Source organism: Nannobrachium achirus (assembly GCF_963921795.1).
Source record: "Nannobrachium achirus genome assembly, chromosome: 2".
In the NCBI taxonomy this organism is placed as follows: Eukaryota; Metazoa; Chordata; class Actinopteri; order Myctophiformes; family Myctophidae; genus Nannobrachium; species Nannobrachium achirus.
In genome coordinates this window covers 55,254,978-55,327,066 of record NC_137811.1, presented here as the reverse complement: position 1 = coordinate 55,327,066, position 72,089 = coordinate 55,254,978, and the positions used below count along the sequence as shown (strand labels likewise).

At 42.3% G+C, this 72,089-nt stretch overlaps 1 protein-coding gene across 2 annotated transcripts; it reads right to left on the bottom strand.

Moving 5' to 3' along the window:
* Positions 1–11,570: 11,570 nt before the first annotated feature.
* ibtk (inhibitor of Bruton agammaglobulinemia tyrosine kinase) lies at positions 11,571–70,818 on the bottom strand. 2 transcript variants are annotated; one of them, XM_080754141.1, is made up of 29 exons: positions 70,689–70,818; positions 68,054–68,947; positions 67,589–67,685; positions 54,576–54,700; positions 46,140–46,250; positions 45,166–45,336; positions 40,180–40,297; positions 39,308–39,488; positions 37,736–37,859; positions 37,450–37,627; positions 37,120–37,279; positions 35,146–35,524; positions 32,059–32,324; positions 31,457–31,543; positions 31,070–31,152; positions 30,383–30,420; positions 29,492–29,588; positions 29,259–29,360; positions 28,987–29,104; positions 28,172–28,232; positions 23,668–23,795; positions 22,418–22,530; positions 22,033–22,178; positions 21,663–21,784; positions 21,207–21,305; positions 20,112–20,234; positions 19,514–19,711; positions 15,164–15,296; positions 11,571–13,509 (listed from the first exon to the last, which is right to left on the bottom strand). In XM_080754141.1, the coding sequence occupies exons 2-29, from the start codon at positions 68,375–68,377 to the stop codon at positions 13,384–13,386; spliced, it is 4,008 nt and encodes a 1,335-aa protein (XP_080610267.1). In that variant the 5' UTR covers positions 68,378–68,947; positions 70,689–70,818; the 3' UTR covers positions 11,571–13,383. The 2 variants fall into 2 exon arrangements, with proteins under 2 accessions (XP_080610267.1, XP_080610268.1); XM_080754142.1 differs by having other exon boundaries at positions 37,120–37,273.
* Positions 70,819–72,089: the final 1,271 nt, after the last annotated feature.

The following is a 72,089-nucleotide window of genomic DNA, read 5'->3' as shown; positions in this document are numbered from 1 at the left end:
TATACTATAAAACGCTTAATTTAAGTTTTCAATTTTGCATGTAATTGCCCCATATGACAACGGAGTTAGATGCAAAATGTATTAAAACCTATCCTTCCCAAATTAAAACATTCCAAAAGCAAATGATTTATTTACTTTAGAATTCAATTTAATTGTCTGTCAACCCAACAGCAACTGATATATCAAATGATGCCGGCCAAAACTACATTAGATGACGTTACCGTGTCGCCCCCTGTGGGATGGCTGGAAAGAGTGTGGATTCTGTATTATGTTGCACTATTGTTATAAGGACCAGAAGATTCTAGCAGATGTTACACTGATGCTTCAAATCTGTAAGCAGTTTTGTCATATCACCTAAGGATTTGGGCAGGAATATTTAGTGTTGTAAACACAGAGAACCATATTCCCTGTAATCTCGACATAAATTTGTTACCCCCAGACCCAGCTAGTCCCAGAGCCCATAACCTTTAAAGGGCAGGGCTTCTAACTCCAGTCCTCACCCAGCCTATACATTCAGCGACCAGTAGGGCTGTCACAATTATTACATAATCGTCTAATCGTGATTATTTGACATTATCACAATTATTTTGTCATAATCGTCATAATCGTGAATGTTGAAAAATGTCAGAAATAGTGGAAATAGCAGATCTACAAGCTCACAACGCGACGCGTTGTGAGCATGTAGATCGGCTATTTCCACCATCAAAGTTATTTTTTAAGTAGTAAGTTGTCAAATAGACTATGTCAGTAATTTCTTTGTATATTTAGGTTATGTGTCACATCTACCATGTGCCACTTCAAAGCCTAAAAGCCAAACAGAAATGTAATTATCAACAACAAAAACACAATTAAATTGTTAATCGCCAATTATTTGAGTGACAATTAATCGTCATGTAAAATGTCATATCGTGACAGCCCTAGCGACCAGACCACTTAACCACATCAACCTTAGAGTATTCTGGGACTGGGAATTACATAATAGGCGACATAGCAGATCTAAGAAGCCTCACTTTAGTGAGCTTGTAGATTGGCTATTTTATTTCTGTATTGTGACCCTGGTCACCTTAAAGGTGTAGTCCTAGTTCACCCCAAAAAAATACGTATTTTCTATTTCGACTTAATGGAGACTACCGAAGACTCCGCCAGTTGGATTAGGAATGTGACAAAAATTCAATGAATGCAAGGCTTCATGGTGGGTGAACTACTCATTTAAGTGTACATATAGGGTTTATTTACTTAATTGTCTCAACAAATACTATGAATTCAGGCTGTCCACCCTCTCTCTCTCTCTCTCTCTGTGCGTGTGTGTGTGTGTGTGTGTGTGTGTGTGTGTGTGTGTGTGTGTGTGTGTGTGTGTGTGTGTGTGTGAGATTTAGAACTCCCCCAGCTCCCTGTGGGAGTGTGCTACCAGCTGAGTGTGAGAAAGCAGACACAAATGCACGTCGTCAGCCTGTGATGTGATGACAGCGGTGCAGAGGCAGGGTAATGGATGGGTAAACTGTAATGCCTTTCATTCAGGATCTCAGACAGAGAACCGATGCTCAGACATTTATCTCATTCCTTGCAGCACACTGTAAAATCAAGTGTACAAATAGGACCAAATGGACCCGGGTCTATTTGGTTCCTTTTTAACACTCAAGAGTTACATTAACTCTCGGGATTTTACTGTGCAGTAAAGGGACAGTAACACCTCCAGGTAGAGAAACCATCTTTACATTTAACACCTTCATTTACACCAACGTGATCTTTATCCCAGGCCGCCATCAATTATGTAGGAGTGGGGGGGATTGTATTCGATAAATGAAGAGGGGCAATGAATGTGTCAATGTCAGAAAGATAGCACAATCATGCTACACCCGTCTGTAGTGCCGTCAAATATTTGCCAATTCTCTAGAATAGATCAATGCAAGACTAGAACTGTTTCTTGAGCTTAATTTGTGCTGAATAATCTGATTAAATGAATTGGGAATTCTGAAATAATCTTACATTAGCATTCATAGCCTATACTTCCAACAGCTTGATCAGCACCAAAGATCAGAGGCTAAAGGGTGACAGAGGCTAAAGGGTGATGTGAAAAGCCAGGGGTCACTTGGAAGCGGAAACTATGGGGTGGAGGGTCAGAAAGGCCATGTCAGGTTGGGGCAGCTGTCATGGAGGATCCATCAAGCAATGTAAAGCCCTGCGTCACTACTGCTGCCCCAGCTCTGTAAACCCAGATTATCCCATTTGGTCTGTGGCACAGTCTTTAGCTCTGAGAGCCTGTGGGAGCTCTCTGCCTGCACTGTGCACTCCCTCTACAGGAGAGCCTATAGTAGCATATTCTTTACCTGTTATTTCAATATGGGCAAATCAAATCAAATCAACCTTTATTTATAGCACATTTACAACAGCAGAGCTGACCAAAGTGCTGCACATGGTAAAATCAATAATACAGAAACAACAATACTTAAAATGCAATGACACAAAACCAAATATGCAGAAATTAAGACAGAACAGAAAGAAAGAACTATATACAACTAAAGGCAATGGAGGTGAGTTTTTAGCAAAGATTTAAAAGCACCAATTGACTGGGCGGATATAATGGGGAAGGGCAACATATTCCAGAGCTTTGGGCCCGCAGCGGCAAAAGCGCGGTCACCTCTACTCTTATTAGTTGTAAGGGTGTCCTCCAGCAGCATCTTGTCCGCGGACCTCAAGGCTCTGGTGGGGACATAGGGTTTGATTAAATCAGATAGATAAGAGGGTGACAGGCCATGAAGGGATTTAAAAACAAATAAAAGAACCTTAAAATCTATTCTAAATTTAACAGGGAGCCAGTGAAGGGTGGCCAGGACTGGGGTAGGAAACATGCATCTCCGTATTATTGCGTTGTGATATGACATGTTGTGAGCTTTGTAGAGCTGCTATTTTTGAACATTTCTGCCTAGTGCCTATAATGATATGCCCAGGGACACCACGTTCAAAGTGGTTAAGTCTGTCAGTGGGTTTTTTTTAACAAAAGAAAAGTGTTCATTCAATGTAGTGTGTTAATGATACAATATGATTCAAGATAAATTCAAAGCAGTCGCTAAGGCCCATTGGCACCAGGTACAATATTAAAGGAGAAAACCACCCATTTTCAACATTGAACTGTCATTAATATACCTTAGTGGAAATAAGAAAAAAGTCCCTTCTGTGTTGCCTAGAACTGGAGGATTTGTGGGGTTTGGCTTGCAAAGTACACTTTGATGATGTAATCATTTCATATGAAAAACAATACAACAGCAGCATGAACAAGGGGTTCTCTTATTTGTTGGTAAAGACCCTCTAAATTGATATCAGTGTTTTTACAGAAGATACATTTGATATCATTTCATACAAATTTGTTGTTGGCTGCTTCTCGCTCAAAGTTTGCTTTTGATCGGTGCTGGTGGATATCAGAGTGATCGGACACATCTCTGAAACAGAACCCTGCACATCTGGAAATCTATGTGGAACTATTAGTTAGCCTAAATGGACCTGGAGCAGCTTTGTCAATGTGTTTCCCAGGTGCAGAGCTACGGTAGCTCTGAACGATGGCCGGTTCCACAGCAGTTCACTGACTGTGCACTAGCCCTCTCCAGCGCTAAATCAAAGTGGTCGTCATAGAGACAGCCAGTATATATCATTCATTCACTGAACAGATATTTTATTCCTGAGTTGTTGTGGGAACTATCTACACACAGCTCATTAATCTTCATCATCACCCATCATAATCGAACACTTTAATTGATTCGTGGCTATCGAGAGTCATGTATGATATCAGTTTTGTCTCCTGTGTATGGTTTACTCTCTTATCAGATGCTATATTCAATTATGTCTATCACGTTTGAAAACAATTAGTATTTTGCTGCCTTTCCAAAAGCTTTAGCTGCATTTCCTTGTTCAGAAGGTTGGAGAGCTCAGCTGCATGGGGAAAAGGACTCTTGCCATCACCTACTCATAAACTCATCTTTTACAATCATGCAGTTTGCTTCTGAGGTTACTGAACGCTCTTCTGGACAGTTCAGCCCAATAAATTGAAACAAGAGACCTGTGGGACCTATTATTTTCAGTGCCAGTCAACTAACAGCATGAGATGGATTTATCTGCCATGAAGCGCAACCCCCCCCCCCCCCAGCAGAGAGTCTCTGTCTAGTTTGCACAGGTAAGACAATCAAACCTGGGGATGCCCCGGAGGATCAGCGAGCAAGAAAGCAAACCACATGAATAAGTACCTTTTGCAGCTGACCTAGGTTTGAATCCGACCGAAGCCTAAGTTTCCCCTTCTCTCTCCCACCTGTCTGTCTATCTTTCCCGTCATTCATGATTTAGGACAGTAAATCCTGAATCATTTACTTGTCTGAACATGCATTGACCAGTAACAACAATAAAGCTGATGTTTAATGCTCAACATTACAGCCAATTTCTCCCATGGCAATGACACATTTTATGCGGTCCAGCTAATGATGTAACGGAGACAAGAATCTGAAAACATCTTCCTCTCTGCTTTCTAATTACAACTGTGTTAATGTCCGGGATGAGATGCATGGGCTTTCGTCTCTCTCTCCTTGCCCCGAATGGCATTACCCACGGGAGATGTCGGGGTCTAGGGGGCTCCAGTGCCATGATTAGAATTTCTATTTCATTAGGAGCAATCAAGCAAGCCTGACCTTTCTCTGGTGACCTCACTTAAACAGGAGAGTATGGAGTCATTCAGTCCTTGTTATGCTCCAAAATAAGAGGGTGAGTTATCGTCATGAGCTGGGTAGAGCATGTGTAAAGCAGAGCAAGTTGGGGGGAAAAAACAACAACAACAACATACTACTATTTACTTTTTTAATAATACCTCTGTTAATAAATATAATGCAGGCAAAACCGTCTAATTGTGATTGGAGAAGACTTCAAGGCAGTAGCAATGACAAACAACTGACAATCCCCAGTTTGTTAGTGGGGAGCAACACTGAATCAGTCGAGCAGAAGTGATAGTCAAACTCCTAAGCTCATCCTTTTCTTTTGGCTGAGTGATCTCAAGAAGTAAATAAGATGAACTATCTAGACGACACATTGAGTGCTGGGCTGGGACACTAAAATGTGGGCTGAAACAATAATGGGGCCTGTATTCAAACAGCCCCAAAGATCCATCATTGGATGCCCTAGTAACGACCTTGAGTGTACTATTTTAATGGGTTAAATAACGTTGGCTCTCAAGGTGATATTGCTCCTGAAACTTTGAATGATGACAAAATTGGAATATAAAGAACATATCACCCCTCCATTCCTCTGCTTCACTGTCCAACTCTTCCATTGGACTTTTTCTCCCCACCCCCTCATCCTCTCTTCACTGAGATAACTGGATTTCCAGGTGGGTTGGATTAGTTTGTCCTGTCGGAGCGATATTCCCAGTGCTGACGGCATAGTTAGTTTTGGTGGTGGATCAGAAGCTCCAGGAAAAGAATGGGCTTTCCAGTCATTTTCAGTCAATTGGTTCTGACCCCCAGTCACAAAAATATGGGGAATCGCTCTAGCATGAAGGAAATGTAAAGTGGGGCTATATAGGGTCACTGCTGGAGAGGAAAGAAGAAGGAGAAGCGACTTGAAAGTGAACAGTTGTTTTCCCAATTTATATTACAATGACTCTGTGTAGTTGTGTGCTTGCATGTTTGAGGTGACTTGCTCCAAGCCGTTGTTGCTGGTTAATGCTCAGGGCTACAGTGGGGGTCATGTTTCACTGGGAGATAGAGAAGCCCATCTCATGCCCATTGTAATCCCTCATCTTCCTTTATTATGGGGTGTTTGTGATCTGCCTGACAGCCCGTGGGCCAAGTGACACCAAAGAAGGAAAGTGCTGCTGAAACACTTTGGGGAGTAATAGGTGCAGCAGACCCTCACAGCAGCACTGTATGTGCTGTTCCTGAGATAATTGCCACACCCTGAATCCAACGTAATAGAATCATAGTCTCTCATCCACATGGACCTCTGCCCTATTAAGGTCACTCTGGCAAACATCCATAGGTGTGGCTTTCAAACAGCTTCATCCCCCAGTGGCTCCAAGTTACTGTAAGCTCCTAAGTAATTCCATTCAGAGACGTATGGCGTTCAAAGGATGAGTGGAGTCATGGGAAAATTAGAGATGTGTTGTATCTTATCTTAACTGGCTTGAAGGAGGTTCCTTAATCAAAGATCAAATTGCCCAGGCCCAACAAATATGACATTTAAATATATACAAAAATATGAAATGAAATTGTGTGTTGTGAACCTGTGTACTTGCAGTCCACTGATTGCCTTCGTGAAAATGAATATTACAGATAAGCGGAATGTTGGAGTCATGGTCTCGCGTTATAAAGTATTGAAAGAATACTTTCTTTCAGAAATGCAAATCACACCCCGCACAAATGTCCAAAGTTGTCATCACACCCCTGTGTTTGGCACCTGCTCAGAAACAGAGACACAAAGCTCTATTCTCATTTCTCAATAATATAGTTCCTTGCCAAGAGCCCCAAAGGCCAGATCCTCGCAGAGAAACACATGGCCCCTTAGCCTGTCAGACCAACAGCACATCACAGAGAAGAAGTCAGACTCAGCAGACATCCACAAAGACAGCAGGCAGGCACGTTCTGAGCACGCTCCTAGAGTAAAGCTTTTTCTTGTGGACCTAATTGTCGTTGTACAGTAGCCAACTGAGTGACAGTTGTGGAGCAGTCAGGTAATCTGTGGCTAACTGGCTCCATGTCCACTAAATGGGATTGAGAGGGCTAGTCTGCACTCTACACCTCTCTGACTATGGCTATGAAGAGAAACTAAGCTGCCGGAAGGGGCTTTGAGCCACAGGAGAGCGTTCAGGGCTGAGAAGTGTATGAATAACTCTTAAGTATGGACTTATGAGAACTGCTCTTTGGGTCAATCTGTGATGCTCTCTATTGAGTAAAAGTGAGGGGTTCGTCAAACAGTGAAATGTACATTTTTTTGCCTCAGGAAATATTCAAACTCAAATGTGGCAAATGTTTCTTTGTTAATAAGGAACCAAATTGTTTCCATCTAAAATAAATTACAGTAATTCTGTGTATGTACGAACACCACTCTGCATGCATTTTGATGTGTAATGTATTGCCATTGGTAAAACATGACATATTCATCATCATTATGGCTTGTGTTCCACTATCATTGACTTCTTCTAATTTGCAACTTAAATTGGATAACAAATTAGAATGACTAAGAATTTAATTAAATGAAGATTGTGCTAAGGACACAACAGACACATACAGTAGATGTTAATTACTGGTCAAGCTGCAAAGCGTGGCATTTTCATGTACAATATTAATAACAATCCTAAGACTTAAGCGGTGTTGCCTGTCCTTCTCCCTCTCTCTGTCCTCAGTTTCCCATCTCTCTACTCGGAGGGAAAATAAAACTAAGACTTAATGTTGGCTAGATATTGTGTAATCTAATTAAAAAGTCCCCCATTTTAGCTTTTACACAAAAGAGCATCACATTTCCATTCTGAATGAGGTTGTCCCTGGTAAGCATGCCTGCTCTGACCTCAGCCAGAATATTTATGACAGAAGGATTACTGATTTAAAATACATTTATTTATTCAATGACAGTGAATGATATTGTCAAGCAAACCTGCTGAGTGAGTGAACAACTAAGCCTGTCTTCTGCTTTGAAAGGCTGCACAAGTGCTGATTTGGACTGGCATGTCCTGGTTTTGCCTGGCAAGGCTGCTTCCAGTCAAAGCAGGTTGGGAATTTAAGAGGTATTCCATAGAGTGCCTAACGTGTCCCTTTTTCTCCATAAACAAATTAATCCTGAGGTATCTTCACTGTCTGGACAACGGCCCTATGACTTTCCCATCTGCCTGGCAGTGAGGCAGGGGGCCAGGCATCCATCTTCCACTCTCTCCACAGGAAGAGCGTACCTTCCTTAAATGTGCCTCTGCTCCATCATGTCCATTACTGGCTATCGTGAGCCTCAGTGAATGCACACTGCAGCCAATCAAAATGGCCATTGTTCCTCCTTATGCAGCAAGTATCCAAAAACAATTTGCCTACAGTGTGCTGTATAATACTCAAAAGTAGCATCGAATAACATTAAAGTGCAACCTTTTGTTTGCCCCTTTATGTTGATTGACCGATTGAATACTTCATTAAAAATTCGGAAACAGTGCAGCAAGATGGCATTAAACTACTGTACCTTTACACAAAATTGTGAAGTTACATTTAGAGATCTTGTTTCTCATTTTGTATCATGTGAATTGTTGAATCTGTCTATTTATTGTTTGCATATTAAGTGTTGTGAGTTGTGTCTCCTAATGGCTGCTTGCCTTTCCGAATTTCCACAAGGACAAAATAAAGCATTTACAGTATCATATATCTAGATGCAGGAGAATAGAGCTCCTGTTGTAGTTTTCCGCTATTGTTTTTTGTCTATGTGCTTCATTACCATTAGATGTAAAGCAGCAAACGTGTGGTAACTCTCCTCACTGGCTAATGGAGCCTAATCGCCTACTAATATTTCCCCATGGGCTGCCTCTCTCTGACTCTTGATGTGATGCTCTACCTGTAATTACAGCTAATAAAAATCCTAAATCATTACGCTCTTTCTTCAGAGCACGGTCAATGAAGACAATCAGAGGTTAAGACTCAATAATGGCTGCCCGCTTATGCAGGGCAGATGAAGTAAGAAGGGGAGATGAAAGTTATGTTAAGAAGATGCAACGAGAATCTAATTTTCTCAAGTGACACAAAGTAAGAGACACTGAGATGTTAGTACAATAACTAAAAATTAAATAAACTAAATTTGCCATTCCTTCTTTCTCCTAATTCCATCCATTGTTGTAATCTAGAACAGACTAATAAAATAGAAATGAGACAGGTTCATTGCACAGGTCAGTTCTTTTTATTGCATGCCATTCTGTCTTTGCTTCCCAAAGTGTAACACATTCAACACAGCAAAAACAGAATTTAATGGACTGTGTAAAAAGTGATCCATAAGGATCAATTTTTACACTCTTGACTTAAGCCAAGACTTGCTGTGTGCATTAAGGGCACTGGAGAGAGAAAATATGGTCCAGCACTGAGGTACCTAAATAATACATCTGCTAGAATAAAGAGAACAGTAAAATAATGAAAATGTGATAAGAGCTCATATGTACCAACATGATGTATAGCATTTCTAGATAGTTTCTCGTTGGATAAAAAGCACATATAGCCTAGTAGTGGGAAATAAGGGTTGAAACGTTACATGTTGGATACAAGCACCAAATTTGGTACAGATGTCCCTTGGGTCATCGTAAAACATCCTAGAAGGGGTGCCCAAAGAAATCTTAAACCGGAAGTGAGTTATGGACAAAATTCAAAATGGTCGCCTAAACTGTTGACTCAAAAGACACCAAAAGAATCTCCAAAAAGCATAACATTTGGCACACATGTCCCTTGGGTCATCCTACGACATACTAGAAGCGGTGCCCGAAGAAATCTTAAACAGGAAGTGAATTACTGACAATATTGAAAATGGCAACCTACAATGTTGGCTATTGACTAAAAAATAGAATAGAATCTCATAGAGGCATACACTTTGGCACACAAATGTCCCTCCTTGGTCATCCTAAAACATCCTAGAAGGGTTTTCCAAAATAACCTGAAACAGGAAGTGAGTAAATTTAAAATGGTCGCTTACAGTGTTGACAGATGATGCAAAGACACCTTAAAATGAAATGTGGTACAAATGTCCCTTGGGTGATCCGCATTCTACAAGGGGTGCCCAAATACGTTTTTAACAAGAAGTGAGTTTTTGTCTCATTTCAAAATGACCAACTAAAGCAGTTGACACAAAAGAAAACATAAAGGGTAATTATTTGGCATGTACTGTACATTAAGTGTCCTTGTTATATCCTAGAAGGGGTTATTTATTTGTTTGGGAAGGGACCATATTGAAGTAATTTGGCTATTTAAACAGTTGACAACTGAACAGTCTGCATAAACCTGGTGTATTTTTCAGTCTCCTTCTCCGCTGGCTCCATTTTGCTGTCCGCACAGAGTAAACACTGATGCTGGCCTTCAAAGCAACCAAAAGTATGGCACCTCCAATCCTCCATACCTTCAAAACATGATTAGCATCTGCTAAATGCCTAAATTTGTAAACTGTATTTACATTACTCTTTGAATCTTCTTTATTTATCTAACCCTCTGCACATTCTATTGTATTTTACTCTGCATCTTATCTTCTCCATGTTTTTTTTCTGCTTATTTATTTGCACTACTCTTTGCACTCTATCGTTTCTTCTAGATCATTACTGTTTTTTTGTGATTAGTGTTTATACCCATTTGCTGCTCATGAAAGGGTTAAATGTCCAGCGTGCCAGCCGCCTGCTCCGTCCGCGGCCAGTCTCTTATTTTGAAGGCCGGAAGTAGATCGAGCTCACAATTCCTACTTGATGATCTTTACGATTCACCCGGAAGTAGTTCTGGTCCAGATGTAAACAGGAGTGGAAGATGGATCCCTTTATACTTTCGCTATTTTAGCGAGAATCCAATGCCATCCTTGGCATCAAAAGTGTTTTTTGGAGAAAATGGACGATAAAGATGAGAAAGACCGTTGGCTTCCATGTTATGGGCTCACTATTGTGTGCACGTGGATGTGCGATGATGATGAATCGGCAAGTCCACCCGTGCCAGCACTTTTCAACGGACGGTATGTAGCCATTGCCAGCGTTTCTGTATATACAGTAAATAGCCCGCGTATACGCGGGATCGGCACTCTAGATACCTTTTAATATTTCACGAGTATTCGCGGGATCGGCTACAAATGAGTTAACTATTCATATGTGCCATTTCATGATTACCAGCACATTGGCATAGCATCCTACACTTTCTCGAACAGAGGGGCTACGCTTTGCAGCCAGACTGGAGTTAGTGGAGGAATGGTTTCCATTTAGAGACAATTTTGAGAAAACAGGTCCTTCCTTATCATTGACATTTTCTTTTTTTCTGGCTTAACGCCAGAAATCAAACAGTTTTACAGTTCTTGAAATATACACATATGTTCTGTATGACAAGACAACTGACATTGAAAATGTCAATGATAAGGAAGGACCTGTTTGCTCAAAATTGTCTCTAAATGGAAACCATTCCTCCCATACAGGCTGAAAAATATGGATGAGTTGCTGATTCATGGACACCTTTATGGACACTCTTGCTAGAGGCTGCCAAAGATGGTGGAGGCAAGAGTGTCCATAAAGGTGTCCATGAATCAGCAACTCATCCATATTTTTCAGGAGATGGTAGAGATTGCAAAGCTTTCAGGTTTCTGGACCAAATGCCAGATTGTTAAACTGCTCGATTTGAATGTTGTAGCAGTGCAGCCTGTATGGGAGGAATGGTTTCCATTTAGAGACAATTGTGAGGTCCTTCCTTATCATTAACAGAGAAGGAAGTCCGCACACTGTTTACAAGCTCCAGCGACAACTTTATTTTAATGGAACAACGTTTCAACCCTAGTGGGTCTTCTTCAGGTTTAAACCTGAAGAAGACCCACTAGGGTTGAAACGTTGTTCCATTAAAATAAAGTTGTCGCTGGAGCTTGTAAACAGTGTGCGGACTTCCTTCTCTGTTCATGGTGCGTATTTTTGGTCCAGCACCTGTAAATACTTTTTGGAGATGTGCGTGCTTCCTCCTCTGCTCCCCTTCCTTATCATTGACATTTTCAATGTCAGCTGTCTTGTCATACAGAACACAGGTGTATATTTTAAGAACTGCAAAACTGTTTGATTTCTGGCTGAACGCTTCAAAGGGATTAACCATACAAATAACCCCTTCTAGGATAATAAGCAGTACTCAATATGTACCAACTTATATAGGCTTTTATGAAGTCCCTTTTTGAGCACCCCTGGTAGGATGCATCAAGATCACCCAAGGGACATTTGTACCACATTTCATGCTTTTATGAGATTGTTAGGTGTCTTTTGCTTCATATGTCAACACTGTATGTGGCCATTTTTAATTGTGTCAATAACTCACTTCCTGTTTCAGATTATTTTGGGCACCCCTTATAGGATGTCTTAGGATGACCAAGGGACATATGTGCCAAAGTGTATGCCTCTATGAGATTCTATAGGTTTTTGAGGCAATAGCCAACACTGTAGGCAGCCATTTTCAATAGTCATTAATTCACTTCCTGTTTAAGATTTATTTGGTCACCCCTTCTAGGATATCTTAGGATGACCCACGGGACATGTGTGCCGAAGTTCATGCTTTTTGGAGATTATTTTGGTGTCTTTTGAGTCAACGGTCAACAGTTTAGGCGGGCGGCCATTTTGAATTTTGTCCATAATTCACTTCCTGATTAAGATTTTTTGGGGCACCCCTTCTAGGATGTTTTAGGATGACCCAAGGGACATCTGTACCAAATTTGGTGCTTGTATCCAACACGTAACGTTTTGGCCATTTTTTGCCCTTATTTCTCCCTACTATGGTAATAACCTTTTCAATCGCTTGCAACATTTTGACAACAGATAGAAAACCAATTGCACACCATCAATCACTGGGTATTGGATTGCGCTACTGTTACTACAGCTTGTGTCAAATAATAATAAAAAAAAAAAAGTTTAAATTTCATAGAAAGATTTGTGAAGTCTCTGGCTTTCTTCCTGAAATACTGTCCCCAGACTCCCCATACAAATGAGCTTAAGTGAAGAGATCAGTCAAAAAATAATTCAGCCAATTGGTTATTTATCAAGTGCAGATGGACATATTTATCACGCAGCAGAAGTACTGTAATACTCAGTTAACGGTTTGAAAATTGGCACAAATCTTACCTCAAGAGCTTACAATCCTGCACACGACTCAACTGCTCTCTAGATGTGGAAGTTTGGACCCAATGCATAGGTTGGACCTCTTCCTCTTTGGCAACTTGATATCACTAAACTCACTAAACTTGGGTCACAGAGTTTATATAATTTTTGGGGAGAATGTTTTCTTTTCGTGTCATTCTTGTTTCCAAAGCAGACATGAAAAGAAAAGAAAAGAAAAGAAAAGAAAATCATCCATCACACACACATAAATCCATTTCCCAAACATTGAAGGTTGAGTCAATAGCTTTCCACCAATACCAGTAAATCATTCATTTGATGGACACAATAAAGAAAATAAACAAACATCACTCATTACAATATGATGAAGCAGCGACAAAGTCAAAATCTAACTTTACACTGGGGCAGGATAAGCATCAGACCTGCATCAGACTGGGCCAAGTCTGAGGTGCACCTTAACACTCGCTGAAGTAACGTGATAACGATGACGGCGATTCAGTTGCAGTGGGGATACTGCAGGTATGGAGTTGCGTAGTACCCCGACAGCATGCGGCGCGGCGGTGTGTTGATGAATTGTGTTAGTGTTTGTTCCAGGTGGGCGTGGCGATGGGGCCCTGCGAAGACCTCTCCACCACAATGAGCTCTTCAGGGTTGTTGCACGCATTATAGTGGAGCAAAAGGTCCTGTATAGCCCTCTCCTCGATCTAGAAAGACAAAGAAGCAAAGAAAGAGTGAGAGAAGACAGAACGGGAAGAGAAGACAGAGGGTTAAGGAAAGGTCAGTCAGCCGGGAACCCTGGCAGAATTATAATCGATTAAAATACCATAATTCACTGGTTGGCTAAATAAAATGCTGACATTGAAGGCATAAGGATAATCAGAGCCCTTATTTTATATAATGGTAACCAGAAACCCACAGTAAATCGCAGCTGAGTGTTTTATGAGGGCTCTGACAGTGGCCTGGCATAAGCTGGAATAGGGCTGACTTTTCAAAGCAAACTGACAGCTGTAAAACGACAAATATGGAGGCAAATCATTTATAGCTGTCATAATATATTATGTGATATGCTACACAAAGAAAAGAGAATGTAGACACTGCAAACAACGCTCAACTTTCCAGAAGAGTACATCATACCCAGGGTCATGGCAGGGGCATCCAAGTGCGCTAGTTCACACACGCGCCAACACTCATCTCTCGCGCGCGCGCGCACACACACACACACACACACACACACACACACACACACACACACACACACACACACACACACACACACACACACACACACACACACACACACACACACACACACACACACACACACACACACACACACACACACACACACACACACACACACACACACACACACACACACACACACACACCCTAAGACCTAAAAAATACCTAAAAAAGTCGGTTTTCTGAAAAACCTATGTTTCTATATCAGTGGTTCTCAAACATTTTAATGTCAAGGACCCCTAGAATGACATGTATTTGACAGCAGACCCCCATCTCAAAATATTTTTTTCCAGGGACCCAGAGAAAGAAAGATTTGATTTACAAATTTTTGCTTTAAAAATATATTCAAAGATTTGCAAAATATTTCAATTTTTTTCTAAAATAGTAGATTTACAAGCTCGCAGCGCGGTGCCACGCTGTGAGCTTGTATCTGCTATATATATTTTTTATAATGGTTAACTCTTTTACAGCTTCGGACGTTCCCGTTCGCCCCAATTTTGATGGCGGCGCGTTGCCAATACGAACGCTCGTTCTTTTACCTTGTCTGATGACTGTAAGCTGATGAGAGGTCGAGCGGGTGTGTACAGTAAAAAAACATCTCCCATAATGCTGCTTTCAAATCTCCACCACACGTAAACATCAATGATGTCCAATTCACTTCCTGGCTGTTCTCTGTGGACCTGATCTAGATTATACATTTCTATGCTCTGAATGACGGAAAGAGGGGAGGGCCATTTCACATCCATTCTTTGCATAAGGCTGCCCTCTTTAGCCAGCTTGGCTAAAGTACACATGTAGTAGGTCCAATGAAAAATAAATCATTTGGAAATAATCAATAGATCTTTTTCTATAACATCGCAAAGGTAAGCTGCTTTTTGCTGGCACCAGCCCCAATAAATAAATAATAAAACTGGTTAGAATCTAGAGTGACACGGATGGGTTCCAGGTCTCTCTCTCACACACACACACACACACACACACACACACACACACACACACACACACACACACACACACACACACACACACACACACACACACACACACACACACACACACACACACACACACACACACACACACACACACACACACACACACACACACACACGTTACCTGGATGAGTGCCAGTGGTTTGTCTCGGCTGCGGATCAACGCGGCCTCTTGCTGTTTTTCTTCCTCCACTATGGATGCAAAGGGTACCATGGAGACGTTAGGGGGGCTGCCCACAGCTCCCAGCACCCAGGGCCTGGGGGGAGAGAGGAGGAGGTGAGTGGTTGCTAGGGTAGGGATCCTTTAGGATTTCAACGATATCCAGGTTTCCACAACGATTCTCTCTTATTAGGCCTAGAATTATTGAATGCTTTAGCTATTGAAAAATAGCAGATATACAAGCTCACAGCGCGGCACCGAGTGCCGCGCTGTGAGCTTGTAGATCTGCTATTTTTGAAAAAGTCGTGAAAATGTGTCTTTGAATATATGTTATGTATTTTTAAAGCGAACATTTGTAACTCAAATTTTGCCTCTGGGTGGTCCCTGGAACTAAATATTTTGAGATGCGGGTCCGTGGCCAAATACATATCATTTTGGGGGTCCTTCACATGAAAAGGTTTGAGAACCACTGACACAGTAGTCTCTCAAGAACAGACTAACTGAGCTCCAGTTAAGTGAAAAGGACCTTTTCTTTGACTATGGCTGGCCAGATTGCTGACATAGAAACATAGGTTTTTCAAAAAGCCTTAGAAGGATTCAAAAGACACTTATAGAATCGGGTCAAAATTTTAATTTTCACGTTTTTTTCAAAAATAGCAGATCTACAAGCTTGCAGCGCGGCACTCGGTGCCGCGCTGTGAGCTTGTATATCTGCTATTTTTCAATAGTTAAAGCATAAAATAATGATACACAATAATGTGTACCCGTTCTAAATGGGTTAACGGTCAGATTCCTTAACGGTTCCCTTTAACGATTCTTACATTTTAATATTTCATTCAAAATGTTGATAAACACAAATTCAATCACACGTACAGTAGTGCATACATTATTGCAGTGGTTCTCGAAGTGAGGCCCAGGGACCCTCTGGGTTACTTGAGGGGGTTCCAAAAGGACCCGTACAGGTCTTTAACTGTTCCATTTGTACACTCTCAGAGATATGGTGGTCCTTGAAATTAAAACGTTTTGAGAACCACTGGTATTATAATTGTAAAACAGACGTGAAGTCCACATACTGTACCATACTATAGTATACAGTTTGATAAACTGGTTCCGGAAAGATTCCAAAATGTGATGGAACGATTCCAGTTCCTGCGCTTCCGGATCACAACCCTAGTGGTTGCACGTGCAGTCATGCACAGTGATAACCAGGGTTCATAAGAGTCAGAATAGGTGGAGGTACTAATGTGTTTCTGTCCACCGGTTATGTGCCTGCATGAGACAAACACAAGTAGACCTGGAAATCTGTATATAACTAACAATACATATTTTCAATGCGTCCCTATTAATTAAGCTGCTGCTGTGCATAAAAATATCAAACATCAGGTAAACCCGAGCTCTATTTAAAATACACGATCTACAAGCTCCCAACACGCGTTAAGGATGACACAGGGGTCTTCAACAGCGGGTCCGGGACCTCAGATTTCTACAGGGGGGCTGCCAAGTGTTTGGGTTATACAGGAACCTTTTCTTTTCTTTATCCAACTATCTTGGCCTAAATGTCTGAAAATCTCCAACATAGCCTATCATTGGCTTTGCCTTATATTAATTCAATTTGTACACTTTTTGAATTTATACAACACAGATGATCTGAACGAATCTAGACATCAAAGCTGCAGCATCACTTGCAGGCAACCCAGTCACTTGTGGACTTGTGGAATATTTCTCTCAACGGTCAACAGACTTATTTTATTTAATGTGACAATCCACTAAACGTTGGAAGACCCCTGACGTAAGCATTAGCATGTGGGCTACTTAAGTCGTTGGCTGACTGTGCTCCCTGGCTCGGCCTGGTGGGGTTAACAACAGTAAAAGTAAAGTCAAATTTGCTCCCTGTTCGTCTGTCAATATTGTTAGCGTTACTTATTCAGACAATTTATATAGCCTGAGTTACATTTTAATTCAAAGATTCACAGTTGAGTGGTTGCTGATTAATTTTTGAACTTACTATATAAATTCTTTTGACCAATTTGTACTGTCTGCCAGTGAGAAGTCCCTATCTGATCCATCTCGGCTCTGCATTTGGTTCCACTTTTTGTTCCAGATCCTTATCACCGTGTTGCAATTGCTATTTTTGAAAAATGACGAAATCTTTATGTGCATTTATAAACATTATAGGTGGAAAACCTTCGCATATAATGAAATGCTTAAAAAGGGCATGACAGGTTGAAAGTGTTTAAAGATTGGGACACATTGGCTGCATATTTGCTGATACAGATGTCGTCAAAAAAGTAAAATAATGGCCAATATATCAGCATGGCTCTACTTTCTAAGCCTTGACTTCTTTCTCCGCAAGGAGAGGATTCTGGAACCGTCTCTGTCCTGAATGATCCCTTTTGACGTGAGGGTCTGCCTTTATAAACTCTGATTAACATCACAAGCTTCGACTTCTAATCAATTCACACAGCTGGCTGATATTCGGCAGTCTGTTCTAAAGAACGTAGCACACAGTACGGGCATGTCCAGCAGATGGATAATGGAAGAAGTGCACCATTTCAAATCAGATAAAGGTTCTGCGCTGACAAGAGCCCAGAAACACTGAAGGCTCAATACCTCAAATGCCCCTGAAGGAGGAAGCAGATGCAAACTTCTGCAAAATTGTAAGATGACCCAGCAACATTTGAAATCCTCTAGCGCACGCACGCACACACACACACACACACACACACACACACACACACACACACACACACACACACACACACACACACACACACACACACACACACACACACACACACACACACACACACACACACACACACACACACACACACACACACACACACACACACACACACACACACACACACACACACACACACACACAGAGAAGGAGATCAAGCATCACTTCCAACAACATAGCCTCACACCGCACTTCTTATTATTCCATTACATTATGCATGGCCTTGATCCTGTTGTTCTGTTGGTTAGACATGTTATTAACACTTTAGAGTTAATCAAACAAATTGATTTAATCGATTACAAGAAATAATTGATACAATCTAGCAGATCTATTTTCACAATTTTTGCATGACACCTTTGAGCGTCAAAGTATAACATACTGCCTATTCTATAAAAAAGTAATCGATAGCATAATAGCTAGGAAAATAATTGATAGTTACAGCCATACATCACTTTTAAGTCCTGCAATCAAATCAAAATAAGCTTCTATGCAATAAGCCAAAGGGTATGTGAGATTAGAGGAAAGAGGAAAAATAAAATAGCTGTGTTTTTGTCCCATCACGCGGACAACTGTCATTTCCAGTTCAACAGAGGAATAACCATTCCGGGACTTGCGCTCAATCTCAGTTGTATGTGCCTGCACACTGTTAGTCAAGCTGACTGGTAAAGGTCAGGGTGACTGGGAGCTTCAGTGCTGCGGGTCATTTACCCTGCTGAAGAGCACACACTTAACTTTAGCCTCCGTCTAACCAGATACCAGAACACTGAAAAGCCTCGATGCACCTGTCTTGGTCCTGTGACCCTTTGTATGATGGAGGGGGGGGGGGGCTTAAAGGAGTAGTTCACCCCCAAAATGACTTTTTTTTCCTATTGATTACTCACCCCATGGAGACTTGAGTTCAATAATATTTTTAGTTTTTTGTCTCATTCCTTAGGCAATAATTTGATTACAATAAACTTGCCCCCATTGATTCCGGACGGGGACCCGAATGCATTTGCGTCCCCATCCGGAATCAATGGGGATACATTTACTAAAATCTATATGTGATAGATATGTGACAAATGCAAAAAAAAATATCACTGAACTCAAGTCTCCATGGCATGAGTAATCAATAGAAAAAAAGTCATTTTTGGGTGAACTACTCCTTTAAGACACTATTGGGTTTCTACCCAGTTGGATCATTGTGAGATGGATCGAACTCCTTTTTAATATTTCTATTATTATTTCTTATTATTAATATTTTTTTCTCTACGCTGAAGCATTCTTTCAAAAAAAACACCAACAGTGCTGGGGACCATCTCAATATTTCACAAGATTGAGCTTGTATTTAGTATTAATTAAGGGTTACAATTGTGGCATGGTTATGAGTTAACATTATGTATAAGTGTGTGCAAAACTGTGCATACATAGTCCTGAGTCCTGATGGTCCATGAGCAGTGACCTGACACTTCAACAGCACCATCAAGTGGAGACAGGTTGAACTGAACTGAACATAACAACAGCAGGTTTATGTGTGCCCATAAACATGTCTGGGTGTGTGTACAAATGCAAGTTTGGATGTGTACACTTACCCGGCTTGTCTCTCTGGCTCTCTGGGTTCAGCACTCTTAAAGGAGACCCTCCTAGGAGCAGCCACAGGGACTGGGGAGCTGTGAGTAGCCGGGCTAAATGGAGCTCCCGTCAGCCCTGCTTTAACCATCCGACTCTCCTCCTCGGCCAGCAGTTCCCGAAATGATACAGAGGAGGGCGGTGACTGCACCGCTGTGGCCCTGGACGAAGAGGGCGAAGAATGGAAGAGAGTGATGACTTAAAAGTGGATTTTGATAAACTATATGGTAATATCACATTTGATTATGTCCATATCGCCCAGCCCTGGCTTTCAGTTATAACTGCCTAACATACTTTTAAACTGGAAAAGGCAACTGCACTGATAAACATTGAATGAAAAAGAAAAAAAAGAAAAAAAAGGGAAATGAACAATTCTGCTGCAACTGCAGTAGTAGTTGCTTAACCACTTACTGTATGTAGTACTTTATTGTAAATTATATAAAAAAAATATCCAATTTGTAAGCTCACAATCTGCTATTTTCTGCTAAATGTTTGCCTATTATGACATACCAAGAATAGGGATGCTAGAGTTCATGTAGTTGATGGCTAAGGCCCACTCACCAGGCCCTTCCACTGCTTTTGGGTGGAGTGATAATTGGAGTGGATTTGGACATGGGGGATTCCACGCTGGCCATCACCTTCCTCTGCTTCTGGGCCGTCCTGCTGGGGAAGGCTGAGTGCTTGCTACCAAGATGACAGAGAAGAGAGGGAGTGACATGTTTTGAATACATTTAGAATAAGTGAGCGACTGTAAAGAGTTATGTCATAACAAAACAGACCATGCAGTACTCCTTCATAGGAGCGTGGTTCTCAAACCTTTGTTTCATGCCAAGAACACCTAAATTGATATGCATTTAGCTGTGGACTCCCATCTGAAAAGAGTTTGTACCGCCGGGACCCCTATGACGGTAGATTTGTCAAGATGTTCAGAAAATAGCTGATCTACATCTCACAAGGTATTGCGTCGCGAGGCGTTGTCAGCTTGTAGATCAGCTATTTTCTAATCGCCACGAAAAAAGGTTAAACTCTTTTTTATAATGTTCCTCATTTTGATAGGAACCCCTTGCAGCCTCCCAAAGACGCTCGGGGTCCCCAGCCCACAGACCCCACTTTGAGAATGAGTGCAATAGCGCTTTAAATTAAATGATTTGTAAAAGGATCACATTATAAAAGTCATAAATCATTAATGCAGCTCAACTCATTAATGCAGTTTTCCTGCACTCCACAACGCTGTGAACTAGAACTCTTGACATGTCAGAAGGGGCCAGAAAATTTGGTGAAAGTTTGGTGGCTGCCTAGCTATTTTCCCTGGTCGAGAGTTAGGGAGACGGAAGTGCCTCTTTCTGTAAAAGGGGAAGCCAAAGTGTAGCAACACTATTTTGATGTTTGTTTCTGAAAACATTTAATGTGGGCCTAGTGTATTATTTTATGTTTATGGATCATCATACTAGTCTGTAATCAAATCCTTAATGTCTCTGTTCTCTTAATTTATAAATATGATATTTATGCACAGGCTATAAATAAAAAGTGGCATAATAAGAAAATATAAAGTTTTGGTATTAGTAATGTATTGTGCATTCATGTTTCAGTCTACCAAACAAGAAGAATAGAGAGTTGACCAGCCCAGTTAAAGAGAAAATGAAAGTGTTCTCCCACCTGCCAGGGCTTTTAGAAATGGCTCCACGGCTCTGAAGGGAGTTGGCTTCCATGTCCATGATGGCCCTCAGGTCCAGGACAGGGGGCAGTGCAGCAGGACTAAAACACAATGGCACAAAAATCACACAAACTGCAAAGGCAATACAGCTCAACTTTGACCTGCGACATAGTTGGCCAAATCAAGTTGGGCTCCCATCGACTTTCTATACAGGAGGAAAATACCCAGAAAAAAATTTGCTTTAAGTAGGCGCTCGGGCGCCCTAGCTAAATCATTAGAGCAAGCCCTGGGCTACATCTGTGCAAACTTTGACGCTTTTAAACTGATTTCTACGAAATTAACATTGTCTCCCCATAAGGCCCCACACTAATTGTCAAGGGCACTGGCAGGAGGATGTACCTAAAATGCATTTCTTAGTGTGGGAGGAAACCGGAGTACCCGGAGGGTATTTACCATACCTGCCTGGGACTTTGGGGATGGGCTGTGGAGCAGAGCTCCATGGAGGGGTGGGGAGGCCGTTCCTCTGAGAGGTTGGGGTGCTGGGGGGTGTCTTAAGCTTCTGGCTCACATACTTCTCATCCTACAGAGGATCAACATAATTTTGTGAGAAAACCTCAAAAAACTGTTCTATGCAAATACAGCTTAGGTTTCAAATGTCTAATGCAACCGCAGGTCAAGACCTAAATCATACACTAAATATTCAAGAATCGACATCTAATATTTGTTATTTGCAATGATGTGTTGCTCTAGAGATGTCCAGTGTCCAGCACCAGCACAATATAATAATAGTGTAATGTAGTGTGAGTGCCTGCTGGGGATACTCCTTACCTCAGCCTTGTCATGGCAGACAGGTGACTGCAGATCTCTGGGGCTGCCCGCGCCCACGTGGCTGCCCTCCGAATCTGATGTCATCAGCTCCTGCAGGGACTCAAAGGAGTTGTTCTTCCCCGACTTCACCAGTGATGGAGAAACCACTGAGAGATAAAGAGGGACATTTGAAGAAAACCTTCACAAAATGTATATACATAGTTTTTGGTTGTATATTATCAGTATTATTATTACTACTGCTACATTGTCTGAAGAACCAAAACAAAATAAATACTCTTATGTACTGTACACAAGAGGAGACAAAGAAACCTTGAAGCTTGAGTTGTAATGATCATAGTTAGAAAAGGTACACTGTCATTAGATTAGCGTATGTGTGCGTGTGTACCTGCAGGAGGGGGGCTCTGAATGATCTCAGACAGGATGTATCCTCCTGAACTGTCGGAGCGCCGCCGTGGTTTCTTTTTAGCTTTAATCTTAGCCTTCTTCCACAGAGTTTCTCTGGATCCACAAAATCAATATGAAGAAGATACATACTTATTAATCAGGAGTTATGTGTATGAATGTCCATTTGCAGATTCAATTAACAGCCAGGACTATGCAATATTAAGGTCACTTCCATTGCAGGTTAAGACACTGTTGTGGATATGGAGTAGGTCTTGACTTGACAGCAGCAGTATATAGTTTTAATCAGCCCAAGTCTCAGTTTGAAGGACTAAATGTCTCTGTGCCTGCAGCCAAAAACAATTAGTTCATTCATCGCTATATCACAAGTATATGAAAAAAGTTAGGATTGCATTTCACATAAAAGCTCAGACTTTTGTTGTTGTTGTAATTAACAGTAGAGGGTAGCATGGGTCTTCCAGGACCCGATTACCTGAGACCCGAACCGAGCCGGTTTGGGTCTAAAATATTGACTTGTCCCTCGGGGCAGGGTAGCGTAGGGCCTAATTGCCTCGGGTCCGTTGGGGGCATTCCGAAATGCATTTACCTGCAAGAATCCGAGAGGACCCGAGGTTTAAAAAATATGTGTATTTACCCTTCAACTTTAAAATATGCATTGTTTTTAATGAGATATGCACTGCAATTACCCTCCCAAATCCATATTATCGAGTCTTGTCTCAGTCTGTGATTACTCTGGTGGGGCAGGGGTGCAGCCGAGCAGGAGGAGGAACGTTTTGTGATGCGACCTGTGGAGACGACACTGGACACTGACTGGACAGTGATACTGGACTGTCACTGGACAGGTTTGTGTTTGTTGTGAATGTCACAATTATTGTTGAGCTGGGGACTGAGCTGATAATGTAACTGTCCTGCATGACGCACGCACGCAACCCTCCACTATGGCTCTCGTCTCTCGGAGAGGCGGGCGAGGTGTACTCTGTCTACGACCAGTCTCAAAGTAATGGTGAAAAATAAGCATAATATAGCATCAGACACAGTTCGGGCCAAAGACCCGGCCAGATCGGGTCAATTTTCCCTGGCTGGGATTCAATTCAATTCGGCTCAGTTTCGGACCGGATCCAATCACTCTCAGTGCCATTTCGGGTCGGCTCCAAACATCCTCGGTTCTGTTTCGGCTCAGCTCCCTTTTTTTGGACCCGTGCTACCCTCTAATTGTAAATGTCCTTGGTGTACCTGGCAGAGTATTCCAATTCTGTTTCAGTTTTAGGGCTGAAGACTGAGTCCAAATCCTCCTCCTTGTAGATGCTAAGGTCTGGGGCACCAGGATACGGGGTAATCATTCTCTTCTGCATGGCTGGGATCTGAAAAACAGAACAACAAACAGCATTCATATGCATTCCTTTAAGCCTGAATTATATGGAGCCAATGTGTATGTTTAACATAAATATTTATTCTGCATTCAAGTGCATACACTATCTTTATTTTTTTTGTTAAAATAAGTGTTAAATAGCTCTATATTCCCATAGTAATCAAGATTCTTTGAAGCTTTCAATTGTGTAAATCTTGAAAGTGGTGATTCTGCAGGCCAGTCCATCAAATAGTTTCTTTACCAAATAGGGTTTACATAGCTTAGAAGTATGCTTCAGATCAGATATGGCTTTTTAATGATTACTCGCAATTGACTCTAGGCCAGTAAGTGTTGTTTCATTGTCTCAGATGACACTGGTATCTGGAATGTATTGTTTTAGGACCTGTAAGGTGCCTTTTTCTCAAACTACAGACTGAAATACTCATTTGAGCAGTTGTGCACCTGGGCCTTGCAGCTTCCGGTTCCTGCATTTTATAAATGACTTGACTGAAATTTTCTTCCTGCACAGTTACAGTACACCAGCTAACACAAGACATCTGTCCTACCCTTCGCTATGACAGTGGTTCTCAACCTGGGGGTCAGGACCCCCAGGGGGTCCCCAAATTATTTTGGGGGGTCCCCAGGTGATTAATTTAATGTGAAACATTGTTTTCTCACTCATCAGTAAACAAACCAATATAAAGTTTAAGTGAATAGAGGGTTTATGCACGTTTCTAAAGTGACAATTTAAAGAGGTGGTGCCATGATTTTTTCCCCCCTCTAAAACATGATTATCAGGTATTATGATTATACTAGGAGGAAGATGTTTTCCAAAAAAGTATACAGAAAGAGTTAAAATTGGGGTTTTATGTGGCCACACCCCCAGTTCATTAAGTATGCATGAATGTCATGGTGGGTGGTGACCCAGCTGAAGTTAGCCACACCCCACAGTGTTGGGTGAATGGTAATTAGGGGAGGAGTTGATACTGTGACATACTTAGTATGTATGTTTTTTAACTGACACTTTTGACCACAAGGTGGCAGCCTCCAAGAGAAAACAAACAAATACCAAGAGAATACATAATGGCTCATAAAAACCACACCAGGGGGTCTAATGAAGTACTTTCAACCTCCTAGACACATGAAAAACAGAAAAAGTACAAAACTATGGCACCACCTCTTTAAGGACTTTTTAAAATGACAAATTAAACATTGGCCAAATTGTCAAATATTAGAGCCATAAATGACATGATTTACATGAGTTGCGAGGCGTTGAGAACATGTAGATCTGCTATTTTCACAATAGAACCGTGTTATACAAAATGTTATGCCTCAACTCTTAGTGCTCACATAATATGATTATTTTGGGGATCGCGGCCTGAAAACTGCCCTATGACACCATGGCCAACACTCTTAGAGTTCTAGACTCGTCTCTCTCCTGGAGCGCAAGCTGTGGAATGACCTCCCCACCTCAGTCATTACTGCAGACTCACATTTCCACCACAATCTGCCTCATCATCACCTCTTCATAACATACCTCACCTCCAAGCACTCCTCATTTCTTATCGTATCAGCTGCGGTGCCAAGATTGCAATTTTAGCTGGGCCAGTACTGTTTGCACACCTCATACCTTTTATGTCTCTGTTGTGCCAAATATTACTTACCATTTTCCATTCAATATTGTGCAGGAATGTGCATATATTTTATGAGCTTACAGTTTTTGGAAGGAAAAACGAATCTGTGATTTTTGAGCGGACAAAAAGTCTCAGCAATATTTCAGGGAGGTGGCTCTGATCGTTTATGATAGTCAATCATACCGTCAATCTCACCGTCAGTTGATTCTACATATCGATATATGAGTCAAACCGCCGGGATCATCATTGTTTATTTTTGGAACATAGTTCTTATTTGACACAATATTAAAAAAATCGCACCGGTGTGAAGTGAGAGGTGCTCACTTCGCATGGTATCAAATAAGACACATGTGCATATCTCCTTGTATGGGCCGTTCTGTCTGTGACGTTAATTATCTCCATACATGGAGTTCTGTGATCCTAAAAAGTAGGAGCGGTTAACACCGCTCAAAAAAAGGTCTATGGGAATGGAAAATGGGGGAAAAAACGTAGGATGTGTAAATTACGTCAGAGTTTGGTGCTCTATATAAGACCTTTCTTTAACAAAGTTCACTATATGATTGTGGAAAAACATCAATTGATTCATTTAATCAATATTATTGCGACCGAAGGTCGCATTATACCCTGAAAAACCTCGTAGCTTGTCTGTCTGTCTGACTGTCTGTCTGTCTGGCTGTACAGGAAGTGATGTCAGTGTGATGTCAGTGAGTCACAGTGATGTGGTACAGAATGACGCTGTCACGTGACATCACTTCCTGTACTGACAGTCAGACAAGCTACGAGATTTCTCAGGGTATAAAAGTCCATATATGGTCATTCCCAGAAAAAGAAAAAAAAAACTTTTATGCGTGACATCACTTCCTGTACTGACAGTTAGACAAGCTACGGGATCTCTCAGGGTATAAAAGATCCACAGGCATCAAACCAAGGCCCTAAAGCTGGTTGCACACTGCTGCGTTTTTCGTTGCGAAATGCGTTTTTCAGGGCAAGGAGAGAGAGAGAGATAGAGAGAGCAAGGGACCGAGTGGTGGGCGAAACGGGCGGCAGTGTGCAAACATGACTGACATAACGTGAGGTAGATTTTTTTATTCACGCGCTCCGAAAATCACTCCGATATTCGGCCCGAAAAACGCAGCAGTGTGCAACCACCTTAACTCACCAAGGCCCTGCTTGGCATTACTAATTAACATACGTTTTATGCCCATATATGGAGATTCCTATATTGTCAATATTTTAGTTTAGTTTCGTTTATTTCGATCCTCATCAAAATTTTCACAAAAACATAAAACATTACAGCAATTTCTAGCTGATCGAAAAGGCATAGGCCGAAGCTCAGAGCTTATTAATGCCTATCCTTTTCCCCTATAATTAACATTTCAATTTAAAATAAAAGTTCATATTGCATGAACACTCAAACATCCGTTTTACTTTAACAATGTCACTGTTCGTAATAAAACGAACCTTTCCAAATTACTTAAATTATTCAAAAAAATAAAATAGGAGTCAAAAAATAAAATAAAATAAAATATCTTACAATTGTATACAGTACATCAGTATATATAGTATATACCCACATTCTGTATGCTTATTACCAACACCAATACTGCCACATCACACCCTGTCGCTCATCTAAATACTATTTATATATTAAGGACATTATTAAAGATATTATGTTATCAATATTAAGGACATAATGGGAATGCCCATATTTGGTAATGTCCATATATGGGCATGTTTTGACATAACATAACTATCATGAAGGGGTCTCCATATATGAGTAACTGGTCCCGTATACATCACTGGCCAGATGGCCAAGAATTGGCACGACCTCGCCCTTTAGGGCGAGGTCGCATGTCACCCTGAGGTCTCAAGTCACCCTGAGGTGTCTTACTAGTATAGGTGGATATATCAGCTGTAAGACTAGAAGCAGTGCTCTTCCGACCACAGGTCTCCGCCAGGTCAGGTCAGGTGTCCTGGGGGCGTTATAATAGGCCAATGTGAAAAGGGTGGCTTGTCTTCTTCACCAATCTTAGGCCTTTCACGGCAATCAGACGTTGCATGCATGATTTGAGGCATTGTGTTCCAAAAATGTGTCTACATGCTGGTGGCACTATAACAGGCCAATGTGAAAAGGGTGGCATCATGTTCCTTGACCTAGTGGGAATATGTGTGGCAAGTTTCACGGTAATCGCAAGCTGTGTTCATGATTTGAGGCATTTTGTTCAAAAACTGAGCAATCATACAAACTTTAGAAGACAATATTAGCCAATTAGGATGGAATATGAAATAACGGACAGATCGGTCTTGATCACATGACTATAGAGATACTGTGTACCGACTACTGATAAGCGTGATTTGTGGACAGAATCTGTAGGAGTAGTGTACAGAAATGTGTTTTGCAAACATCTGCCTCATGGTGGCACTAGAACAGGGCCATGTGAGAAATGTGGGGCAGAGGTTCTAAATTGGCATCCTTGGAGTGTGTGTGGACAGTTTGGCCGCGAGCGGGCCAACAGCGCCGGAGATATCTGGTAACAAACTAATCGGACACACGGACGGACGGACAGGGGCGAAAACACTCTCCTGGCGGGAACAATAAGATAAACATGTTTGTTGGTTTAGTTTTCTGTTGCTCACTTCTGTCAAATGGGATTCTTTCAGTGCAAAGCTGAGCTTTGGTGAGGTGCATCTCTGAAGTGAAGATAAGCTACAGTAACTTGGCCGCATGCTTTTCCTGTGTGAGAAAATGACTCACCATTCTCCTGTAGGCTGTAGAGAGCTCCAGCAGCACCTCATCACTGAGAATACTCAACGCTCTGAGGGCACACACACACAGACACATACACAATTGAAATCTAAAGCAGAAAAGAAAATAGAAAAAAGCTAGACCTACTTTATTCCTTGTGTGTGTGTCTCTATGTGTGTGTGTGTGTGTGTGTGTGTGTGTGTGTGTGTGTGTGTGTGTGTGTGTGTGTGTGTGTGTGTGTGTGTATGTATGCATGTACTGTGTGCGCTTATGGTTATGGGTATACTGTTATGTGATAAGAATATTATCACCGACACTTTTTATCACCGGCAGTTTATCTACCCTAAGATACTACATTACCATTTCCTTCTATGTCTAAGTGTTTATCAAATGCCATTTTCTCATTCTCTTTAGAGATCTGCAAGGTTCAAACATGGCCAGCTGTTGCACCATCCTTTCATCTCCTCCTCACATTACACAAGAGTTAATAAGCAGAACAGTGTACAAACAGTTCCCCCATCCACAACACACACACACACACACACACACACACACACACACACACACACACACACACACACACACACACACACACACACACACACACACACACACACACACACACACACACACACACACACACACACACACACACACACACACACACACTATCTATCTATCTCTATCTCTCTCACTCTCTCTCATATACACACATACACTGTGTGTGTATATATATAAAATAACAAACCCTTGTGATTACAATATTACACAATACAGTGGAAAATAAATCTTTAAGACTCAACTAAACATCCGAGTCCACTCACTTTGACTCCAAAAGAGCGGCCATGTTGAGCACAATGAACTGAAGACAGGAGAGTTTGAGCTGCTCAGCATTATAGATGGCAGAAAACTCCAGCAGCTCTGCAGCATTCTTCAGAGTCACTGAGGAAGCGAAAGCAGTTTGAATGTAATATCGGGGTTGTAAGTGCAGTTTGGCGCGTAATGCATTACTTTACAGTTGTTAACTTAAAGGATGCTGCTCTTCAATCTGTCATTTTGAGGTTATTTCATGAACATGGAGAACATGGAGACTTACAGTTCTCAGTAATGGCAACCTCACACATCTCCTTGAGTCGTGTGATGAGCAGCTGGTCAGCTACAACCAGGACGTTGCAAATAAATTCCACATTCAGCGACTCTGGGAGAAAACAAAGCAGAGCGACAGTCTAACAAAAGCATAGTTTTAGCAGCCAGACATCAATGTTACTATGATACATTAACAATGTATCATAGCATTTGGCTTTCAATGAACCCAAAACTCAAATGTACCTTTGATAGTGGGTGACTCATCAGTGTAAATATACTCAAGAATGACCTGCAAGATCTCTGAGCTGGTGGGCATCTCAAGTGCAGCACATGATGTGGCCTATGGGGGAACCAAGATAATATTGTTAAAGCTCCAAGGAACCTTTATGTGTCATTTCCTTCTTTTAAGTATTAGTCTTGTGGTCATACAATATGCGTGCAGAAAGTATGAGATGTTAGTTACTTTTCAGTGTCCAGAACTCCAGATCCACGAATACTACACTTTTTTGAGATTAATTGAATAATTTCTTCGTCTGGTACAGTAAGACATTAAGGCTAAAATGATTTGTTTGCATCCTATGTACTGTAGCTGACTTCAGCATGACCACTACCAATCAAAAAGCTCAATACGTCACTGGTTTGTGGCATTATTTGGGATTATCCAGTCTCCACACAGAGAAATAAGCAGTTCTAGAGACCCCACATCTAAATTCGGCAGGTGAATTAGTCACAGAGAGGGCCTAGACACCGGACGTTTGGCAACCATTGTTGGGATGTCAGCAGATTAACGATGGTATTTTAGAGCACGGTTTGCCAAATTCTGTGTGCATGTACAGGAAGCACAGCCCAGATTTTCCCCATTTGTGCCCAAGTACGCTCATTAGCAATATTATCACCACGCCCAGGCGCAGTGCTCAGAAACGGTCTAATCTGCCAGCTGTTTTTTTGTTGTTGTTGCAGACAGTTTTACCATATCATCATGCATCATCATGATGACACAAGTACAGTATGAGCCCTGCTCTGTAAGGTTCCACACAGCCTCAATGCAGGCAAAAATACCAATAAATGCCATTCCATCACACAATACATAATTTGTTGAAGACTATTTCAACACAGAGAAACATATCATCATACCTCAATCCAGGGGCTCCCAAGCATACTGTGGAAGTATTCTGTGGATACATACAACAGGTTTAAAGATTCAAATGCAGCCACGCACACCTCAACTACACAGTCCTTCACAGTCAAGCCACTACAGCAGTTGTTAGTGTTGCCCATTATGAAGTTATTCCAAATGGATATTTAAGCCATTTAGGTCTAGAATTATTGAATGCTTTAACTATTGAAAGATAGCAGATATAGATATGTAGATATCTATATCTAGATACTAGAAACAGTTGTGAAAATATGTGCAAATGTTTTGTAACACAATTTTTGCTTCTGGGTGGTCCCTGGAACTAAATATTTTGAGATGGGGGTCCGTGGCCAAATACATATCATTTTGGGGGTTCTTCACATGAAAAAGTTTGAAAACATACATAGAACGATTCAAAAGACACTTATAGAATCGTGTCAAAATCGGGTCAAAATTCAAATGTTCACGATTCTTCAAAAATAGCAGATCTACAAGCTGCAAGCTTATATATCTGATATTTTTCAATGGTTAAAATAATACGCAATAATGCGTACCCAGTGGGTTAATACGTTCACACCCTTGCGGACATGTGTGTTGAGATCCCACCGTATTAAATAAATAAGGTAAATCCTGAGTGGATCAGTGCTTTCGTAGTTGCAGAGGTGGAAAACAAAAGTGGTCCTTACCAAGCCTGGCACACAGCACACTTTTGTGGCAGGGAAATTCCTTCCCATCATCAGACTTTAGTGTAACATCACAAAGGTAGGAGCTGTAGAGAAACACACATAAATCCATATCAGGGGGGCGCCGGCGCCCGCTGGCCTGGTGGTCAAGGCGCATACCACATACTAGGCTATGATGCCTGCTGGCGTCGCCGGTTCGATTCCCGATCCGGACGACCTTTGCCACATGTCATTCCCCATCTCTCTCCCCATTTCCTGTCAGTCTACTGTCCTATCAATAAAGGCATAAAAAGCCCAAAAACAAATCTTTAAAAAAAAGAAATCCATATCAGGGAAGGTTATGGAGATTTATTTTTAAAAGCCAAAGGACATTAACGCATTAACACTAACCACTTTTTCTGGTTGAATTTGGGTTTGTTGCCATTTTTCTTGTGTACAACGTTGACCATTCCATTTTCGTACTTGACTCCATCCAGACTGTCAAAGAAGAAGAAAGCAAACATGATGATTAAAATCTAAATAATCTCAAATGGCATGCTTCCTCCAGGTTAAAGCAGTGGTTCTCAACCTGTGGGTCGGCACCCCCAGAGGGTTATTATTATTATTTTGGAGGGTCCCCAGATGATTAGCTTAATGTGCAACATTGTTTTCTCACTCAACAGTATACAAACCAACATGAAGTTTAAGTGTATAGAGGGTATCTGCACATTTCTAAAGTGACAATTTAAGGACGTTTTAATACCTCTAAAATGACAAATTAAACATTGGCCAAATTGTCAAATGGCTGAAATTGTGAAAATAACCGATTTACATGCTCACAAAAAAACGCCTCGCAAGAACCTTGTTATACAAAATGTAATGCCTCAACTCTTAGTGCTTGTTAGAGTGTGGGGATCCCCAGTTAAAATATGATTATTTTGGGGGTCGCGGCATGAAAAGGTTGAGAACCACTGGCTTTAATGCATTGTATTAAAGCATGTTTGCCTCCTCACCGTGCAGACAGACTGCCCAGGCCCAGCTTCTTTGCGATGCCCTGTAAGGTCTTAACGGGGTCAGCAGTCGCTCCCTCATTGGCTCCGGTCTTGTCACCTTTGCCTCCCTTTCCCTTCTTCCCAGGCTTGGTGCCCTTGTTCTTCACCTTATCCCCGTCACTCTTGGCTGTGGGTGGCAGGGAGTGGTAGACGTCAAAGGCAGATCGGCCTCTCAGGTCCAGGTCCTGCAGGCTGCTGATGAGGTTTCCCTGTAGGGGGTCCTGGGCCTGAGAAAACACAATGACACAGTATATTAATTCATTACTTAATTAATTCAGGGGGTCTTCAACGTTTTCAAGCCAAGGACTCCTTAGTTGAGACAGTGTTAATTTTACATTTTAGTCTTAGTCTAGTTTTAGTCTTTTAGTCTTAGTGTTTTGGGATTAGTCTTAGTCTTTTAGGCTAAATATAACCACATGAACAAGTAATTTGTCTACAGTCTGTTACTCTGTCAGTGCAATATCAAAAAGATTCAGAAAAAATACAGAGCAATTCTGAGTTCTCAAAAAATAATAAACAAAACACCATCTTGGCTGTAATGCCATTGCAACTTAATATATAGTAGCAAATACAATACTTATGTTAATGTTCAAGTAAAACTGCTATGGCTAGGCTACAATGCCTATGTGTGCCACTGCCAGGTACAACATCTCTGCTCTGCAAATAATATAGTAACAATCAAGACTTAGATTTAGTCTTAGACTTTTTAACACACATTTAGTCTTAGTCTTCTGAAATTGTTTTAGTCTAGTCTTAGTCAATTTAGTCTAAAGACTAAGTCGACTTAGTCTTAGTCTCTTTTTTAAGTCGAGTTAGTCTCTTTTTTAAGTCGACTAATTGTTGACTAAGTCTTAGTCAACAAAATTAACACTGAGTTGAGAGAGAGAGATGAAGCAGGGACCCCCACAACCTTTTCATATATTCCATATAGTTTCATCGTTTGACAGCACAATCATCAATGTATTTTGGATTTGTGTCAATTTATGTTCTTCTCAGACATTTAACCACTTGAACTGTCAATACTTAATACACCTGACCTTTCACTCTGTACTTAGCCTGCTCTTTTTCCCCTTTGCACCAAACCTCTTTGCCGAAAATAGCCGATCTACAAGCTCACAACACCTTGCAGTGCAAGGCGTTGTGATCTTGTAGATCTGCTATTTTTGTCTAAAGTTCTCCGAAAACCGATGCTAGGGTTCAAGTGGTTAACCCTTTCAGTGCCCAGAATCACCACTAGAGGGCGCCCAATGGCCATAGAATCCACCATAGACATACGCTGTATATGCACAAGCCGTGCGCAGCCATGACGCGCCTGAACACTTTCCTTTGTGCATGAACAGGAACAGGATGAAGTTAGCTTGAAGTTAGCTATTGGCTACCAAGCATTTTAGAAGCCCTATTTTCGGCGATTTAGCCGTGATTAAACCTTGCACACCTCATGGATATGCATGGAACAGAGAAAATGAGCTCTAAAGATCCTGGATTGCATTGGAGTGGATGGCAAATATCCGCGGCGCGACACTCTCGCGGGCCGTGTAAACAGATGACGGCCGGCTTTTTTTTTTCTTTTTTTTTAAAGCCGAACAAGTTTGGGATCGGCACCCCGAACGTTATTAAGGTCCAAATAAAGCCGAACTAGTTCGGGATCGGCACAATAAGAGTTAATATAAAAAAGGCAACAAATAAAGTCTACCACCAAAAGTTTCTACCACACAAAGATTTGGAGGACCCCCTGTATACCCCCTGGGGGTCCTGGACCCCCTGTTGAAGACCCTTGAATTAATTAATTAGGAATATTTGGATGCCGATACTGGCACCCTGAATAGTATTGCTTGAGCCCTTTGGCTCAAGCAGTGGTTCTCAAACCTTTTCATGTCAAGGACGTCCAAATTAATGTATTTGGCCATGCCCACCAGGGCAGGAATTTCAGGGAGTCCATGAAGGCCATGGCCGTCGTTGCCCCTCAAAGACATGCCAGACCCTGAGGCCACAGTGGCCTTAATGCCTAGTGTCTCGTTCTGGTCAATATGTAGACACCAGTGTCTCACCGTCTCTTTCTTGCTATGTAGAAACCAGCGTCTTTTGTTGAGATTCCGAATTCAATTCTTAACTCCACAGTCCCCATCTTTAAACCAATCTTGAACTTTGATTGGTGGAGGGCTGAGCATGAATCGGATTTTAAATACTATTAATTATTTTCACAGCAGAATTTAAAATCATACGCAACCCTTAAATTCAATTAATTCTTTCAATGGACTAAAATATTGTCTTATTTGATGACCTTCCTGCCCTTGCATTTGGCTTTTGTGCTCTCAAAAAATGGACAACACTAAAGTCCAAGAGGCCTTTCCCCTAAAATGGTGACATTCTAGGCCTGATACCCACGGACCCCCTCATCTGATTTGTTTTGTGTGCCAGGGACCCCCATAAAATGATTTGTTGCAGAAATATTCCAAAGATAATCAAATCTTTTGAGATGTTCTGTAAATAGCCACTCACTCTACATAGCTTTTTTGAAGTGGTTTGATACTATATTAACTCATTTACTGGGGACCCCCTGGAACCCTCTCAAGGACCCCTAGGGGTCCCAGGATCCCACTTTGAGAACCACTGGGCTAAGGTATTGCTTGTCTCTATTGTTGAGGGAGACAGTTATAAACATTATTTTCATGTCCAGCCCCAGGCCCTATGTTTTACTACCATTTAATGAGATAAGTGTTTTCTGTGTAAAACTTGTTATCATGTTAGCTGTGGATGCCGGGATGGGGGTTCTTTCTGTCATGTTCAGCAATGCCACAAGATGCTCACAGCTGGAAGCCTGGCTGTCCTTGGGTGTAGAATGACAACAGCGAAAGAGGGCCTGGAGTGAGGGAGAAGTGGTTCTTTGGGGAGGATCTGAGAACTGACCATTCTGTATTCGGACTCCTATGAATAAATCTTATTTCTTCACCTTTTGCAAAAAATATAAAATATCTACAAGAATACATCATGAATAATACTTAAAATAATAAAAAGCTCCTCTCAACAACACAGATTAATTTTCTTCACCTGGTTCGGACTCTGTGGGGTCACAGGTAATTTGGGCCGGGTCCCGTCCACCAGCAGCTCACAGGAGTCTGTGTAAATGAAGTACAGAGCATACGCCAGCATCTCTGGGGGTATTTTGTCCAAGATGAGCAGGTCACAGCCCACTGCGTCCTCACTCCGTCTCACCTCGCCGTCCACTTCCCGCTCACTATTCTCGAGCGCAAACTGTTTCCTGAAGAACTCGGACCTCATGGAAAGGATGTACTTGTGGGCGGGGAAGGTGCGGTTTCCTGCCTGTAGCGTCACATCGTGGATGTTGTCCGTCTCGTCCACCTCCTCCAGGAGGCTCCGGAAGTGTTGAAAGAAGGAGGATGGAGAGGTGATGGGGATCTCAAACAAGCTGAGTGACAGAAAAAGGGACAAGTGTCAAAACAATCAGGGTTCTTAAGCCTTTATCTTGTTCTGCAGGACTATGCGATGCAATAATATGCTGATTATATATGTCCAAGTACATTGTTGGTAGTATTGTGTTCATCATTTTGTGTTGTTAGGATGTAATTGTACGAAATGCCAAGGTAAATTTCCTGTATGAACCTCCGGTTTGGTAATAAACTACTTTGAAATTTCAAGTTTTGGTTGAAGCCCCATATGAGTGAAATAATTTCTCTCAATATCACCTAAATGTCCATTACTTTTATTACTACAGCTTGTAAAAATAAATGGAGTGAGTTAGCAGCTTGCATGTGGTGTTGAGGTGAATCGCATCATTCCTTATTGACTTTCACTGCTAACAAACGCCCATGGCAGGCTGGCGGCAGCCTTTCCAAAACAAAATAGAAGTGGAATTATTTTTTTAATAGCCAGTATAGCGCTTGATGGGTTTTCTAAGCGTGAGGCACACCTCGCTGGTGAGGCGCCAGAGCATTTCAGAGGTGGCACAGAGAGATGTTAAGTGAAAGGAATAAACAACCTACAAGTTACTGTAGTTATTGCAGATTCACACACGATTGCAGCGTTTTGTATCATCTATCAGTTTGGCTAACTGTGACATACAATCAATGAAACAAGCAGCACTTTAGTTCTTACTTTTGTTTCTATTACCGCCCTCCTACTCCATGCTCTCATGCTCATTCATTTGTAATGTCATGTGTGCGTGTGTTAACTTAAGCATGGCAGTGGCACAACTCGTAGCAGTGTGCTTCAATTAGGAGTTGAAAGTGATGCATTGTCTGTTCACAAGGAAGAGCCTCGGTGGACCTGCCTCTTTCTTTTGTCTCTCTTACAAATTGGCTGGTGCAGATAGGCTTTTCAAGCGTGAAGGGGGATGAAACAAGACTCAAAATGAGTGGCATTGTTGTCTGCATTTCAGTGTGATAATTAATAATTTTGATGACTGTTGACTTAATGCTGAATTGTCGCTTTCTGCATTTTAGTAGTTACATTAATAACTTTTAGCCGGGTAGCAATTATTCTTGCATGTCGCCCATTTAAACACATTTACTTGTTATACATTAGTAACCGAGTCATTCTTAAAAAATATGTTCGTCTAATGTCATAGGAAAGGGGAGCCGCTGTTGCGAGGCCCTTGTCTGAAGGGAGGCCACTGTGTCTTAGACTTTGAAAACCTCCGTTTTAATTATATCTCCCAAGTTTTCTCAATTCTGTTGTGAAACTTGCCATTGAGGGAAGTTACAGAGGCGCAAAAACAAATGGAGTGATACTGAAGCATGTCTACTTTTACATTACAAAGTTGCTGTTAGTATGTTTTTATGTAAACACATTTTCACATGTGGAACCAAATGCGAATAAATACAACATCAACAATGTAGCCATTAACCATTTAAACACTATAAACTACTTGTTTGACACCTTTGACCAGGGTGCCTAAGGGTCTACCTGTTTTTCTTGTACACCAAATCCCTTAGATTATAATTACTGTGACTTGCCCACAATAGGGACGCTAGGATTCATGTAGTCAAGGGGGACAGTACCTACCTGGTTTTAGGGTCAGACTGAAGGACTCCAAAATTGCGGCCTTTGGAGTCCAAGGTGATGCTGACTGCTCTGTGGACATTGGTGAGCTTTTCCAGGCGAATACGCTCATACCCCTTTCCAGCATCTGAGTGGCCACATACTTCCACACCACCATCTGTAACTTCAAGAGATGCGAGCATTCAAATCGAGCAGTAGTGTTGTGCAATTGCCACAACATGCAGCCGCCAAGCATTACCCAACCCCAAACTGTATTATTGATTCACAAAATCAGAACATCTTGTAACAGGTTGAGTACTTAACGGTTAGGCGAGATACTGTCTATTGCCTCACCTTTCTTCTCCTCGTACTTCTTGTACTCCCCAGCCCACACGCCGCTGAAGCCCTCCCCTTCCTGAGTCACAAACAACATGTTATTCTTGCTGAGAGCGATGTCCGACATGAACACCTGTCGCCTGTATGCCCACCTGCACTGTCTCACTGAGCTGCCCGAGGAACGCCAGCAGAACACCTTCACGACAGGGAAGGAGGGAGACAGAGAAACAAGGGAGATAATTATGAATAATTATGCCACGATCAAAAGCTGTTTTCCCCTCTTATACAGAGTGACAATACTCACTCTGCCAGCTTCATCCAGGGCCAAGAGGGACACCTTTTCTCCTCCTCCCTCGTTCAGAACCTGGGGGTCCACACGGTGATCCAGGGTTCCTCCAGTTACTAGGACCTTCTTGATGTTCAGTTGTCTGACAATTACAAGATAAAAAATCACACCTGTGTGAAGTGGAGCTGTGTGTGTGTGTGTGTGTGTGTGTGTGTGTGTGTGTGTGTGTGTGTGTGTGTGTGTGTGTGTGTGTGTGTGTGTGTGTGTGGATCATGTGTACCGATTTTTGTGACATTTGAAGAAAATATGTAGGAAAAGGAGCAAAAAGTGTGTTTTGGAGAAAATTCAAGATGGCGGAAAATCTATCATGGCGCAAATGGGCGTGGCCTATATGGGGAGATGCGTCATGACCCAAGGAATCCAGGGAAAAATATTTTTAATTTTCCGACCTACGGTTCAAGAGTTACAGGCCAAAACGTAAAGTGGGGTGTTATAGCGCCACCATGAGGCCAAATGACACAATTATTTTTTATTTAATCCTTGAAATCATTATGAACCTCCTCTCCAAGTCTTGAAACTGTAGCCCCTGTGGTTTGCGAGAGACAAATAATTGAATGTGAGTTTTTGCGATTCCCATTCTAAGTCAATGGGGAAAATTAATTCACTAATAAATTAATATCAATTAAACTATAGAACCTTTCTCTTAGAAAAGTAATAGCCCACGATTCCCGAGTAAGCCGGTCGATTTGACATATGGCGCGAGTGTTTGGTGGCAAAACTGTGGGACTAGTGGCGTGCCGAAGTTTAGGAAGTTCAGGCTACATACACACACACAGACACACACACAGACAGACAGACACACACACACAGACCCACCCACACGGCCACGTATAGGGAGCCTGTGTTTCACACAGCTCCAAAAATTGTTTAAAGCAGAAAAAAGCAATATCTTTGATAACAATGAATGAAAAGACCCCATGTAACATAGATTTGAGTATTGAGAAGCATTGACAATCCCAAGAAGTTTCAGCACCCTGAAACTTGTTGGGATTGTCAATGAGTTTATGAAAAAAGTAAACCGTAAGCTGGATAAAGCAGTAGAATGAGCACCCTCATTCTACTGCAGTATCCAGCTTACGGTTAACTTTTTGACCGTCTGTCAAACAGCACCAAACCAGTTTAATTTCCTAAGGGTTGAGGTGGTACAGTGGTTAGTTGATAATCTATGCGTTTGGTTACATGAACATTGTTCTAGTGAAGAGATTTTGCATTTATTATAGGTACAGTAAAGCATTTTTTTAAGATAGCCATTTCCTTTTGACCAAAGGAGATACAACTCAACCTAGTTTTGTCAATGGGGTTACGATGCCATCCAGATTTTCCCTGAACCACTGACCACGGAATACTTATTTATGCAGCTTTTTTCACAAACTGGCTGCACTAATTAACATAATTAAGAAATGCTGCTAGTCATATTGCAGAACAATATTTAACTATAGCATATAAAATAAATCCTGATTTCAACAGATTTATATACAGCACTAACATATACCAACAAAGTATAATAAACAGTCCTATTGTCTGTTTCACCTTGAGGCCAGCTTCTTGCATTGGTAGTCAGTCAGCAGGTAGACATCACCCTTCTCAGTCACAACCACTGTTGCCCCATTACTGGCAGCTGCCATGGCGATTGTGACATCCTTGTGGTGCAGGGCTGACACCTGCCGGGGGGCCGTCACACATTTCTCCCCATTGGGGTCCAGCAGGTACCCTGGTGGTGGGGAACGGCATAACAGATGACAGAGGGTACAGATCATCCAAGAAAAACTGGAACAATCAGATAACGGATTCAGATTCATCTACAGAAACTAGACCAGGTCACCTGGTTCTGCCAGACCCGCAATGAAAATCAGAATGCAAGGAAGGGGTGCAGCTGTGTATGAGTGTGTGTGTGTGTGAGTGCGTGCGTGCGTGTGAGTGCGTGCGTGTGTGCGTGTGAGTGCGTGCGTGTGTGCGTGTGAGTGCGTGCGTGTGTGCGTGTGCGTGTGTGCGTGTGTGCGTGTGCGTGTGTGCGTGCGTGTGCGCGTGCGTGTGCGTGCGCGTGCGTGTGCGTGTGTGTGTGTGTGCGTGTGTTACACACACACGCATCTGCCCCTCCCTTGCTCGGCTGATTGCCTTGAGTGCCGTCACCTGTGTGTGCACAGTGAGGAAAAGAGGGACCGACCGACCGACAGACAGACAGACAGACCGACCGACCGACAAAGCCTTTTGTAGGCCGACCCCCTGGGTCTGGCAAAAAGGTGCAACCCGTGCTGCTGCTTCTACCATGAACATAGACCAGAAAACTTTATTATTAAGTGAGACTGACCTACGTTACAGGTTGAATGAAATGTATGAATATAAAATGCATTCAAATAAGAATGAAACGCTAAATGGGTTGCTGTTTTAAAGCTGCAGCTTACCCAGCTGTCCTCCATTGAGTCCCATGGTGTAGACTGCCTCCCTGGTCCACAGCACTGTGTGGAACCTCCCGGCTGCCACTCCAATCACTCTCCTCCCCTTCAGGTTCTTACAGGACACCTGTACAACATTTTATACAGTTAATACAATTTTTGAAGCATTTTACTCAAAGGAATACAGACAACTACAAAGGCAGGTATATAATGATGAGTCGACCCTTGTAAAATATGAGTAAGAGAGCAAACACAGGTGGAAACCAGAGCTACCGGAAGCAGTAAAACAAATACGTATTTTTTATGTAGAAAAAGCAGAATTCAAAAAGACAGTTGTTTGCACTTAATGTCTGTGAAGACATAACAACTGAAACATATATCTCCAGGCAATGTTTCCCAGGAGAATGGCCTCTCAAATGCAAAGCATATGATTTCCTTTTTCTTTGTAAAAGAAACCTTGGCTCCTCAGTGGAAATGTATCCATCTGTAACGCTTAGAGCAGATCTGGACATTGTGCGGCCCTTTGGTTCACTCTGATCAGCCCGTTTAGGGTTCATGGCAAATTACAAAATAAACACATTTTCTAATTTTACCTCATGCATGGACTAAAGCTGCATTTTTAACAAAAAATTGGACTACTAAGTATTTATTTACTGAAGTCGGAGGTAAAGCCACGTGTTTAGTTTGCGGGGAGCACATCTTGCGGGGAGCACTGCCTTTTGGCCTGGCCCATCCACAATATTTTCTGTTGTTCATGTGGCTCCATGGAAAAAATAATTGCCCACCCCGTCTTAGAGAGTATAAAAATGTGATTAAATCAACTCTTACGGGTTAATTTGGCTACATCGGATTACTCTCAGATATATGAATATGAAGACATGAATTTTATAAAAGGAGTCGTTCCTGATTATTGACAGAATCAGGAAGTAGAGCACTAGGGGGTGTCATAGCTAAAACAAAGCCACTGAGGGATCTTGGTTTCTCTACTTACTCCAAACTATACCAGGCTTGTGTGTGTCCAGTGTTAGATTATGTAGGAGAGTACACAAGTTTACACCAACCCTGGCTATCATGGGGGATATGGGGTGGGAACCCAATGAGGTACGGTGGAGTATGCACATGGTACGTCTGTGGAATAGAATACTGGGTCTTAACCATAGACTGTAGAAAAATATGGACGAAATGACGCCATTGGTTTCTATGCAGCGCAAACGGCCCTTTTCCACGCCTTGAAATGGGTGTCGCCATCATAGAAATAAATAGAATTGTAATGCTACCAGAGATGCTATTGGCTGCCAACGGTCACGTGCAACGCAAGGATACTTGGGAGAATGTGTTGAGCTCTGCCGAAAATACAGCAGACGAAGAAGAAAACGTGGATCGCCCACAACAAGCCAACAACAACGCAACAACAACAACAACAACACACATCCTATTTTTCTACAGTCTATGACACAGACGGACCGCAGTGACAGTAAATGTCCGAATAACTTTTTAATTTTGCCACGGAGATTTGAGCACCGAAACGTTTGGACTCTGGAGTAGCCGCTGCAGCCGCCGCTAACCAAGCCTGGGTTCCCGAGGCTACCGCTAACCTGACCGGCCGTCTAGGACTCTGTACCCCGCATGGAAGCCTAGTTGAGGACTCCACTTTTGAAAGTGCCCGTGTAGTTCCGCTGGGTCTTATAATAATCCAGTTGTCCACTAGCCCCATATAGAACCTCACCCGTCGCTGCATACTGTTGTGTCTCGAGGTTATATGGGGCTAATTGTCCACTAGACTTTTCACAAAGCAAAGAGGCATTCGTCCAGAGAAATATGCATGTGTTTATTCATATTTATTAACAGGGATTTGTGATGTTTATAGGACTGAGGTTGCATTCATAGTTCATAGTGCATTCATAGTTCTCAGTCACACCTCTTAACAAAAGCTGACAACAATTTGACACCTATGTTAACAATGCGATTAATGTAGGAATGGATGCAATATGCATATGAATTGTCCATTGTGACTACAGTCTGTGATTGTGACATGCTAAGTAGCCAGCCTACAGTAGAAGAGAAGCTGGATTCACGAATGGATTCATGAACTAATTATTGAGCTGACATGCAGTATCGTGGGTTAATTATTCCGGGAGGCTAAAGAGGTTATTTCAATCAGCGATCGTAAATGCGCTTGATTCATGTCATTTGTTTGAGTTTTTTTTTTTTACAGTAGCAGGCCTACATCATTCAGCATATTCCTCCTCTTTGATTCAGTCAATTTCATTCTGGTTTATATTTTGGAAATAAAATGTGAGATCAACCTATGTCTATTTGTGTGCGTTCCTATGCAAATTTGTGTGACATTTGTATGTGTGAGTGAATGTAAGTGCTAACTTAGTTTGACGTGCTGCAGACTGTTCTATTGACAATTATACTGTAGCCTCAGTGTTATTTTCAAATGTTTTAATTAATACCATTTGGTGAGGCTAAATGTTGAGTGTTTCTTTTTAGTTTTATATTATATTATAGGCTATACCACTTTATATACGAGTGGTTACTTGGGAGAAATACATTATTACCTAATAGCCGTTCTAAACCTACAAAAAGCCAGATAATTGCCATAACATCACGTCGCCGAAGTCTGCTATGACCAACTTCAAATTCCAAAAGAGCTCCCGACCGAGATCTCCCATCCTGGCTCCAACAACAGGTATATGAGGTATGGCAAGAATTATACAGGATAGCAGGACATGCAACTTCATATAAAAAGTGCTGTTTTCAGTTTCCAAAATGTTACATGAAATATTTGATAAATGGTCTGAAGTAGGCCTATAAAGTAAGTCTGTGGTAGGCATATGATTGACAAATTATCAAGAATGCTATATGCCAATGTTAAAGAGGAGTTTATAAAATAATATAGGCTTCCCTTGGCTTAGAACATAGGCTATTTTGGCTGTAAGTGGCCACTAATATGTTGTCTGGTGTCGATATGTTTATGTAGGGCTATTAGCTTAATGGCATGCCATACTTGCACAAATCAAGACGAGAAAAAACAAATAAAGACGCATTGTTTTGGTGGCATTATATATAGGCTTGTTACACAATCGGGCAGTAGGTAGCCTTCATAATAAATAAATACCAAGTCGTGTATTTGTGGCTGATATGCCTATAAGAGTAAATACATTGTAGGCGAATTTTAATAGCTCTGGATTAAGCGTCTGCTAAATGTACATTGTAACCTGGGTTTGTATAATAGATTTATTTTGTAAAAATGTTTACACGCCGTTGTACAAAATAAACCGATCTAGCTAACAGTGCGTCGCATTACGACGAGTTGTTAGATCTGCTCTGCTCTGGGTAACCGAATTGTGCATCAGTGCATGCAGGCTGGCCGCAGATCAGTTTCATCAGAAGTCGGCCCCGCCCCCACCCTGCAACTTTATAATTTATTTTAAAATACATTGGACCAAATTTCGACAAAACGCATATGATGGTGATTGAAAGGCTAGCGATAACTAGCGATAGGAACCATAAAGTATTCATGAAAATGTTAATTAAGGTTAGAACACGAAAGGGGAAAATGAATGGGATCCAATGGTGAACAATTCTTTTTGCTATCGGCCGAGGGGGAAAACAGCGCAACTAGCGGCCAATCATAGGAAGTTTTACTTCCGTATTGGAGTCATTTTAAATCGGCAGAACTTGCCCCTTGGTCTTAACTCTAATAGAATTATAAGGAAGATTTTTGAGTGGGACATCTCGATTAAGGGTGCATGGGCTATGGACATGTATGATATTCTGTTGAGAGCTGGGTATGAAGACCATTATTATAATAAAGAAAACATACAGGGTATGGTAATAAAATAAATTATTTTTCAAAACGTAAAGGACAAATGGGCTCTAGACATATGGTGTAAACCAAAGCTCCGCACATATTGTGAGATAAAACACGTCTATGGTCCAGAAAACGACTTACTGTATAACCTTTCATAAAAGAAACGATCCTTATGTGCTCAAATCAGGGCTGGTATACTTGGTCTTCATATCGGGACGGGTAGATATGTAGGCACAGCTGAGGAGGATAGGTTATGTGGTTTGTGTGAGCTTAATTGTTTTTTATTGCCCATTCTATAATTATATTAGGCATTACCTTATCTTTAATAAGGTAGATCCAAATTGTGAATTTGTGTGGTGTGATGACTTGGAGAAGCTGAGACGACTGTTTCAATATGATATTTTTTCTTTTGCTTCATTTCTGGATAAAGCTTGGTCAATGAGGAGGGCCATATACATGTAAAATAGCATTGTTTTATTTGAGATTATTTTGTTCATGATGTATAATTTTCTCATTTTTATGGATTTGTTAATTTATGTGGGTATAATGTAAACACCGGAAGGACTACTGATGTCAGTTTACTTTGATGTCTAATGTGTCATATAATCCCATATGGGATGGGCCAAATTGTTGCATGACATGGAACTAGATTTTTCATTCATTCATTCTCAGAGCTAAATTAACTGATGATTTTACAGTCTAGTCTAGCTGCAGCACAGGTTGTTCTTCCTACTTGCCTTAAGTACCATGCATAGTAATACATAAGGACCGCAATCTACACTAGAAATGGAGGGGGAGATTTCTTCCGTTTTGGTGTCTGTTTTTTCTCCCTGTCCGTACGTAGGCTAACGGACAACACTCAACCAAGATTCTAAAGATTCTGGCAATGGAAGACATGGAAGATTTTAATGCTTGGCAACAAGAAGGTTAAAACCAATTAAAATGTACGTACGCCTGAACTACCTGTGGCTAACATTTGTCAACCGTGGGGGCAGTAGTGAGGAAAATTACTTTTCCTCTGCAAAAAGAGTGGAAAGATGTGGTTCTTCAACGTCTGTAAATATCAACCATACCTCTGGCGGAATTGGAGCGGAGGGCGGGTCGGCCCGCACATAACGTAGAGAAACTATGCATTCCGACTTAATTAACGTACGGAACTATAAACGGCCCTTTACCTGTCGAGGGACGGGTGCAGAGGCGGGTGGAGGAGATAGGCCAAGCTGATGAAACGTGTTGAGGCCAAAGGTGTAGACGTAGCCGCCCTCTGTTAGCACAACAGTGTGGTCCTTGGCTGCGGCTATCTGAGAACAGTGGTGGGACTGCAGGCCCTCCAACATACGAGGAACCTGTGCAGGAGAATAAACAAGTAGATCAGGCGTGCAACAGTTAATTGAACTACCGGTAATCAATTTGATCGATTATAAAACATATAAATACATTTTTTTAAATAGCATAGATAGATAATAGTAGATAGATGTACAAGACTGACTTGTAAATTCGGCTATTTGGTTGATTGATAGAAGACTTTATTAGAAGTTTGCATAGAAAAAGGTGCGGTTTCATGACGGTACAGTTCACTGGTACAAGGTCAACTAAAAGGAGATCTTAGAAAGCACTTGGCTTATTTACACAGGAAACCACTTAAGCATTTCATATAACATTGAATGATAGATGGATAGAACAGAGTACTATGCAGTAGATAGTCAGAAAAGAAAAAAAAAGAAAAAAGAAAACAATGCAGAAAAATATATACAGTAGATATTTACAATAGAAGGGTCAGGGGGAGGGTAAGGCTGGGCTAGGTTTGTTTTTACCATTTACGAGTGGCTGCCGCCTGTAAGTGGTTTTTCAGGGCAATTTTAAAGGATGTTAGGGATTTACACTCCTTTAAGGCCTTTGGTAAGGAGTTCCACATTTTGGTGGCACAAAGTGCTGACACAACTGACACAAACTTTTATATATATATATTGATATATAAGAACATAAATGTCAAAAATCAATACTGTAGCTGCCACCCTAATGGAGATGGGAATAAAAGGAGAACAATACATTTTTTAAGAAAGCACTAGTGAATGAATACTGATGGATCAAAAGCAAATTTTACTTCTAAAATAACCATGTAATCATTGACATCCAACAGATATCCTACCAGGTAAGTCTGTTCATCCCCATGGCCGAGTCGCCCTCCAAGTCCATGTCCACAGGTAAACACCTGGCCCTTCTGAGATAGGAACACAGAGTGGAACTTACACAGGACAACCTAAAAAGAAGACAAAATAAAACATTGGTATTTTATAATATTCACAAACCTTTTTTTGGTGGGGGCGTGATCCATTAACCCAATTCGTCATAATTATTATAGGCAAAAATTATTGAACATTTTGTTTTGCCATGTGACAAGTGTTTAACAAAATATTAAATATGGCTTATGTGGTTGAAACCATATTTGTCTACCGGTATGTACGGTAGGCTATGTGGTCTGCTAGTTTGGTTGGGATTGGTAAATAAACATACAATCATAGACGACATATTCGGCTATGTTTTTGTCATACTTAACTCATTGAGTGCCTATCCCGAATATGTTCGGGATATATTATCGCATACCAGAGTGCCTATCCCGAACATGTTCGGGATATAAAAAAAAAAAAAAAAAAAATGAATTTTTTTTTTATTTTTTATTTTTTTTTGGACCCCATCAAATCTAGTGAACATGATTTCAATCGCGATTTTGCATGTTCCACCCCCATACAACCCCATCTAACATACAGGGCAGCCATGTTTGTTTACATAACATGTAAAACATAATGGCGATTATCTCAAGAATGCCTGAACGGATTTCCAATCGGATTTTTTTGTTTGAAAGCTGTGAACAAACTGCACAAATCCACTTCAATGCAATCCAGGATTGCATTGGATTTTTTAGAGCTCATTCTTCTCCGTTTTTTTCCCATGCATGAGGTGTGCAAGGTTTAATCATGGCTAAGTTGACGAAAATAAGGCTTCTAAAATGCTTGGTAACCAATAGCTAACTTCAAGCTAACTTCATCCTCTTCCTGTACATGCACAAAGGAAAGTGTTCAGGCAAGTCATGGCTGCAGGGCTTCTGCATATACCAGCATATCTCTATGGGATTTTCTATGGCCACTGGGCGCCCTCTAGTGGTGAACGGGGTGGCACTCAAAGAGTTAATAAGTGGCCCGACATCATAATCCTGTCCTCAAATTGGAGGCAGTGATGCATATCTTTCCATTTTCCTGGCCAAGCCCTCATGTAGTAATAGTAAAACAGTGTGCACCAATAAAGCCTGTGGTACAAGTGGAAAAGCAAACATCATTACTAATACATTGATCCCTTCAAGCCCACAAAAGACCACAGGGATGCATCCTGGAGTATCACATTGATGGGGAGACACAAACACACACACACACACACACACACACACACACACACACACACACACACACACACACACACACACACACACACACACACACACACACACACACACACACACACACACACACACACACACACACACACACAAATGTGGTTCATTTAATTTAAACATGCCATTCTGGGATTAATATTTAACCCCCCAGCACCTGCAGGACTGAGCAGCGAAGACAAAGGCTGCAAAGGCTGTGCCCGTGTGTGTGTGTGTGTGTGTGTGTGTGTGTGTGTGTGTGTGTGTACAGCCCTGCCGGGGTCGTACTCTGGTCGTGAAAGGAGATCCATCTGCCCCCCGCTTTGCATTATGAAATTACTCTGCATCATAAGCCCCCAGGTCAGCATTAGGACCAAAGCATTGGGTTTCTTACTTCAGTAGCCAGACTACAGGTATGGTAAAACAGCATTTTGGTCAATTGTTCCCAACAATAAGAAAAAACTAAACCTGGTTGTGAAAAACGCATATGCAAATCAAGAAAAAAGCTTTAAAGGGAAATACCTTAAATAAATTCACTTTGTTTTAGATCATCAGGTGTCAGGTGGCATCTGGTGCATGTACAGTATAGCAGCGTGTTCACTAACCACAACCACATATTTTCCCTCCATCTTTATTCTTTTATTATAGCAGTTATATTGGTATAGTTTGTAGGCAGTTAGGCAATAAAATACTTAAAAATCATTTTTTCATTTTTTGTGAGTAGTGCTCACAACGTTGTGAGCTTGTAGATCTGCTATTTTTGATGACAGCGTCCCCACTCCTCCACAGGGCGGGTCTTGGAAAACCTTGTTGCGGTTAGTAAACTCGCAGTATATCACTGGGGCAGTGGCATTGGTGCCAGCCAACAGCCATAATAATCACACTAAGAGCAGCACCAGAATGTGGTATGAAATGAAACTATAGCCTGGCTGGCTCACCGAGGCAGGGAGTTTAACCATGCAGAGCCACAAATTACCCTATGCATGGATACAGTCCAAGTACAGTCCAAGCGTTTAACACCTGTTGCCCTGCACTCCCATTTACCCTACAGTGGTCACACTCTCACATTACTGTGGCCGAATCACCAATAAATGCCTCATTTCTTTGGACGCGGTGCATCTCTCTCAGGCAAAATATGACTCATTAATTAAAGCAATGGCTGTTTGTAGAATACAATTTGTATAACTTTTGTATATGCTGATTTACTTTAGAGAAGTGTTCTCAACATTGTTCTCTTTTTGGGGCCAGCACTCCCATATCCATTACGTAGGTAGGTCCCTTACTGTCTTTCCTGAATATTAATATTGTTGTTATTATATGGAAAGAAAGAAAGAAAGAAAGAAAGAAAGAAAGAAAGAAAGAAAGAACAAGAGGTCACTGGAATATATGTAGGTTATATATGCCTATTTATTTCAACTTTCAAAAGGATATACAGTAAGCAAATTTGCTTTGAAATTTGATGATTTTTTGACAGTTTTTTCTCTTCGCTAGAGGTTGCAGAGAGGTTAGTTTCAGCCATATTGCACCTGAGGCCATCAAGTCCAAGTGATTGCAGGACATTAATTGCATGATGATGACCAGGCTAAATTCCTGCTAAATAAGGCGCCGTTCACAGTCACACTGCGTTTTTGAAACGAGAATTCCGCAAAAGGAAAAGTCAGATATGCCTTCCGTTCAGACGACAGCGGCTTTCTCGGGGGTTAAAAACGGAAAGATCTTGAAACGCAGAGTTGGGTGGAACAACAGAAACGCAAGAAAGGACAACACACTGATGTCATGGCTCGCATACGCTTCCATACAGCCTACTGCAGCTCGGTGAGCCACGTACCATGGTGAATGGTAAACAAGGAAGTATACTCATCTATCCGTACGTCACCACCACCTAGCGAAACTACATGGACACTACATCATTTCAAGCCTTAATCTGGCTTCATTTATAAAAAGCAAAACGTAACGGCGATGTCCCGGGACCTCGCCGTTTTCTCTACAGAGCGTTGCAGTATGTACAGGGCCTAAGATATGTTGTTGGGAAAGCAAGAAGCAGCAGCCTGGTCTTCTCCCAGAAGACTGGCAATAAATAAGTCTTAGCAACAGGTTGGGAATGTGAATCTGTTCCTTGTTGATGATGTCATCAGTAAGTATTGCTATTATTTTGATTAAGAAGCATGGCATTCTCATCTGTGTTTTTACTGTATCTTCATCTTTAAGCTAGCATCTTAAGGCATTGTTGGCATAGTCATACACTATTTTGCAACAGTATTCTGTTAGTGAAGAGTATATTCATTGAAGGTCACAGTGTATGTTCTTGTTCACTGAATGAATATTTAGCAAGAAGATTTAGCATATTGTTATATCTGATTGGTGTGCATGTTTATCAGTTCTAATGCCAATATATGCATTTCTCAGTTTTACCCAACTCCAACTCACTTCAGTAAAGAGAATTTCCACCTTTGTAGATTATTTCATCAGACCCATGGCTGAACAGCTCCCGTCTTTTGTTAAGGACACAGGCCATTTAATCTCTATTTTGGAGTCCATGGCTACCTTACTTTCAGACTGTTTATTAGTGACATTTGATGTAGAAGCATTGTACACGAATGTTCCACATGTTGATGGCATCCAGGCCCTTGAACATTTTTTAGAGTCACACAGAACAGATTCCACACTACAAACCAGTGCATCATCACCCTTGCTGAATTGGTTTTGACCCACAATTTCTTTATGTTCCAGGATGAGTTCTTCCTACAACAGAAAGGCGTGGCTATGGGCTCCAATATGTCCTGTAATTTTGCCAGCTTATATGTGGGATACCTGGAGAAAACAAAAATCCTTAACCTCTTATCAGTTCTCGGCCCGCCGGCGGGCCCGCCGGCCGTACTTTGACAAACATTCACGTCCACGCAAGCGTGTGTTTCACCTAAACGGCATGTCGCATACCTATAGAAAGCCACGAGTCTTGTGATTACAGAGCTGCAAACCCTGTGGTTGTAGCATCAAAACTCGCATAAAAAGATATATTCATATTCTGTAGTTTTATCATGTCCTTTGAAATTGGGCTAGGTAAGGCTTCAAAATGTGGCCACATTGTGTTTTTCAGCTCCTATATGATAATAACAGTGTTATGTAGGCATCTATTTACTGAAAATATTTAGGCGAGGATTAAAAACCTGCTATTCCAGTAAGTTAAAACTTGCATTACTCAATGTCAGTTGCACACAGAGTGATTCTTTATTTCTGGGTAAAACTTCAAAATGTTTCCTTCAAAATGAGACCATGCCCAATGCATTACTCCAAATGGTTTAAAAACAACAATCAATTTACTTTGGGTACGCTGTGTATAGGCGTTTTTTGCAAATTATACAGGATTGTTAACAGGTTAATAATATAACAAACCCCTTTTTTCCGAATTTGTTGATCTACAAGAGGTATGTCGATGACATTTTTTGCCTATTTAGGGGCTCCGTTGATATATTGCATTCAGTTCCTTTTTAAATGCTTCCTCCGATCATCTTAAGTTCACAATGAACTATGATTCGGAAAGAGTTAGCTTCTTGGACACCTGGATCATTCACAAGGATGGTTCTTTGTACACTGATCTTTACACAAAGCCCACCGATCGCAATAGTCTTCTAAAAGCAGACAGTTGTCACCCGCTCCCACTAAAGAACAGTTTACCATATAGCCAGCTGTGCAGGATAAAACGCATTTGTAAAAACCCACATGATTTTACCATGCACATGCATACAATGGTTAACAAATTTAGGGATCGGGGTTATACTGAAAAGCAACTTCACACTGCTGTGGATAGAATAATCCACAAACCCAGGGCCGACCTCTTAAAGGAGGTCCCGAAAGACAATACCTCAACACCACTTTTTATCACCAAATATTCCAGAGCTGCTGAACTCTTCAAACCTATTTTACAAAAACATTGGCATTTATTCCAGTCAGATCCAGCGCTCCAAACTGTCTTTTCAACTCCCCCCAGAGTGGTTTTCTCAAGAGGCAGAAATTTAAGGGACTCTTTGGTTCATTCTGACCTCCCCCCTCCAGTGAAAAGCCTGCAACAGACCCTAAGTCCAATCCCAGATGGGAACTACAAATGTGGTGCATGTGCACAATGCAATAGTACCTTTAAATGTACTACATTCCAGCATCCCCATTCGGGTAAAAAGATCCCCATTAAGGGTATTATCTCCTGCAATACTAAGGGCGTAATTTATGTAATTTACTGCCCATGTGGCAAATACTATGTGGGCAAGACCATGCGCGCTCTTAAAACGCGCATAGCAGAGCACCGCAGCTCCATCAGGTGCCAAAAGTTAATCTATCCTGTTGCTGAGCACTTTCTGGAGGCTGACCATCCTATTTCTGCTCTCCGCTACATAGGTATTGAGAAGGTACCTGTCCCTAGAAGAGGAGGCGATATGGACAACACATTACTCAAGAGAGAAGCCTTTTGGATACATTTTTTGAATACTTTAATCCCAAATGTCCGTCATTGGTCATTCCAACCAGGACTTATCTCCCTCTACTCCCTTTCCCTAAACCCGGTTTCTTTGCAAACTCTAGGCTCCTTTTCACTCCTGTTTCTAAGTTATCTATGTGTGTATTGATACTTTGTCCTATTTTCCACAGACCAATACGAGTCAAACAGACAGATGAAACAGGTTGATGTTCCTTTATCTAGTGTAGTCTCCCAGTCATGAGTTCTTCACAAAATTAGTCCTGTTGATTGCCCCCTCCTACTGGAGAGTTTTTTGATACTGTGTCTTTTACTGTTGTATTTTTTACTCTATTCTATCGTGTATGTATATTTATACATCTCTCAGTGTTCTAGAATGGTTTTCCATATATATATATATTGTCGTTGTTTTTTAATATTTACAAATGAATAATGAAATGAACAGATGTACAAGTCACTTGGGCACACAAGCAGGTTTTTAGTCACTTCACTTGCCAGTGATGAGCAATTACCCACCCCACCCATGTTGATGGGGAGATTGAGGACACCTCCTTGAGATGACTCCACCTTTGTTCCCAGCCCCTATAAAAGTGATGTTTGTTCTGTCATTCTGTTAAACCCTGATGAAGACTGGCAACAGTCGAAACGTTGGTAAATAAATTATTTGCATCGTGGCTGAAGAGTGTGCGGCCTCTTTCCTCTCTTTCATTGTTATCTGCGTGGTCAGCACCTCACTCACTTAGGTGTGCGCTCCTCCTTATGTGCTTTCTCAGTAAAGAGAAAGTGAACATGAAACATCTTGTCAGCATGGTCATTTGGGGATAAGTTATGTGAATCTGAATATGGACTACAGCAAGGTGCTGGAGGTAGAGGACAGAACACAACACTTTGGCAGCCTCCCAGAATGGCTGTCGGTGGAGGAGCCAAAAATGTCTATTATTTCATGATGATCTGAGACAGGATTCATTTTACAAGACCATCAGAGAGATCCAACAACATGCAATTATTTTTACGACAAGTGCATCTAGGGTTGCCAACCGTCCCGTAAAATACGGGATCGTCCCGTTTCTGGAAACTAAAAGACGTGTCCCGTATTGAACGGATACGGACCGCTCTTTGTCCCGTATTTTAAGGTTGGGGGATAAATATGAATGACGGGATGATTTAATTGAGAAATTACAGTGATTCTGCCTGTCAGTGAGCTTCCACTTCCACTCTGCTCTCCTCTGAGACGACAAGTGCTGCATCCTTGCTGTGTGAGGCGCTGCGCTGTTTGTAGGCAGCTCATTGGCTCATTAACACAGTGTTGCTAAGACACAGTCTCCGCCCCCTACACCAATCCTATGGGCTGTAGGTTCAGTCCACTAGTTGCCTGCGAGAGACGAGTGCGTGCGAGCGAGCATACGACAGTGCTCGGCTCAGAACATTGTTTAATGTCTTAAAAAAAAAAGTGTGACAGAAGATTGTGAACAAACAGATTAGACATGAATCCATGATAGGTGATAGCCTAAACAACAAGGTGAAAAAGCAGGCAAGCAGGCAGAAAATAAGCCATGGGATGGTATTCCTGGGAGCACTACAGTAGTCTTGTCTGCCAAATAAAGCGACCCCAGACTGGCTGGTATGTGAAATGCATGGGTTGATTTTGTTTTTAAAAACTACTGGTTATTACTGTATGCCAATATGATTAAACTAGTGTTGGGTAACCAGAGAGTGGGCACATAAGAACCAGGTAGACCTATATGTTTTGGAAAATTGAGAGAAATAAAATATAGGACTACACTATATGATTTTAAGGTAATAGGTTAGGTGGCCCAAAGACACACAAATTAATATTGTGAAAGAAAAAATATGATTTAATATAGGAAAATACCTGTTTTAGCCAACTTTATAACCGAAAATACCAGATTTTTCGGCAGCGCCTTTGGCACCGCAAGTTTCATTAGGAGGTGTCCCGTATTTGAAACTCTGGGAGTTGGCAACCCTAAGTGCATCGATCATTGTTACGCGCGTTAATGTTGCAGCTCTGCATAGGCCTAAAATGGGGATTTTAGCCGAAATGCCGTGCCCACCGGGCTCCTCGCGTGCACGATCCGTCCACATCGAGGTAAGAGAATGTAATCCACTCCTTATGCAGCGTCCATGTCAACTTTTTTCTGAACGAAAACATCACGGACAGATGAAAAGCTACCAGAAGCACTTCCGGTTAAAAGGGTTGAGAGAATGATCCTTTTAGATCAGTCGAAGAAGAGATGGAGAAGGGCTGCCGATCGTTTTTTTTTATCATTATCATCCATTTCGTTTTTAATGACCTAGTACGGAAATTTCCGGTCCGGCTAATTTAAGTACTAAAGAAGTGCGGTTTCATCCGGTTTTAATATAAAGTGGCTGTGAAGGTGTTAACAAACGCCCTCCCAGACTACCTCAACAACCCCTTTCAAAAATATTTCTTCCAGCGCCCCCAACGTTCTCTGAAAAAACCCTGAGGGGCAGTAGCGCCCCGTTGAGAAATATCACCCTAGAGAGAGGCTCAGATTCAGGGAGGTCTTTGGGGAGGCAATGTTTTGCAGGGTGACCCAGGTAACATGCTGGATCAAGAACAAGCTGTTTTATTGCAACACATCCGTACATAACAGTGGCAAACAACTACTTGCCCTCATGAGAGCTGAGATGAAAACAATTTATTTTTGGCTTACTTGCTTGATGTAGACTCCTGTCCTGGCAAAGATGTCGACAAGCTCTGGGTGCTGTCTGCTCTCCTGGTTTCCATGCCCAAGAGTGAAATTTGTATTGTTTCCCCAAGTGTACACCTCAGTTGGGTCTAGGAAGACAACAAAATAAAACCATTTACAACAATAACAGCAGATCTCCGCTTGGAACTTAAGGTGTTTTGGACCGGAATGTTTGTATTCAGTGGGAGTCTGTAGCCCAGCCTCTGAAATAATTTTATTAAACCTTTTGAAGTAAGATTTTCACAGCGGTGCAACTAAGCAGCACCTTGTTGAATGCCTGCCAATGGACAGAACCTGCATTTAAAGAACATGCCGTGTAATAGCATAGCTATCAGCATAGCTATTGGAAATAGCATAGTGCCTCCACCGCAGTCTGATAAGTCACTTCTCTTCAGACTCCACCTCCTCCCCTATCACTCCTTATTCTGCACTTGTTGAGAGACCTGGCCGCAGACAAGATGGCACAAGAGGAACCAGAGGAACCTCAGCATTTGACAGTATATCACATTAACGTAGAAGTGGAAATCATATGAACTCAGCAACAGAAGGTGGTGGTCTTCTCCTCCTCCCCCCCCCCCCCCCCCACACACACACATTATGTAGCAGCTCCAGTGTTTCCCCTATATGCATTAAGGAGTGGCGGGCCGCCGCCCCTTAAAATCTGGCCGCCGCTCTATGATTATTATTTTTATTTTTATTTTTTAAGATTTTTTTTACGTTTTTTTTTTGCAGAGGAATTATTTTCACAACAACGTGACTCATGTTTAGAATCCGGTTGTTCTCTCGGTTATCTACGGCTGGAAGGAGATTATAGGCTCCTCTGCTACACTCATTGATGGGATGGAGAAACAACAGCTGCGCAGCAGTGCGCACCGAGTACAAACCCACTCGACGCGTCGCATAGGCAGTGCACCACTGTTACAGGAGAAGTTTACTTGTTGTCCCATTCATCATTACAGTTTAGCTGTACATTTCTCAAGATTCATTTAAAAACGTATTGATAATGATTTTAGATTGGTGTAGTTTGTGGTTGTTTGTGGCTAAATGTGCAGTTTGTGTCTGACTGTTAGCAAGCAACCTAGCCTACAGTGTGTGGAGAAAAATAACAACATGCAGTTGCCAGGTCTGATAATATAAGCCATGTTGGGCTAGGTTGAATGAAATACCATGCAGTGTTGCCAAATCTGACTATTATAAGCCATTTTGGGCTCTTATTTCTGTAAAGTTGCTTGTAAATAATGGAGGTTGCCACTTGCCAGGGCACAAGGATTCACTGTGGGCCCCCCATTAATGTTCTTCATAGGGGGAGTGTCAGTGGTGCTCAAACCTTTTCATGTGAAGGAGGACCCCCAAAATTATATGAATTTGGCCATGGACCCCATCTCAAAATAGTTCCAGGGACCCCCCAGAAGCAAAATATGACTTACAAATGTTAAGAAATACATATTTTCAAAGATTTTGCACCCATTTTCACGAAAAATAGCAGATCTACAAGCTCGCAGCGTGATCTACAAGCTCGCAGCGCGGCACTCTGTGAGCTTGTATAGGCCTATCTGCTAAATTTCGATTGCTAAAGTATAAAATAATTAAGGCCCCTCCACCTTGGGCCCTAGTAAACTGAGTCCCACTTCCCCCCCTTGTGACGCCCCTGGTGGTTGCTTGTGAGCTTGTAGATCGGCGATTTTCAAATAGCGGAAGTATTTAGGTTTAAAGTGCTCATGTGGTCTATATTAACTTATTTTGGGCTTGTTTTCATAGACCTGGTTGTTTATTCCTCCTGACAAATCTGACAATATAACTTACTTAGGTTATTTATTTACTTTTGAAAAGCCAAATAGTATTTATTTTTGTGTGTAAATAAAGCACTTTGAAACTGAAGATGATGGCAAATGTTGATGATAATAAAATAAAGATCATAAGATGATGGCCAATGTTGTTATAAAATACAAATCTATACATTTATTTTTTAACTGAGTTAGAATCGCGCAAACACACCCAACCCGAAAAACACAGAAGATTTTCGGCCTGCACGTTGCGCTGTGCGCGAACGCTATGCCGCTCCCCGCAACTCTCCCCCCACTCCTTCAGCTTCTGCCTAGGGGAAACACTGAGCTCCTTTAGATGACAAGTGGAGGCTGGCCAGCCTGCTAGGCTGTGCAATTTTGAAACCGATTCCAACTGATTCATCAAAAGTCTGATTCAAACTCACGTCTCCCTAAAGGCAATATGACACTACAATGAAGTGGCCCAGGATCTGAGGTCATGTGATTTATGATGTCAACTGCGGATGACTTTTTTTTCCCCACAATTTTTTGTAGAGGTCCACCTTCTTGTCTGCAGCCAGGTCATGTGGGCCTATTTAGATACAGTAGTTGCTAGTGTAGCCCTGGCTAAATCTCATTCACCATTTCATTTAGGCTACTGGCTTTAATTCATGCAATGAATACATGGGTTAAAACATTTAAAACGTTGTGTTAAAAAGACTGAGTTCATATTGTTTGAATGGGGTTAAAATAAGGTAAAATATATGGAAGGATTTCATGTATGAAAATGGGAAACTAATTCATGGTCTTTTGAGTTAAAACCTCATAATGCATGCAGAAGGGCATAGTTTGTTTGAAGTGTACATGCCCAGCACATGATTGCAGCCTCACAGCCTAGCTTGTGAGCAGCAGCATGTGTCAATCTTGTGTTTCTTTTGTTTTTGATTTGTTCGTGCTTAATTGACAGCCAATCATGAGTCCAGTTCCAGTTGGAAGGGTGGGTTCTCAGATCCTGCTAGCTGCTAGGGGAACAGGTGTACTAGATCAGTCGTTTTCTCTCTAATCAGTCATTCCAACCCAGACAGCCAGAGTGTGAAGTCAGTTTGTTCTGTGAAGCCTGTGTCAAGACATAAATGTTTGTAACCTTGGTTGACGACCAGTTATCCTGTTGGTGTGAACATTATTGATCTGCAAGAGGTAAATATATGCCTGTGTATTGTTTCTGTTGCTGTAACTAAATGTTGGAGTGTAACAGTTAATGTGTTTGCAAATTGTGATTAGCCATTTGTACTTTCACAACATCAAAGAGCTTTGTATTGTGTTGTTAATGCATAGCTTGGCATTTTAAGTCATTGGATTAAGTACAAGCTACCACTATTTCTTCATGATGTAGTATTTTGGACTTGTGGCTTAGCTGATGTATTTGCTTCAGGACACTGGCAAGTGTGAGCGTGGAACACTTTGCCCAGCTGTAGAGTGAGGTCCCTACTGTTTCTTCGAGAGTGTTTCTTCTTCTGGACTGATTCTCCTGGACTGATTCTTCTGGACACTGACCTGTGTTGCTGTTCCCTCTGCTGCATTCCCCCCATCATGCAGTAACCCCTCACCAAACGTAACCTCCTACGTAACCATGGCGTTGTGAGTACTGTACATTGAGCACGTGCATTTTATTTTCCTGCTTGTGAGATCAAGTGAAGCGGCCACTACAGTTTGTAGGCCTCAACGCACCCAAGCCACGACTCAGGCCTGCAACGAGCGTTCAGTTAGGGTCACTAAAGGACTTACACGTTGCAGTCAGGTGTGTGTGTGAGAGTGTGAGTGGGGCCCATTATTGTGTGACCTGTTGATATTTGTATCTACATTCGCAATTCCTTTTTATTTCATTTTCATACTGCATTGAGACACTATTCATATTTTATTATTTTTTCTGTGTAATAAATATTCCTGCCTACGTTGGGTAGTTATATATTCAAAGTAACCTTGTTGTGTCATACTAGCTCACAGAGAATTCATGTTTGGTACTATTTAATTCATGTTGGGAAATAAGTAATTTAAAAGGTGTTTAAAAGCAAGAGTTACATACAGTACTTTTGAGGAGTATTTGATGCTCTAAGTTTATATGGAGGCACAGCCGGTTGAATTAAAATTACTTAAGTACCCAATTAAATAGTTAATAAGTTAGACTACAGGTAGTCGCGCCATTTCATTAAAACGAACTCAGGCCCCGCCCAGTGTACTACTACACAAGAACCCTCATAGCTACCTGGGACGGGTGTTACACATTGGAGGCACTGCTGAGATGGTACCAAACATAAATTGAGCTAATTGACACACAAGTAAAAACAGTATTTCAGTAGCAGTGAATAAATAGTGAATAATACACTCAGTTTAGCACGTTGCAAATATGGCCAGCCGTACGAGTAGTCCAACACAGTCAGATTTAATTGATTGGTGCCGGGGAGAGGGATTAGATGTAAAACATGCTCTTTTAATTTATGATGTGCCAGAAGACACTAACCAAGATGTTCTTGAAGAAACAGTAGCGACTGTCAAAGCTTTGGGCAAAATTAAAATAAGGGGAAGGATATTTCGTTCACAACTCCAATCCCTAATGTTATTAGTAGAGTGCCGTGAAGAGATAGACCCCACTAAAATTCCCCCAGAGATTACGCCAATAATGGGTGGGAGCTCTTGGGGTACATTGCACTACATAGAAGATACTGGCAGCCCGGATGAGTTCACAGAGAAGTTAAAGAAACTCCTCCAGGACGAAGGGAAAACAATGGATGATATCCAGAGACTATACACCCCCAGTGCATCGGGGCCCAGCAACACTGAGTCCATCATACGTGCAGTTGGAGATGTATGGAGCAGAAGCAGTAAATTCGCAGACAGCCATGGTTATAGACGTCTGAGGACATTCTCCGGAGTCAGTCCCACTCCAACAGGAGAAGAATGCCTAGATCTCTGGCTGGAGCAGGCCAAATTCATGGTTGAGGAAGGCGAATGCTCGGAGAAAGAGAAACGCAGAAGAATACTTGAGAGTCTCAGAGGTCCCGCCTTAGAGATCATTCAAGCTGTCCGTATGACTGATCCTGATGCTAGCCCCATGGAGTACATAGAGGCCATAGAAAGCATCTTCGGTGTGACAGGGTCAGGTGAAGACCTTTACTATGCGTTCAGATCCCTCCGACAGAAGCCTGAGGAGCGTTTGTCTGAATTTCTGCAAAGAGTAGAGAAGTCCCTTATGAAAGTAGTACAAGGAGGTGGCCTCCCTGCACACGCAGCTAACAGAGGCAGAATTGAGCAGCTCATTAGGGGTTCGACCTCTGACCTCCTGTTGCTTCAGCTGAAGGTTAGGGAGCGCAAGGATGACCCCCCTTCTTTTCTGAACCTGCTGAAGGAGATACGGGAAGAGGAAGACCGCCACTCTGTTAGAGAAAGCCTATCCGCACCAAAGCACCGTCAGCATGTGCGCACAGTGCAGGCATCAAAAGAAAGAGTGCAGTGTGAACCTGAAGACCAGATGGATGAGGAAAGTCCCCAGCCCTCTGATCGTTCAAGTGGTTCAAAGAAAAGGAAGAAGCCAAAACCTGAGTCACACAGTGAAATGCAGTCACTTAAAGAACAGGTGAAAGCACTAGAAAATATGATGAGTGTTATGTCAGTGACATCAACCGCAGGCCGCGGCTCAACTACCTGGTCCAGAAGGAACAAGGCTTCAGGCCATAGGCCTGGTCCAACCAAAGAGCAGTCTCCCAAAGAGGCTGATGGGTATTTCTGCTACCGGTGTGGAGAGAGTGGTCATATTGCGCCAAATTGCACTGCCCCAGAGAACACACAGAAAGTAATCAGAAAGCTAATACGCTTAGCGCGAACCGGAAAAGACAACAAGAAAGACAATCCAGAAGAGGATCAAGAGGACCCCGAAGACTCCTCAAACGAGCCTGTTGCCAGGGTCAACAAAGTAGAAGTCCCTGAAGACGACAGCCTGCCTGAGGGTCTCGTGGGCCCGTCAATGATTTACCCAATCAAAGTCAATGACTTGACCTGCAATGCTCTCCTAGACAGTGGTTCCAACGTGACCATAATATTTGAGAGTTGGTTCAACGAACACTTGCAGGATGTCCCAGTACAGCCCATCTCTCGTTTAGGCCTCTGGGGTCTGTCCGACACAGAGTACCCTTACCAAGGTTATGCCGTCGTGGAGATGGAGTTCCCAGAAAGTTTGACAGGCGTCAAAGGGCCCATAGTAGTTTTAGCTTTGATCTGTCCAGAGCCAGAGCACTACAGTCAAGCCCCTGTTATTGTCGGTACCAACACATTCCTGTTTCACAGACTGTGGGAGCTGTTGAAAGAAGGTGGTGACGAAACCATTGTTCACTCTATGAGAATCCAACCAGTGTATGCACCAGTCCAAGTAAAGGCTGAGCTCACTGCATCTGAGACAATGGATGATGCTGTTGGACAAGTGAAATGGCAAGGACCTGGTCTACTCTCAATACCCCCAGGGGAGAAGTATTACGCCACTTGTACAGTAGACAGTCCGACTCCCATGTCAAGAGACATAGTGATGATTGACGCACCCGCTGAACAGTCACTACCCGCTGGCGTACTAGTACAGCCCAGTGTGCTGCAGAGCACCGACATAGACGCCAACAGTTTCACAGTGCTACTTCATAATGAGTCCCAAAAGCGAACCTCAATACCAGTGGGCACTGTAGTAGCAGAGATGTATGCTGTTGATGCAGTTACCCCAGTCCAGTCATCTAGCGTTCCAGCTGATGCAATAGACCCAGCTCTGTTTGATTTCGGCAATTCCCCCATCTCTGAGGAGTGGCAGAGCAGGCTTCGACAGAAGTTAGCTGAGAGAATAAATGTATTCTCATTGCATGAGTGGGATGTTGGCCTGGCGAAGGGGGTGGAGCACCACATACGCCTACATGACCCCAGACCATTCAGGGAAAGGTCACGCAGACTGGCTCCCGCAGACATCGACGATGTCCGACGCCACCTACAGCAGCTGTTAGAGACCGGGATTGTTAAGGAGTCCCGTAGTCCCTACGCCTCTCCCATTGTGGTTGTCCGCAAAAAGAATGGACGGGTCAGATTCTGTATTGACTACAGAACCCTCAATAGTCGCACCATACCGGACCAGTACACGATGCCTCGCATCGATGATGCTTTGGATGCACTGACAGGCAGCAAGTGGTTCTCGGTATTGGATTTAAGGAGTGGCTATTATCAGATAGCTATGGCTGAGGAGGATAAAGAGAAGACAGCCTTCATTTGTCCCCTTGGATTCTATGAGTTTGAGCGCATGCCACAAGGGATAACTGGAGCTCCTGCAACGTTCCAACGCTTAATGGAGAAAGCTGTTGGGGACATGCATCTCCTTCAAGTCCTTGTGTACTTGGACGACATAATCGTCTTTGGCAAAACGCTCGAGGAGCATGAGCAGCGTCTACTCAAGGTCCTAGATAGACTTGAAGAAGTAGGCCTGAAAGTATCGATTGACAAATGCCAATTCTGTCAACCACAAGTGAAATACGTGGGCCACATTGTTTCAGCGTCCGGAATCGCCACTGACCCGGAGAAGGTGGAAGTGGTGAAACGTTGGAAGGAGCCCACCGATATCAAGTCTCTAAGATCATTCCTAGGCTTTTGCGGCTACTATCGGCGTTTCATTGCTAATTACTCAGTCATTGTCCGTCCTCTTACCGAACTCACCAAAGGCTATCCACCAACTCAGCGTGAGACCAAGGCCCGGAAGGGGAAAGACCCGAACAAGACGTACTTCAAAGAGTCTGAGCCTTTCGGAGAGCGTTGGGATGACGCCTGTCGTGATGCCTTTCATGAGATCATTGAGCGCCTGATTAATGCCCCTGTTTTAGCCTTTGCCGACCCTTCTAAGCCCTACATTCTGCATGTAGATGCTAGCATGAATGGCCTTGGCGCCGTGTTGAATCAGGAGCACCCAGAGGGCCTCAGACCAGTGGCCTTCGCCAGTCGTAAACTTAGTGGTCCTGAGCAACGCTACCCCATCCACCAGCTGGAATTTCTGGCGTTAAAGTGGGCAGTGGTGGACAAGTTCCATGACTACTTGTATGGTGCTAAGTTTACTGTAAGAACCGACAATAACCCGTTAACGTATGTCCTTACGTCCGCCAAGCTGAGTGCAGTAGGACATCGTTGGCTTGCTGCCCTAGCCACCTACGACTTCACTGTTCAGTATCGTCCAGGGCGTCACAATATTGATGCTGATCTACTGTCCAGGCTGTACGATCAAGAGGCTAGGGGCTGGACAAACATCCTACCGTCAGGGATCAAAGCCATCTGTCAGCGAGCTTGTGGCAATGAAGCACATGTCAGATTAGTAGAGCAACTAGGGGTTCCAGCAACTGTGGTGCCTGAAGCCTATGCTTTCCCAGTGAACCTAAGCCTAAGCACCATCGACCAGTTGACCCCAAAAGACCTAGAGACTGCTCAAGTTCTAGATCCAGTGATTGGTCCTGTGAAAAAGATGATTGAAACGAAACAGACATTGACTCATAATAAGAGCGATCCCCCTGATGTCGCCTTACTCATCCGTGAGGGGAGCAAGCTTGAGTCACGGGATGGAATACTCTTCAGAGTAACAAAGAAAGTGTCTGGAAAGAAGATTAGACAGCTTGTCTTGCCTGAAAGATACCGGATTGTGGTGTTAAGATCACTGCACGATGAGTGTGGGCACATGGGAGTGGAACGAACCACCCAGCTGATCAAAGACAGGTTCTACTGGCCACGTCTAACCAGTGAGGTGGAGCAGTACGTCCGCACCTGTGGGAGATGCATCTCAAGAAAGACACTTCCCCACCGTGCCTCACCACTAAATCAAATAACCAGTGATGGCCCTTTGGATTTAGTCTGTATTGACTTCCTACAAATCGAGCCAGACTCCAAAGGGACGGCTAATGTCTTAGTTGTGACAGATCACTACACGCGCTATGCACAGGCATTTCCTACCAAGGACCAAAAAGCCCTCACTGTAGCAAAGGTCTTGTGGGAAAAATACTTTGTGCATTACGGTTTACCTGCACGGATTCACTCTGATCAGGGCCGGGACTTTGAGTGTCGACTGATCAAGGAGCTCCTGTCCATGCTTGGGATCCGTAAGTCACGTACCTCCCCATACCATCCACAAGGTGATGCCCAACCAGAGAGGTTTAACCGAACTCTCCTGGCGATGCTTGGTACCCTGGACACTAAAAAGAAGCAATGTTGGAGCCAGCACATCAGTCAGCTTGTACACGCGTACAATTGTACTAGGAATGATGCTACTGGTTACTCTCCATATTGTCTAATGTTCGGGAGAGAAGCAAGGTTGCCAGTTGACATCTGCTTTGGTACGTCACCAGACGGAGAGGGTGAGTCATCTTACCTGCAGTACGTCGCTCAGATGAGAAAAGAGTTGCAGAGTGCCTACAAGCTCGCATCTGAGGCAGCTACAAAGAGTCACCTGAGAAACAAGTCATACTATGACCAGCGTGTGAGGGATTTGCCCTTGGGAGTTGGTGATAGAGTCCTTATCCGGAATGTTGGACTCAAAGGCAAGCACAAACTGGAAGACAGATGGAAGTCAACCCCCTATGTCGTGGTGAAGAAGCTACCGAACCTGCCAGTGTACAAGGTCAAACCAGAAGGCTCTGGTGTAGGCACAGTCAAGACTCTGCACCGAGACCATCTGTTGCCCATAGGTTACCTGGTAAGGATGTCCGCTCCTCCTGATGATACCGGGCATGTCAAAAGAAAACCTGTCACCAGATCGCAGCATGCCCGACGGAGTCGCAGACCGGCTACGTCTGTTGAAGAGTCTTTGGAAAGTGGCACAGACTCATCGGACGAAGAGTTTGAACAATGCCATAGTCCACCAGCTTTGGATGTTGATGAGGTACGGAGACACCTCTCTACAACCTATCAAGCCCCTCAAGATCCTGAAGGTCAAGAGGAAGAGGTCTCTGAAGCCTCGGATCAATCAGTTATGGAAACTGAGGATGAAGAGGAGTCCCCTGAAGGCACAGCACCTTCTACTGATGACGAGGAACCTGAAGGCACTGAACCTTCCATAGTAGCATCTGATGCAGAAGAGATGAGTGATGATGCTGTCGAGGAAACTGAGCCAGATTCAGAAGGGGGAGAAAGCTCAGTCCCTACACCTGCCACAAGGAGTAAAGAAACTCCTAGTCCCCGAAAGTCTCTCAGAGAGCCGAAACCAGTCATACGATTGACTTACGATAAGCCTGGTGACCCATCCAATGACCCAGTTACCATCATGCATCATGGGATGGTCATTCAGTTCAAGTTGAATCACCAGGAAACCAGAAGATCAGTTAAGAAGTCTAAACTAAGCCGGATGTCAACGGATGATGATAGACGGAGGCACCCTACTAAACTGAAGAAGAAGGATGTCAGATGAGGGCATCTTGACAGTCAGAAGGGGGAGGGTGTAGCCCTGGCTAAATCTCATTCACCATTTCATTTAGGCTACTGGCTTTAATTCATGCAATGAATACATGGGTTAAAACATTTAAAACGTTGTGTTAAAAAGACTGAGTTCATATTGTTTGAATGGGGTTAAAATAAGGTAAAATATATGGAAGGATTTCATGTATGAAAATGGGAAACTAATTCATGGTCTTTTGAGTTAAAACCTCATAATGCATGCAGAAGGGCATAGTTTGTTTGAAGTGTACATGCCCAGCACATGATTGCAGCCTCACAGCCTAGCTTGTGAGCAGCAGCATGTGTCAATCTTGTGTTTCTTTTGTTTTTGATTTGTTCGTGCTTAATTGACAGCCAATCATGAGTCCAGTTCCAGTTGGAAGGGTGGGTTCTCAGATCCTGCTAGCTGCTAGGGGAACAGGTGTACTAGATCAGTCGTTTTCTCTCTAATCAGTCATTCCAACCCAGACAGCCAGAGTGTGAAGTCAGTTTGTTCTGTGAAGCCTGTGTCAAGACATAAATGTTTGTAACCTTGGTTGACGACCAGTTATCCTGTTGGTGTGAACATTATTGATCTGCAAGAGGTAAATATATGCCTGTGTATTGTTTCTGTTGCTGTAACTAAATGTTGGAGTGTAACAGTTAATGTGTTTGCAAATTGTGATTAGCCATTTGTACTTTCACAACATCAAAGAGCTTTGTATTGTGTTGTTAATGCATAGCTTGGCATTTTAAGTCATTGGATTAAGTACAAGCTACCACTATTTCTTCATGATGTAGTATTTTGGACTTGTGGCTTAGCTGATGTATTTGCTTCAGGACACTGGCAAGTGTGAGCGTGGAACACTTTGCCCAGCTGTAGAGTGAGGTCCCTACTGTTTCTTCGAGAGTGTTTCTTCTTCTGGACTGATTCTCCTGGACTGATTCTTCTGGACACTGACCTGTGTTGCTGTTCCCTCTGCTGCATTCCCCCCATCATGCAGTAACCCCTCACCAAACGTAACCTCCTACGTAACCATGGCGTTGTGAGTACTGTACATTGAGCACGTGCATTTTATTTTCCTGCTTGTGAGATCAAGTGAAGCGGCCACTACAGTTTGTAGGCCTCAACGCACCCAAGCCACGACTCAGGCCTGCAACGAGCGTTCAGTTAGGGTCACTAAAGGACTTACACGTTGCAGTCAGGTGTGTGTGTGAGAGTGTGAGTGGGGCCCATTATTGTGTGACCTGTTGATATTTGTATCTACATTCGCAATTCCTTTTTATTTCATTTTCATACTGCATTGAGACACTATTCATATTTTATTATTTTTTCTGTGTAATAAATATTCCTGCCTACGTTGGGTAGTTATATATTCAAAGTAACCTTGTTGTGTCATACTAGCTCACAGAGAATTCATGTTTGGTACTATTTAATTCATGTTGGGAAATAAGTAATTTAAAAGGTGTTTAAAAGCAAGAGTTACATACAGTACTTTTGAGGAGTATTTGATGCTCTAAGTTTATATGGAGGCACAGCCGGTTGAATTAAAATTACTTAAGTACCCAATTAAATAGTTAATAAGTTAGACTACAGGTAGTCGCGCCATTTCATTAAAACGAACTCAGGCCCCGCCCAGTGTACTACTACACAAGAACCCTCATAGCTACCTGGGACGGGTGTTACACTAGTTATGTTATTTAGACAGGTTTTGATGTGTTTACTTGTTCACAGATGCATGTTATTTAGATAGCATTTGTGAATAAGTAAACAACACACATCTAACTCCAAGTATGTTATTTACATAGATGCTAGGTTTTATGTCCACCTGCTATACTTTGTATTGTAGCACATACTTGTTTTCTTAGCGCTGTAATTACTCAACCACTTAGCCTGCTGTTGGTTGACTAACATTTGTGGCTCCTATGTGACCATGTAGTCGGGGGATATCTTAAAAAAGTTCTGGAATAAATTCCTTACCAAAAATGATCTTCTCCAATGTGTTTGTAAAGGTATCTAGTAACACATCCCACAAAGACTGAAATTCAGTTTCCCTCTGAGAATCCGTGACAGGTGCTGAAAGTTGGGGTCCCATTAACTTAACTATACAGGATAAAACACACCAAAATAAATATGCTTTAGGTAGAATGTGAGGGGTCAAACTAGGGTTTTTTCATGATTCTGAATCCATTGTGAGCAATTGTTTTGCACACAAAACATTCCTTGGAGTGAAGGGGCTCCCACAAATCTGTGAAAAGTGATGACTAATCACTAAACCATAGTGAGGCCTTTTTTTAGCCCAAGGAATGTTTTTTTGTGCAAAATAAATGCTTGCAATGGATTCAGAATCATGAAAAAACCCTAGTTTGACCCCTCACATGCTACTTAAAGCATATTTATTTTGGTGTGTTTTATCCTGTATAGTTAATTTAATGGGACTTCAACTTTCAGCAGCTGTCAAGGATTCTCCTAGGGAAACTGCATTTCAGTCTTTGTGAGATGTGTTACTAGACACCTTTACAAACACATTGGTGAAGATTTTTTTTTGGTAAGGAATTTATTCCAGGATATGACACTATTTCTGAAGATATCCCCCCGACTAATGTTGTGCTTTCTAAGTCACACTGGATGAGAGTGTCTGATAAACAGCTAAATTGTACATTGTCATGCAAGAAAAAAAACATTCCAGTAAAAGCCCAAGCTAACTGAGGCACAACAATCTAAATCTAGTTCCAGAGAATGTATTTTCTTACCAGTGTGTTTAAATACAACATGTGCTGGTCTGTCCTTCATTGTCAAATCCAGGACAGAGTGACCCTCCTTGTCCTGGATAGAGAGTAGTCCACCATGCTAAAATAAAAGAGAGGGGAAAAAAGAGAGGATGCAACTCCAGGACAAACACTCCCTATACTGCATTACTTAATGTTACTGTTGTGGAGAACATTCTTCTAGCCATTATTCAAGTTTCAAATTACAAACATCAAGAAACTGTCTTAAAAGCGAATCTTTCAGCACCGTTTTATTACTTAAAAATCAATCACTATTGCTTGCAATTACATTGTAGAATCTGTATCTTTGTTATTAATATGTGTGACATTTAAGTGTTTGGTTTAAACATTGCCATCTACAAGCATACTAATTGGAGTGTGTGGGTAGCATTGCTTCCTATGCTATGATCTTAACTCAGCACCAACATCCCTGATCCACCAGCCACCCACCTTGACCAGGGCCATGAGGCAGTGGATATGTCCATAGAAGGCGCTGCGGTGCAGAGCAGTCCAGCCAGACTCCTTGTCTTTCACCGTCAGGTCTGCATTCTTACATTCAAGGAGCCACTCAAGCAGGGCCTTCTTGCCCAGCGAGGCTGCCAGGTGCAGGGCGGTGCGACCAAAGGCATCCCTCAACGTGGCTGCATTGTGGCAGTGTGCAGTGAGGAAAGCTCGCAGCTGCCCCTCAGAACCACCTGTTATTGCCGCCACCACCTCGTCTGCATGACGAGGCGAGCTGCATTTTGGTGTGCAGTCTGGTGTAGCTAGGCTCATCCTCTGTCCAGTCCTAACCCTAACCCTGTACTCCTAAAGACCCACCACCTACGACTAATAGCTAAATAACCAAATAAAACAACAAACAAATGCAAGACAAACAAACAAAAAATCCAGAGACAATCCCTCCAGGCAAGCACAGCTTACCAAATTAATAGAATTCATAAAAGAGCTGCACTCAAAGTAAAGGTCAAAGGTCAAGATAGTTGAGGTGCTAGAATTGTGCTTGTGTTGAGGTTCCACTGCACCCTAGCAACCCCAGAGCCTTACTTTGACTTGTTTCAATCGACCATTTTGACCGGCAGTACAATACAATCTAAGGTGCTTTCAGTATACAATGGCATCAAGACGTAAATAACTATTAAGTTATATATCTTTTATACAAAAATGTACAAATATTCCAAAAATAGTTTCTCACTTGTTACTTTTAAATAATTTACAAAAAGGCAACCATTTCAACAACCCTCTGACATTATCCAGCAGTCCACCCATCCAACTTGAGGGGAAAGGTTCCCTTTCCCCCCAAAACACTCTGCCGTGCTTTCAAAACTCCATAATTGTATGATGCACCTGAGAAAGAAAAAGTGAATATTTTACTCAAAATATAAAACCACATCATTCTACATTAAAAACATTAAATCTAAGAGGAATCAGTTGATTTAGGCATGTGTTAAAGATCTAAACGAACTTTGACCTGCAAAACACAGTTGAAAGCTATATAGACCTGAAAATTCAACAGTCACACGCTTTGCCTCGTCTATGATCGATCTGTATTGGTATCGGTAGCTGACTCATGCAGAATATTGTCGACATTACTGTTCAACATTAATGGGAAACATACGTTTATAATTGCCAAAGCAAGGAAAATGCAGAGGTCACACACTTGCACTGCATACAAGTTTGACTCTATGGTCGATCTGCATTGGTAGGCAGCAAACCAATGCAAATTATTGTTGACATACTGTGCTTCTCTTGACAGCTACAGTAGCAGCACTGTTTGACTAGCAATGCTAGACAAATAGCATGTGTCTTGTGTGACATATTTGGGAAATTTGGCACAAATTTGCATAGGCTACGGACTTTAGCTAAGAAGTTAACAACCTTTATCTTCTGTGTTGAATAGGCTTGGGCTCTCAGCAATGGGTTGCAATGCAAGCAGCAAGCGAATAGGATTATGCAACAATGGGTGCAGAGCTATCTTGGCTGATTAGCCAAATCCTACCCACTGGACTGCTATATAATGCAATGCATTGCATTATTTCCTTGCAAAAGCATCAGATGTTTACGGCAACTTTAAACCCTACCAAATAATACCGTAGATACACGTTTATAACATGATGTAATAGCGTAACTGGACGCCAAGAGACCCCGGCCCGCCCCATACTCGATTAGATTGTCTAACTAGCCTTTAGTTTCAATAATAGCGTCGAGTAGACGAGACACTGAGTGAACAGGGAAACTATCACTATCATAACTGCACTTGCCAAATAATTAACATGCTAATAGCCCCATACAGAACCTCTCCCTCCGCTATTAGCTCAGAGACGAGGTCCTATATATATCTGTCTACCGGCTGGGGTATAATCCCAAAATGCTCGTAGTGTTAGTGCAGCACAACATCACATCCAAAAAGTAAAGGTAGTTCCAGACACCTACAGATATTTTACCGGCACATAAAAAGTTTAGGTCGGCGTTGGGAAAACTCTTAAAATCGCTTATTTAGTCAGCCTGTGCCAGTTTCCCCATCAAACCCGGTAACTCCCCAACTGCAGTGTGCACTGTGCAGTACTGCTCCAGATTCGGCTACAAGGGAAAACATGGCACAGGCTGACTATATAAGCGGGTTTAACAGTCTACCCAACCCGACCTAAACTTTTTATGTGCCCGGTATTAGGTAAAACACTTGTAGATGTCTGGAACTACCTTTACTTTTTGGAAACGATGTGGAGAAAGGCTTGTCTACTCTAGCATTCTGGGATTCTACCCCGGCCGGCGGAAGACACAGGAGAGGTTCTTATGGGGCTAACATGCTAGCCGACACCATAAGCAGCTAACGTTCACTGTCTGACGCGTTATTGGAAATGACACCCGAGCTCCAGGCGGAGCCGCTAGCTTCTTGGCTAGCCTATGCGCACCTCGAAAGTATGCGATCTACAAGCTCACATTGCGTCGCGTCAGCGAGACAATGTGAGCTTGAAGATCGGCTACTTTCGGGCGCGCGCGGCCCCGCGGTACGACGAAGCATACAAATCGGGCTACTGTGCAGGAGCGAAAGCTAGCGACGTTGCAGACAAGCAGTTTCTGTTCTCACCTTCCGCTAGATGAAGAGAAGAGAAGTCATGGAGCGTGCATCAACTGTACACATCCACTGTGTCATTACTGTAAAATACAAAAATGTGCTTTACAGACAATTTGGAGGAAAACCTGGTGCTGCAGAACCAGATGCTGTAATGCTGACAGATAGATAGGCGGAACCAGGCAGCAGAGGTTTGGGTAATACTGTGACTTCTGATTGGCTTATGGCAGTAAAACATCCCGGTTCCCTATTGGGTGCTACGCCTGTGTGTGTGTGTGTGTGTGTGTGTGTGTGTGTGTGTGTGTGTGTGTGTGTGTGTGTGTGTGTGTGTGTGTGTGTGTGTGTGTGTGTGTGTGTGTGTGTGTGTGTGTGTGTGTGTGTGTGTGTGTGTGTGTGTCAGGGTTGTCAACATTGGACTGTCAGAATCCAGGAGATACATTTTTTGGGGGTGCACAGAACTCCCCAACCGGGGTCTGGGGGCCCCCAAAAGTCTTAATAGGTATATTTTCCTGTGTTCTGGTGAATTTTGGGGGCAACAGTCCGCCATTCCGAAACACCGCTATTCCGAAGCAGGGTTAGGGTTAGGTTTAGGGTTAGGGGTAGGGTTAGGGGTAGGGTTAGGGTTAGTTAGGGTTAGGGTTAGGGTAAGGGTTAGGGTTAGGGGTAGGGTTAGGGTTAGAAGTCAACGTTCGGAATAGCGGTGTTTCGGAATGGCGGGGTGTAACCAATTTTGGGAGTTTGATACAGCATCTTTAATATTAATGACATCTCATCTTTAAGTCATTACTTAAGTGAATATCTGTATGATCTGGCATGCATTGCCCCACCCCTAAAGCAGGGGGTCTGGGGGTCCTCCCCCAGAAAGATTTTGACATAGTAGATGTAATTTCCTGTGTTCTGGTGAATGTTGTGCATGTTTGATACTTTTCAGGCTTGCTTTACTAGCATGGGTACAATTTCAGCCTTAAAATGCCAAATGTAGGTGTACAGATTTGATGACTGAAGCAAAGGTGAATTTTGGGAGTTTGATCCAGGAGGAATCCAGGAGATTTGCCAATCCAGGAGACTCCTGGGAAATCCAGGAGCATTGACAAGCCTGGTGTGTGTGTGTGTGTGTGTGTGTGTGTGTGTGTGTGTGTGTGTGTGTGTGTGTGTGTGTGTGTGTGTGTGTGTGTGTGTGTGTGTGTGTGTGTGTGTGTGTGTGTGTGTGTGTGTGTGTGTGTGTGTGTGAGAGTGTGTGTGTGTGTGTGTGTGTGTGAGAGTGCGCGAGTGACGCCGTGCGTGCGCGCGCACGTGTGTGTGTGTGTGTGTGTGTGTGTGTGTGTGTGTGTGCGCGCACACCATCCATTCAAAGGGATAAACTTACGTAAATGTAGCCTGTGAGTGTGTGAGTACAAAATGTGAGTACAGAAAATG

Bases quoted from the DNA above. Each gene is read 5' to 3' on its own strand.
- ibtk (XM_080754141.1), bottom strand. From the start codon at position 68,377: ATGAGCCTAGCTACACCAGACTGCACACCAAAATGCAGCTCGCCTCGT. The intron at 54,701-67,588 runs GTAAGAAAATAC...TTGTCTTCCTAG, and splicing joins TGTTGTATTTAAACACACTG to ACCCAACTGAGGTGTACACT. The intron at 29,361-29,491 runs GTACATTTGAGT...GTTTTCTCCCAG, and splicing joins TGAGTCACCCACTATCAAAG to AGTCGCTGAATGTGGAATTT.